At 47.0% G+C, this 71,916-nt stretch overlaps 2 protein-coding genes across 2 annotated transcripts; one reads left to right on the top strand and one right to left on the bottom strand.

Annotated features, from left to right (window-relative positions):
* Positions 1-8,023: 8,023 nt before the first annotated feature.
* TPBGL (trophoblast glycoprotein like) lies at positions 8,024-9,111 on the top strand (the record flags this gene model as incomplete). Its single annotated transcript, XM_082491175.1, has 1 exon — positions 8,024-9,111. One exon carries the CDS (start codon positions 8,024-8,026, stop codon positions 9,095-9,097), a length of 1,074 nt encoding a protein of 357 aa, XP_082347301.1. The 3' UTR covers positions 9,098-9,111.
* Positions 9,112-22,657: 13,546 nt separating this feature from the next.
* On the bottom strand, positions 22,658-65,817 carry PGM2L1 (phosphoglucomutase 2 like 1). The gene is made up of 14 exons (XM_082498707.1): positions 65,574-65,817; positions 49,328-49,495; positions 42,018-42,124; positions 39,742-39,826; positions 38,686-38,769; positions 35,539-35,732; positions 34,408-34,597; positions 34,076-34,170; positions 33,097-33,277; positions 30,516-30,609; positions 27,522-27,651; positions 25,996-26,185; positions 25,268-25,401; positions 22,658-22,948 (listed from the first exon to the last, which is right to left on the bottom strand). Exons 1-14 carry the CDS (start codon positions 65,682-65,684, stop codon positions 22,846-22,848), a joined length of 1,866 nt encoding a protein of 621 aa, XP_082354833.1. The 5' UTR covers positions 65,685-65,817; the 3' UTR covers positions 22,658-22,845.
* Positions 65,818-71,916: the final 6,099 nt, after the last annotated feature.

Genomic DNA, 71,916 nt, shown 5'->3' with positions numbered 1-71,916 from the left:
TACAGGTTAGGGGCTGACCTGCTGGAGAGCAGCTCTGCAGAGAGGGACCTGGGAGTCCTGGTGGACAACAGGATGCCCATGAGGCAGCAATGTGTCCTGGTGGCCAAGAAGACCAGTGGCATCCTGGGGGGCATCAAGCAGAGTGTGGCCAGCAGGTGGAGGGAGGTCATCCTCTCCCTCTGCTCTGCCCCGGTGAGGCCACATCTGGAGCACTGTGTCCAGTTCTGGGGTCCCCGGGTCAAGAAGGACAGGGAACTGCTGGAGAGGGTCCAGCAAAAGGCTACAAAGATGATGACGGCACTGGAGCATCTCTCTTCTGAGGAAAGGCTGAGGGACTTGGGGCTTTTCAGTCTGGAGAAATGAAGACTGAGGGGGGATCTTATCAATGCTTATAAATCCTTCAAGGGAGGGTGCCGGGGGATGTGAACAGTCTTTTTCCAGTGGTGCCCAGTGACAGGACAAGAGGGAATGGGCACAAACTTGACCATAGGAAGTTCCATCTAAACCTGAGGAGGAACTTCTTTGCTTTGAGGGTGGCAGAGCACTGGCACAGGCTGCCCAGAGATGGGGGGAAGTCTCCCCCTCTGGAGCCATTCCAAACCCGCCTGGACATGTCCTGTGCCACTGCTGTAGGTGCCCCTGCTCTGGCAGGGGGTGGGACTGGGGAAGCTCCAGAGATCCCTTCCAACCCTGACCATTCTGTGATACTGTGATTCAGATGATCTTCAAGGTGCCTTCCAACCCAAACCACAACTTCAATAGCACAGGAGTCCCCTTCCCAAATGATCCCATGTCACACCCATAAATTCATTTAAATCTCCTTTTCTCTCTGCACCTTGGGGGAGGTGTCTGTGATGCCCCTTGGGACCACCTACAGGAATGATCCCATTTGACCCCATGGTGATGGGGACAAATACCCCCCATGCCCAAGATAGGGCCACCCTGAGCCACAGGGCCATGACTTTTGGGGACCACATCCCGCTGGCACACCTCCCCACTCCCCCTGCACCTGAGGGGGATAAAACCTCCCAAATCAGGAGGTTCCCAAGGTTTCTGGGGACAGAAAGTACCACAGAGAGGATTCTGACTCCTTAGGAGGGTCAGCCCACGCAGGCAGAGGAGCACCGCAGGCAAAAACGCTGATACAAGCAAATCCAGCACGCCGTCGGGAGGAAGACTGTGCCCTCTGGACTATTTTCGGCTTGTTTTTCTTAACTATGAAGCCACTGATCTATGATATTGTCTCTGCTGTGACTCTGCAGTTGGAATTGCATCAAGGCAGAACTGGAGAGAGGGTTGCGCGTGGGACTCGGGGGACCGGTAATGGGAGAGAGCCCTTCACCTCCTGTTTACACTTTAATGCCCATCCAGGTTATTCATTATTTATTGCTAATGTATTTATAGAGCATTACTAGCACGCACGGTGCTTTGCAGACATTTGGGGAAAAGGTCCTCTCTCCTTTGGATATCGCGGTATAAATAGAGCAGTTAAACACAACACGGACTCTGCCGACCCATTGCCTTTGTACCCGAGCCCTGACGAGCAGGAGGGGTCGTCTCCTCCCTCCTGGGTCTTGTGGCTTTTCCATGGGTGACTTTTTTTTCTTTCCTGCTGGGCTGGTGTAGCATTTGCTCCGTGCATCCGTCGGGTGCTGGATACACAGCAAAGCCAAGCCTGGCTGTTGGGCACCCAAAGCATCCTCTCCCTGACACCCATTAATCTGCACCTTTGTTCTCAACCCAGTGAAGAGAGCTGGTCATCACAATCCAGCGCTGTGGGTTTTCATGTATTTGGGGTGAAAAACCACCCTGATGACTCCAGGTCCCATGCCCAGAGGGTCTTGACTCACTGCCTTCACTTGCCCCCTGCTTCTCCCTCCACAGCTCACCAGGAACCATCTCCACAACCCACCTCATACCATGGTGACCATGACCAGCCCCAGCAGAACCGCCCACCCCCAGCTGCATTTGCCAAGTCCATAATGTTTAAATGCAAAATCTTTGATAACATCTTAAAATATACACCAATTAGCTCAGCGGATCCAATTCCACCCAGCTCTCTGGATGCTGATGAATCAATTAGCAGAAGCATGGCCGGCTTGACACCCTGTGGGATGGATGGTGACCATGCTACCAAAATTACCCTCACCATCCTCTACCCAAGTGGCATTTGGGATTTGGGTGCTACCAGCCGGGACACACGGACATGGGAGCTATGGAGCAGCAAAAGGAGGTGGCATGAAGCATCCAGCCATGGTGGGTCTCTGCCGGTGACCACCACTCCTGGGGATGAGCTTGTTCCTGCAGCGATACCCCAATCAGCCGCAGACTGCAAGGACGTGCCATCCCCACCTTGGTTTGTCTGCCCAGCCTGGACTCACTTTTATTTCCCACTTCTCTGCTCACATCAAACAAAGGGGACAGAGGAAGGTGGTTTCTGCTGGATCACAGGGAAACACCTTGGCCGTAGGACTGGGGAATCCCAGCCTAACCTCCAGCCCCATCACGTCTTTGCACCATCCCTGGAGCAAGACACAAAATCTTCCTCCCACTGAATTGTTTTCGTGTTCTCCCACATCCTGGGGACTGTCCCACATTGGGCTCAAAGCAGATTTTTTACAAAACCTTTTTGTAATCCCAAGAGGGTGCAAAGGAAGGGAGGGAGAGAAATCACCTGGGATGAAGCAAAACCTGAAACGGGACCTCTCACTTCAGTGCTAAACCTCTTGCAAATACGGGTGGGAGGATTTTTTCTAAGCGAAAGACATGTTGTTTCCAATGGCTTCACGCGGAAAATGTCAAAAGAAAATATTCCTCATTTTCCAGCATGTTTCCGAGGATCCTCCCGCAGAGAAACGAGCAATTCACAAGCGTGAATTTTAAAGGGATGCTGTGCTCGGCAGCTGCCGGTGTTTGCTGAGCAAAGGTTAATAGCCGGGTTCAAACGCTGCAATTTACGGATTATAGGATTTCTTAGCAGCGAAAGGGCTGCTCTCACACTGCCCCAAAGCATGTGGCCGGGGCAGAAAATCACCACTTGAAAGGGACCATCAGGAACAACAACAAAAAAAAAAAACCCAAACAACAAACCCAAAAGGGACCCAGCAGAAGTGGAAATGCCCCATCCAAGAGGGCAGAGGAGGCTGCATGTGGCGAGCTCCGCTCTGCTCCTTCCTCCCCCGGCACAACACAGCTCATGATAATATTGCAAACAGCACATCAGCTCTTCCCCATCGCCGATGCCTGGGGTGGCGCAAGGCTGTGCAAGAGCATCCTCCTGCCAGGGTAATTCAGCCTTTGTGCTGGTGGACCAAGAGTTGAAAACATGCCCAGAAGAGGCGCAGAGGCCAGAAAATGAATTTAAAAAAAAAAAATAAATCTATTATGTCTTCAGATTTTCCCCTCTCCCCACGACTGTGTGACGAGGGAAACAAAGGGTCATGGTTTTAATGCTGTTAATTGCCAATTTAAGGCTGGTGAGCACCAGAGGAGTTTCTGTTCCACCCACGGTCTCCTGCTCCACTGCCCTCAGCACTCCTCCATTGTGGAAGCACAGGCAGGGAAATGCTGGGACCATAGGACACCTGACATCCAAAGCTGCGGCTTTCATGCTGTCCACATACCTCAAGTAAAAAGCAAGCGAAAATACATGGATGATTACAGAGCCCAAAACCCCTGGGTGGTGTAGGGAGGAGGAGGAGGAGAGCCTTCAGCCTTGCTTGGTATCAGCAGGAGACGAGAAGGGATGGATGGGGAAGGAACGATGCCCTACACACAAGAAGGACCTAACCGCTGCATTCAATACCTTTTCCTTCCAACCTTGGCTAAAAAAACATCTAAAATCAGCCAACAAGAACAGCACCAGTGGCAAAGAAACCAGGGTGGGACGCGGTGGGAGAGGACCTAGGAAGCCCAAAGGGCTTCAGCTTTGAACCAGAGCCGTGCTTGCACATCCCCAGGCTGCAAAACCAAAAATAACACGGGCCATCATCGAAGAGGGGGAAGGAGAAGCGATATCGCAGGGCAGGTGGCTTTACACAGATTCCTGAAGACACGGTGCAAGTAATCAATTCTCTTTGGAAGCCTCCAGAAGATAACGAGGTGATGAGTAATGGTCTGTATTGATTTGTAGGAACAAATCGCATCAGCCCAACCTAATCTCATCCTGTGACATGGCGATGGACTCCCAGCATCGGGGCGATGTAGATCTCCTTGCCTTTAACAGCAGGAAGTCTTTGATGCTGCTTCAAATGAAGAATTATGGTCTGGGGGAGATGGTGTAGGAGGACCCAAAACTAATCCAAGTGCAACAGGGGCTCGAAGGGGACCACGTGTTCAAGGGGTCCCAGGATCCAGTGTGACCATTAACAACTGGGAATGAAAGTCTTTCTTATGAAGAAAGACTGAGGGAATTGGGTCTCTTTAGTCTGGAAAAAAGATGGTTGAGGGGGGACCTGATCCATGCTTACAAATACTTAAAGGGTGGGTGCCAGGAGGATGGGGCCAGGCTCTTTTCGGTGGTGCCCAGTGACAGGACAAGAGGGAACGGGCACAAACTTGAGTATAGGAAGTTCCACCTAAACATGAGGAGGAACTTCTTTACCTTGAGGGTGGTAGAGCACTGGAACAGGCTCCCCAGGGAGGTGGTGGAGTCTCCATCTCTGGAGACATTCAAAACCCACCTGGATGCGTTCCTGTGCAACCTGCTCTAAGGTGGCCCTGCTCTGGCAGGGGGGTTGGACTAGATGATCTCCAGAGGTCCCTTCCAACCCTATGATTCTATGATTCTATGATTCTATGAACCTGGTGGTCGATGCCGAGATGTCAGGACTGAGACTGCAGACTGGTGAAAGGGGTGGTAAACTCAACAAGGGTCACCCAGCAAGGACACGGGGATGTTGCTAGAAAAGAGAGGGACACACAGGACCAACAGGATGGATGGCAAGAGGAGACCATAAATCTGAACATGACCCATCTGTTTGGGGATGGAGGAAGACAGGGGTGTCCTGCTCCTTGAGGTGCCCCGTGGCTCAGTTTTGGGGCTCTGCACTTCAGGAAAGCAATGACCTGACTAGAGAGAGGTCAGAAAACAGTGGCTGTGAAGAGAGAGGGAAAAATCTGTCCTCTGCACCTGCACCTGCACCCAAAAAGACAGAGGTCCCAAGCCAGTTTTGGGCTAGACCAGGCTGAAACAAGAAGCAAGAGATGCTACAAGGTGAAAAGGAGGAGCAGAAGGACAGGTAGGTGCCGGGGAGGAGCAGTCACAGCCCCCAGCACAGCCCCAACCCCAGCTCCCTGACGGTTCGCGGCTCTTCTGGGATGACGATGGCATCCAGCTCCCACGCTGGGACTTCATCACCGCCCCCCCAGGCCCCACACCAGCCATCCCTGGGGAAGTCCCAGATGTTTGCAGCAGGCAAAAGAGGCACCATGGTCCCACCAGGGAAAAGTCCCCACCTCCCCAAAGCCACCCCGCCGCAGTACGGCACCAGAGCACACGTCCCCTCCCAACCTTGGAGCATCTCCACCTTTCAAAGTCAAAGGGTTCAGCTCCCTTTCAGCTGCAGAGAGCCTTGTGCTCTACCATAACCTCTACCATCACTCACCGGCTGTGTTTTATGGCTTATGGAGAGGGAGCGAAGCCGCCCTGTCTCAGCCTCGGTTTTTACGGCAAATGCTCCTTCTCCGAGGACGCACAGAGAAGGACTAAAAGGTGCCGGGATTTTTGCAGCCCGGCAGATGAGAGCTTGCCAGAACCTCCATGCAAAGCGGTAGACCTGGCCCACCAGCTGCCTTGTTTCCCAAAGTGCTATTGATTCGTTAAGTACAGTGATTAAATGTGATAAATGGGCCCCAAAGTGCTATTTTGGGGGTGAGGAGGCTCCATCCGTGAGTGCTGCAGCGCTGGCTCAGCACGACTCACTGTGGGCATCTGGGTCTCCCCACTCCCCCTCTTTCGGTGGGAGAGTGGGTGCTGCCCCACGCTTAAATATTTGACATATTCCCAAAACTATTCTTGTCTTCCTGCCCCTCCCACAAGCTCCTTTGCTTTCTCTGGCTGCTGTTAGACACCGTCACTTTAAATATAGGGTTTGCCCAATTTCTTGGGAGCACAGTAAAGGGTGGCCGGGAGCAGCTCGAGCCACCAGGAACACACCAGCATCCAAAAAGTATTCGGTCTTTGCAAAATTCAGGAGAGTTTCAGGGAGGGAGAACCCCAAAGTGGGGCAAAAGTCCTTTTGGGAAAAAGGGCAGGATGAGAGACGAGGGCAGAGAGGAGGAGAAAAATCAAGATGAGAGAGAAAACCTGCCCAGGATGGAGTTTATTTAATGCAGAAGTATTTGGGCACCCAAAGGGGTTCCAGCACCCAAATCCTGCTGCCGATCGCGCTGCTGTGTCGAGCAGGGACAGCATCGCTCCAGCATCCAAAAATCTCATGCCCACCCCAACACCATCCCCCATGGCCAGGGACTTGTGATCCCCAGGGTGACCGCAGCTTGTGCCCCCCCAGCCCTCAGCAGCCCCCTGGGATGGCAGCGAGACCAAAGCAGGCTTTGGAGCAGAGGTAATATCTTTTATTAGCACAGCGGATACAATAAAGAGAAAATAAATCCAGGCGGGTACAATGGGCCAGCGCTGCATGCCGGACGCCGGTCGGTTTTGTTTCCAAGCTGGTCTAATAAAAGCGATGACCTCTGTGTCCCTCAGCATCGCCTCTTTGGGGACCACAGGTCCTCACAGCAGCTAGACCCCCCGGTCCTCCGTGAAGCTGGGGATGGGATGGGGACCCACCAGGGACGATGTGACCGAGTCCCAAAAAAAGCAAAAGCAGCGATAACTTGGAGGCAGCGGTGACGGGGGTGCTGCAGGGTGTCCTGCTCCTCCGGATGGAGACCAGGGCTGGAAGAGGACTGGGAGAGACCCCAAATCCTCCCTGGGGTGGAAAGGGAGCAGGACAGCCTCCATCACCATCCCCCCAGGGCTGGCGGGGGGGACTGGGACCGCGGCAGCCCCCAACTGCCCCCATGCTGGGAAAGGACCAGGTCAGCCTCCAAATCCTCCCGGGCTTGAAGGGGACCGGGACAGCCACAAAATGCTCTCCAGGGCTGGAAAGGAACAGGGGACACCCCCCAAATCCTCCCCAGGGCTGGAGACTGACCGGGGCAGCCCCCAACACCTTCACAGGCTGGAAGGGGACCAGAACACCCCCTAAATCCTCCCTGGAGCTGGAGGGTGACCGGGACATCCCCCAACACCTTTCCGGGCTGGAAGAGAATCGGGACACACCCCCCCCCCCAAATCCACCCTAGGCTGAAAAGAGCCCGGGACAGCCCCCCAACATCTCTCCGGTGCTGGAAAGGGACCGGGAACATCCCCCCACCAAATCCTCTCAGGGTTTGATGGGGACAGCTACATCCCTTAACCCATCCCCGGGCTCAGCCCACCCACATCCCCATCACCCACCCCCCCACCCCCCACCCCACCCCCCGCCACGGTGGGGGCCGTCGCTTGCGAGCGGTGCCGAGTCGAGCCGTGCCGAACCGTTCCAAACCGTGCCGAGCCGTTCCAAACCTTGCCGAGCCGTTCCAAGCCATGCCAAACCGTGCCGAGCCATACCGTGCCGTGCCAACCCCAACCGAACCCCCCCCCCCCCCGACGGCAGCTGCCCGCCGCCCTCCTCCGCCCAACCCGCAGCTCCAGGCAGCCCCAACCCGTCCCCTCCCTCCTCCTCCTCCTCCTCCTCCTTCTCCACCTCCTCCTCCCCCCTCCACCATCCCCCCCTCACCCCCCCCCCCCCCGAGCCCGATTTGGGCAGCGGCGCTGCCGGCGCTCCCCGCAGAGCTGCCGTGTGCGGGCACCGCGCCGGAGGCAGCTTAACCCCGGGGGGGGGCTGAAGGGAGGCAGGTCCGTCCCCCCCACACCACACACACCCCCCTTCATTACACACCCCCCCTTCATCACCCCCCCTAATCCCCCCCCTCATCCGCGCTCCCCCCACCCCCGCATGCCCGGGCAGCGAGCATGGCCCGCAGGCAGGAGCGGGCAACCTGCGGCGGGTGCTGGTTGCCCTGGCTAGGGCTTGCCTTGCTGCCGCTGGCCGTGCCCCCCGCCGCCGCCCCCGGGGGCTGCCCCTCCGCCTGTTACTGCGTGGCCACCCCGGAGCTGGTGCAGTGCCGGTACGAGAAGTTGAAGGAACCACCGAAGGAACTGCCGGTCACCGTCCACAACCTCAGCATCGCCGGCAGCAACCTCAGCGTCCTGCACCCCGCCGCCTTCGCCGCCCGCCCGCTGCCGGACCTCCGCCTGCTCCGCTTGCGCCACGACAACATCCAGATCATCGAGGACATGGCGCTGCAAGGCTTGCCCGCCCTCCGTACCCTCGACCTCAGCCACAACCCGCTGCTCTGGGTGGCCGCCGGCGCTTTCGCCGGCGTGCCACTGCTGCGCACGCTGCAGCTCAACCAGGCGCTGCTGGCCGCCCCGCTGGAGGAGCAGCTCGCCTTGGCCCTGCGCAACCTCAGCCTGCGGCGCTTGGAGCTGGCGGGCAACGCGCTGCGGGCGCTACCGGCCACTCTGCTGCCCGCCGGCCTGGAGGAGCTGGACCTGCGGAACAACTCGCTGCAGCGGCTGACAGCCGCCGAGCTGCGGAGCCTGGATGCGCCGGGGTTGCGGGGCCTGCGGCTCAGCTTGGGGGCCAACCCGCTGAGTTGCGACTGCGCCCTGCGCCCGTTCCTCGCCTGGCTGCGCGCCGCCGCCGCCCGCGTGCCCGATGCCCGCAGCCTGCGCTGCGCTGGACCACCACCGCTACGCGGGGCCGCCCTGCTGCGCCTGCGGCCTGAGGGGTTGGCGTGTGCGGCCGCGGAGGGCGGCGAGCCCGGTCGGCTGGAGACGGCCTCTTACGTCTTCTTCGGCATCGTGTTGGCCCTCATCGGCATCGTCTTCCTCATGGTGCTCTACCTGAACCGCCGCGGCATCAAGCGTTGGCTCCACAACCTCCGCGAGGCTTGTCGCGACCAGATGGAGGGCTACCACTACCGCTACGAGCAGGACGCCGATCCCCGCCGTACCAATGCCATGGGAACCCCGGGGCTCTGACGGCAACGCCGGGCATCCCACCTTCGCCCCCTCTGGCATCCGCCCATCACGCCGCCCCTTGACGCCTCCGCTCCCGGCATCCGCCTCGCCCCATCCCCATCCCCATCCCATCCTCTTTCCACAACACCGCCGAAAATTAGTTTCTGAGGATGAGCCGGCCTCGGGGATGGGGGATGGGGTGCATCAGAGTGGAAACCACCCTCTCCGGAGGGCTCCGGACCGGCTCTCCCTGCCCGTGCCCTACTCAACCCCATGGCGCTGATTCCCGCAGGGGACCGGGCTGGATCCGTTCCCCTCATCCCAGTGCCCGTGGGCAGGGGGAAGCGCATCCCGATCGGCCCTGCGGGATGCCGGCACGCGCAGCCCCGGTAATGCCGGGAGGATTACGAGCTGATTCCCACATCTCCTCTCCAGCGGCGGGTTTCTTCGGCGGACTGCAGGATGCCACACTGCCGGCGGGGCTCAGCACCCCACGCACGTGAGTTGTTTGCTTGGCACATCCCGGGAAGCAGCGGCCAATTCCTGAAACTGTCCTCCTGGATGTTCCTGGAGCCTGGACTTGACTTTGATCATGTACAGCTCTCTTTCCTATTAGATTTCTATTTGACAGATGCAAAACTTAACTTGATTTCTTTTTTTTTTTTTTTTTTTTTGCTCCAAACACAGAGGAAAACACAGCATCCGGCCGCTCCCCTCCGAGAAGCGATATGCTTTTCCGAGCCCGTTTATCCATTCAGTTTCGTTCTATGACATTTCCAGCTCTTTCCAGGCACAAAACGATGCAGCTGTGTAGGAAATGCCTCCACCGGCTGCGTGCATGTTCCCCAGGGCATGCGGGGGCAGCCCTCTTCTGACTTTAAAATGCACCCTAGACTAGGCTGTCTCAGCACTTTGTAATTTAAAACGAGCGAAGAAAAAGCTCTCGACCTAGTTCACCCACCTGTGTTTGCTTTAAAACCGTGCCTGTTACTATATCCTAGAGCAAATATATTGAAAGCTGCATCCACTCTATCGTCTATTTTCTATAAAGCTTCTCGCAATGAGTTCCGAATATCCTCCCCTCCCCCGGCTGAAGTGATGCTATTGCGGTTGCTCGGCCGGAGGAAGGCAGCTGTGGGCTCTTCTGTAGTTTTGCTGGTGCTTTGAAACTTCTTTTCCCGAGCTGGTTCGGCGGCCAGGGATGCAGAGAGGTTTCGCACAGAACCCAGGCTCTGACAGTCCTGATCTTTCCCCCCGTAGCGAGGCAGGGACTCGGGAAAATCATTCGGGTAATGGGTTTCTGAAGCAGTTTTTTGTCTCCTGGGTGGTTTGGTACCTAATTCATGAGACACCGGAGTGCGGAGCATCTACAGATGCAGCGCGGGGCTGCGACTCGCGGCATTTCCTGAAGCGAAGCTGTAGTTTTTGCAACGTGGCATCTTAAAATGCTGAATTTCGGTGCCGGGCTGAAAATGTATGCGTTGAGTTTTGATACATCTCTCTCTGCCTTTCCCCATCCCGGGATGCTGATCCGGGCAAGGGTGAGGATGGGGGCTGTATCCTTGCTGCCCCTGTGGCTGTGCCGGGGCCAGCGCCAGTGTTTGCCGGGTGCTTTGGGATCCTGGACGTGGGGAGCTGCAGGTACCCGGTGTGTTGGGTTTGTAAGAAAGAGTTTTGTGGGTTTTATGGTCCCTGAGGCTGTGTGAGTGTGTATTCAGCTGCTGGGCAGAGAGCTCTGCTGGGGGAAAGCACAGTTATCTCCATCCCAGGTGTGCCCGGAGGAGGCCCCAGGAAGGATGTGACCTGGTGCAGGGTCCCTTGCATTTTCCCCCATCGCATTTTCCCTCATTTCACTCTCCCCCATTGCAATTTCCCCCCCCTCCCCCCCGACCCCCTTGCAAGCCTGGTATCGAAGTGGGCAAGCCGGGAAAGGGGAGGTGGCGCAGAGCCACGCGGCTGGGCTGCATTCGGGTAGGGATACGGCACTGGGAGTCAAAATGATTTTTCTGGGTGCTCTGGGCTGGTCCTGCTGAGCAGGGAGCTGTTTCCCCGCCAGAGCCGGGTCCTGGCTCTGTCCCGGTTCCCAAGGAAGCCCCAGAGACCCCCAGGGCTCAGCTCGTTGGAGATGAGTTTCTCCAGCAGAAACTTGTTGCATTTTGGGGACCTTTTCCTGAGGTTTTCTCCCCATTCTAGGAGCTTGTGGGCTCCAGCCCCACCTCGCCACCCCACGCAATGAGTTACGGGGCAGATTTAGGGGGGAGAAATCTCAGCCTGCCCCTCACCCTCATCCTCCCTCAGTTTCCCACCCCAGTGCCGCCAAAACCCAGCCCCAGAGCCAGAAAAAGGACAATGGGGTGGATTTGCACATTGCCCCCGGGGCCGTGATTCCACCAGAGCAGCATGAATTCATGGGGACAGTGCTGGGGAAGTCCTGGAGAGATTTAACATCTTGCAGTGAGGAGGAGGAGGAGGAGTGCCTGGAAGGCTTTGTGGGCAGATGGGAGATTGTTGGACCACAGCATCTTCCTGGCAGCGGCCGCCGGTGCCCGATAATAGATAATGGTAAGAAAATCACCTCCGGGCAGATGGAAAATTGGCCAAACACATCCTGGTCCCGAAGCACTTTGGCAAAGGGGGTGGCCAGCGTGGGCAGCTGGTTGCTACGGCTTTCCCTGAGGGATGCAGTGGGTTTTGGTCCCCAGGGATGAGGATGCTCCTCTTTTCGGCACCAAGCAGCGGGAGATTCAGAGCATCGCACTCCCCATACTCGCCGGGTGCACCGAGACCCCGGGGTGCATGGGCCAACCCTCCCCCGGGGAAGCAAAGCCCCATCAGCCCAGCAAAGGCGGTGTGTGAGCAGTCGGTGTGGGTGGTTGGGTGGACAACCAGCTGTAGGAGCGTAATTCTTGTGGCTCGTGAATGTTAGTGTTACTCTGTGCAGCGCATACCCCACGCATGACAAATGAGCAGGATTAGGGAACCTCTGGATTAGCGAAACCCAGACTTGTCACCGAGCCGAGAGTCAAAATGTGCTTTTCGGGTTCCCAAAGACGACCGCGTGTTTGGAGAATGCCGGCTGCCATCACGTTCCCGTGCGGTCTCTTTGCGCGAAGGGCTCCATGGGGGGAACGCGAACCTCCCCGAGCCCTCAGCAGCGAGCTGCTGCCCGAGCAGGAGGTTACCCCGACAGCTCCTTGAGCCAAAATGAAATTCAACATCTGTGATACACATCAAGCGAAGGATGCTCAGAGCCCTCTGCGGTGGCTCGTTACCTAAAAAACAGGGGAAAAACCCCCAAAAGGGCTGCTTATACACCCTGTGTATGAGATGCTTATCAGTTACCGGTGCTTCGCAACCCAACGTGGTCTTTCAGATACGCTTTTCCTTCCTCATTTCCCAAAGTGCTCAGCTGTTTCTTGAGCCGATGCGGCCAAGAGGCAAGCAGTGAGATTTAGCCACGGGTGCAGCAGGAGTTGGACCAGGCAACCCTGCCTGCATCCATCCTTCCCCTGCACACATCCGTGGGGGTTTTAGGCGCTCGTGTCACTGGACCAGGGCATCCCGAGGGGGTTTTGAGAAGCATTTTTGCTCAAGTTTGGTGGAAGATGCTCCGTGGCACCCAGAGCTGTAGGAGAGATGCCGAGCATGTTCTCATTTGGCCCAGAAGAGGCTAAAAAATATTAGCGTGGCAATCGTTGCTTTATTTTTTTTATTTTATTTTTTTTATTAAGGAAATAACTGGGCTGGAGCATCGTCCTTGTCCCCGCTGAGTGCAGGGACAGGCTGCAATGCTCTGGCACTCGGGCAGGGAAGAAAATGAGACACTGGCTGCCTCCCCCTTCCAAAAAACCATGGAATTAATGACAATTAATTCTTCCCAAGAAGCTTCACCCCTGAGAAGCTTCAACCTCCTCCTCCGTTACCCTCCCAAACCTACAGAGGGGAAAAAAAATCTCTGCTTTTCATTTATTCCTTTAGGAAGAGCACGTGGGAGCTGTTACCCTCATGCACTGGGGAAACTGAGGCACAGACAAAGCAGGGCCAAGTTCCTGATAGCATGGAAAGGTTTGGGGGGAAAAAAAAAATAAAAAAAAATACCCAGAAATGGATTTCAAACCTCAACAGGGTTCACTTAAAACTCTGGGCAGCTTTGGGACCGCCAAGCCCAGAACAGTCCATGTTAGTCTTTCCTCCTGCCAAAGAAATTGGGATTAAATAGGATCTCGCCTATTTATCTGCGAATGCTTCTAATTAGCCAAGTTGGGAATAATGCTGGGGGACGGGGGCTGCCGGTGTGGCTGAGCACTGACCCGCTCAGCACAGCGATGAGCCCCCGTCAGCAAGGAGGAGGCTGGAGGTGGCAGCACCGTGGGGCGGGGGACACATCCTGGAGGAGAGGGGCTGGGGGGACCCAGCCTAGCCACAGGGTGGCAGGTCCCCAGTCCCCAGAATGAACAGCGGTGTGACCCTCCCTGTGTCCACCCTGTCCTGGGGTGGTGGGGACAGGCAGGGACGGACAGAGCAAGGACGGGGAGGCAGGGACACATAGGGCAGGGATGGACAGGCACAGGATGGGCAGGAGACAGGCAGACTGGGGACCTGGACAGGCAGGGGTGGATGCATGGGAGTCACCTCGTCCTCCTCGGGTGGGGGGGGGAAGGGTGTCCCCCTGGTGTTTTCACCCCAGCCTGGCTCCGGGCAGCCCCGCAGGGAGCTGGCAGCACACAGCCCAGGCAGATGGGGAAGGACGTGTTTCCACTAATCTGCCCCGATCTGGATTATTTTTTCACAATAAACCTGCTTTCCCAGCTGTTTTAAGCAATTTTTTGGCACATTGGGGACAGGTGGGGCTCTTGGGATGGGGGAGAAGCTGGCAGGGATGGAGGGGATAACATGTCTGCTGGGTGTCCCCATGCCACCAGGCTCCCGTTGTTTGCTTGGACAGTGGGGACCAGAGCATCTTTGAGGTGGGTTTTGGCAGTGTGTCACCCAACTGGCAGGGCATCTATGTGGGCAAGGGGGGGGGGGGGGTGTCTTCACTGAAGTTTTCCCCTATCAAAAGCCCCTGAGAAATAATTTACTTTGAGGACTGGTATCAGCCCCCAAGCTCATCTCTTCCCACCCCACCTCCCATCCGAAGCAGAGCTGGGATCTTTTGTAGCTCCTGTCGGGATAACACAGCACAGGAACTGTCTCAGGCCATGGATGTCCAGGATGATCCATGACAGCCACTTTCTGTGGGCGCCGGGGTCTCTCAGAGCACCAGGGTGAGCAGGACCCACCCAGGGTAGATCAGTATCGATCCCTCATCCTGCATACGGATGCACCGGCACAGTTGACCCCGCAGAACCGCTCCATCCTCCCAGCATGTTTCCCAAGCACTCGCCCGCCTGACATTTACAAATACCTATTTTTAGATGATCTTCATCACTTCTAATTGTTCCAGCTCCTCAGCCTCATAGGACATATCCTCAGCTCGGATGGAGGGCAAAACCAGTCTCCCCCCTGCAGGTCCTTCCCCTTCCTGTGGTTTTACACCGCTGTGACTGGCCCCAGCCCTTGGCCCAGGCCTTGGTAATGGTGCCACATTACAGCTGCTCACAGCTCCATTCCCTCCCCACCAGGCTACAATTTGCACAAACCTTCCTGCTTCAAGGTCCTGAGAAGGACCTTTCTGTGATGCCCTTTTGGGGAGGTTTCCACGTTCTTCATGAAGAGCAGCCAAGATCATCTCTGTAATGCACAAGTGGAGAACCTGCACCCCAAGCCCATGGAGATGCTCCTCTGCATGGGCACGATGGTCTCCTGCACCCCAAACCCATGGAGATGCTGCTCTGCATGAGCAGGATCAAGATCCCCTTTCCATCCCCATAGGACAGGTTTCCAGAGCCGAAGGGCAGCCCTTCGCTTTGGGATGGCCCAAACTCGCAATATCAGAGGTGGGTTCCCATACACCACTTGCAGCTCAGGCTTGGCAGAGAAGAGGATCTGGGGGCCACAAGCACCCGTGGAGCTCGGTTTGGCCCTGCCCAGCTCCCTGTCCCTTGCAGAACAAGGGGACATCCCTGTAGTGCAGCAGTCACTGGGTGATGTTGTGCCATTGGAGTAAAGTAGCCTGATGGCTTTCGCGGACCCAAGGTGCAGCCACGGTCCCGGTGGATTCAGCTCCTGCCCTGTCCCTGCACCATGCATGTGGCTTCTCTGCCCAGGGCTCAGCAGGAGCAAGAGCTGCCCATGCCCAGCCCAGCAGCGGCACCGAGGGAGAAGTATCCCTGCCACCCCCTTACCAAGGACTCTGTGGCCCACTGGTTGGTGCCCAGCAAAGCAAGAGACATCACCCATGGACCAGAGCCGGTGCTCGGGGGACGTGGGCTGAATTTGGTTGTAGCGTTGGGCTTTTGGGTGATGTTTCTCTCTTGCTCAGTGCCTCAGTTTCCCTTTCAGGGAGCAGCACAGTTGAGGTCCTCCCCTAGACCCCAGAGACCACGTCTGGGGGGCTGCTGGCCCCATTCTGAACCCAAGCCTTTGAAGGGACTTTGGGTGCTCTAATGAGAGCCATGGAGTCACAGAATGGTTTAGGTTGGAAGGGACCTTGAAGATCATCTCATTCCAACCCCCCTGCCCTAGGCAGGGACACCTCCCCCCAGCCCAGGTTGCTCCAAGCCCCGTCCAAACTGGCCTTGAACACCTCCAGGGATGGGGCAGCCACAGCTTCTCGGGGCAACCTGCCCCAGGGGCTCACCACCCGTACAGTAAGAAATTTCTTCCTAATATCTCATCTCAGTCTCCTCTCTTTCAGTGTCAAACCATTCCCCTTTGTCCCATCGCTCCCCTCCCTGATCCGCAGTCCCTCCCCAGCTCTCCTGGAGCCCCTTTAGGCACTGGAAGGGGCTCTAAGGTCTCCCCGGAGCCTTCTCTTCTCCAGGCTGACCCCCCCCAACTGTCCCAGCCTGTCCTCCCAGCAGAGGGGCTCCAGCCCTCACAGCATCTCCGGGGGCCCCTCTGGACCTGTGCCAACAGGTCCATGTCTTTCCTATGTTGGGGGCTCCAGAGCTGGACACAGTACTCCAGGTGGGGTCTCCAATAACATTATGAGCTCCATACGTTGCTGCATGCACATAGAAATCACTCCTTAGCTCCCCCCCCCCCCCCCCCCCCCCAGTAATGTGATGGGAGGAAGCGACCCTCACTGCTTTTTGCTGCCTTGACAGACACCAGCCCACAGCCCCCACCAGCACAGGGACACCAGCTGTGTCCTCCCGTGGCGAGACGGATCCAACCAGCAGGACAAAAGCACGAGACACTGGCTCCAGAGATGTCTTACGAGTCCCCTGAGAGCTGAGCCCAAGGGAGAGGCCTCACGGGCTTGGCACAGAGCGTTGGTAATTAATTTAGTTACTAAATTAACATTTAAATTGACAAGACCTGAATGCAAAGGCAGGCACTGCTGTCTGCTGGGACTCACCAGCCTCCAGCGACCGCGGTCACTCCCAGCCCAATGTCCCCGCATCCTACTGCTCGGCCAGCACTACCGATGGACCTCAGGACCTTCACGCGATGCTCTGGTCCCACAAACCACTCAACGCCGTGGAGGAGGCTGTGTCCTGGAAGATATTTTCCCATTCAGCAGGACCCCAGGGTCCCCATCTCCCTGCTCTGCACCAAACCCCAGGGGTGCCCAGCCTGTCCCCTCGGTTGTCCCCGCACCTCGGGAAGGGTGCGGCGGGGCCACCGCGGGGCTCCATCCCTCTGCACGGGCTCTTGGTGACATCCAGCGCCAGTTCCTGCAATTACAGAGCGGCAGAGCCCGCGGAGGCTCAGCCATCGCTCGCCCGACCGGGTACTGTCCCTCCCGGTCCCTGTCCTGCCGTGTCCGTGGGCGACACCGCTACTTCCCCGCGCCCCCAGCCCAAATAAACCCCTCCATCTCCAGGTCCTTCTGCTGTTTTCTCATTTCCCCACCCCTCTGAAGGCTTCAGAGATACGGTTAAGTCTCTCCCTGGAAAGCACCATCCCAGTCAGAGCGGCACGGGGGATAACTGGGAGCTAATTGGGGTGGGCTGGGGGGAGGAGAGCAGCCCTGATGGGGAACATCAGCCTCGGCAAGGAGAAAAAAAGCGACAATTCACATGCAGACCCCCCTGGGATGAAGCCTGCAGCCATCACCAAGGGGATGCAGGAACCCTCCTGGACATGCTGCTGTGGCCCCCGAAAACATTGTCTATCAACCTTGACGATGCTTTAAAGTAGCTGTAAAATATGAAAGCTAAGCCAGGGTGACATCAACTCCTGTCTCAGAGTTTAACTGTGAACGTAAGAACCTCATAAAATCCCCAGCGCAGGGAGATCTCCCGAGGACAGAGGGACCAGCAAGAGGGCGGTCACTGTGCCCCACCAGCTTTCTTGGTGGGACCATGGAGCTGAAACCTTTCTTTGGGGTGAATGGCACCCCTGGTGTGGACACTCTCACTCACCTGCAGTGGTGGCCACTCCTCTCCTCCACTCCCCTCATCCATTCCCTTCTGGGCTGTTGCTTTTACCAAAGCAGCTTCACCCCCAGAAGACCAACCTCTCTTCCTTCATTTCAGCCTGGAGAAGGCTCCGCAGAGACCTCAGAACATCTTCCAGTGCCTAAAGGGGCTCCAGGAGAGCTGGGGAGTGACTCTGGATCAGGGAGGGGAGCCGTGGGACGAGGGGGAATGGTTTGACACTGACAGAGGGGAGATTGAGATCTGCAGAAGAAATTGTTGACTGTGAGGGTGGTGAGCCCCTGGCGCATGTTGCCCTGAGAAGCTGTGGCTGTCCCATCCCTGGAGGTGTTCAAGGCCAGTTTGGACGGGGCTTGGAGCAACCTGGGCTGGTGGGAGGTACCCCTGCCCACAGCAGGGGGGTTGGAACCGGATGATCTTCAAGGTCCCTTCCAACCCAAACCATTCTATGATTCCTCATGCCCACCTCTCCTACAGCCCCAAACATCCAACTCTCTTCCCACCTGCTCCATGGTGGCATTGGTGGTGACTTTAGGTCACAACCAGCCTGTTGGTCCTCAGTGGTGTGCCCTGGGACAGCCTCAGTGCTGAGCCCCTCAGAAATGGCACCACAGGAGAGGTCTTTAGCATCATCAGGAGGATGAGGCTATGAGGCTCTGAACAGGTTCTTCAGGACACGCTGTTGCTCCCCAGGGGCTTTAGGTACCCAGTGGCACACGGTCACTATTCCTCCTGCACCAAGTCAGGAACAATTACCCACCAACTCAGTTTTGGGGGCAATAGTGTTTGACTAAAGAAGACCAAAGAAACACAAAGGATTTCTACTACGAAGAGAATATTTTATTACTTGTAACACTTCATTCGGCTAAATCCACATAGCAATACACACAGAAATACTTCAGAAAAGTGCAAATTCTCACTCTGTTTTTGTAATATGCCCTAGTTTTACAGAAGAACAGACACCAGGTAAACAAGAGTATAGATCCAGAACTCCCCAGGATTCTAAACAAGGAGAACAATGTCACTTCAGATACTTCAATCACCTCGGACAAAGCTACTCTTGAGCACGCAAAGGGCGGGGGCGGATGGAAAATGGCCTGGGTATCAAAGACGCACTCTAACCTTCCAGGCGTCACCATGCAAAGACACCCCCTCTCTTATTCAGGGAGAAAAGAGGACAAAAATGAGGGGAAGGACAAAATGAAGCAACAACAATATTAGTTTTAAAATTAAAGAGAATATCCAAGTGCTTTTTAAAGCAGACCACATGTTCCACCCTGCCCCAGATGACAGAAACCACCGTTGCACCCCGTGGCTTCTCTCTCAATACTCAGAGAGCTTCAAACAAACACGCTCCCTTTAATAAAACAGAAACAAAACCCCCTAATGCTTCAGGAGTCAAAGAGCAGACAAAGTGCTACCTGAGTACCGCTAAATCAGGGAATAACGCCAGAAATCCCAACACACTGATATCCTCCAACTAGAGATACGGCAAGAGCTTGAGATCAGTGAGAAACTGCCCAAGGCAGGTACAGGAGCCCCAGGGAGTGCGTGCTGCGGGTCGTAACGCACCTCAGTGTCTCAAACAGAAACAGAGAATTTTTAATTCTTAATTCATTCTGTGGCTGACACAAATAAGCATTTCCCCTCCTTCCAAGGAAGAGCTGGGTGTTTAGAATTAAGGAAATGAGAGATCTACTCCATCACGATCCCAGTTCTCCTGCAGCCCGAGGGAAACCTGGCTCCTGCAAGCTGCATCCCACTGGGACGCGAAGGGGGGGGGGGGGGGGGGGGGGCAGGTGATGCAGAACTGCCTCACCACCCGGGCAGGACACCGCGCCAACGGCAAACACGACACAGGCTACGCCACCCTGGGTTATAGGCAGAGCTGTGCTTGGGGCTCCCAGTCAAACCGCCCTCTGCTAAACATGCTCCCTCCTTCTCCTCCACGCAAGAGTTTACAGTTCACTCGCACCGTGGCAAGAAGAGGTGCAGGAGGAGAGATGTGAACAGCACTTGAAGCTATTTAAACCACAGACTGGACACTATCTCACAACTATATAATAAAAAATTCAGCTACAAGCTCTGTATGGTAGACCTTGAACCTTGGCTGGCGAGTCTCCTGTACGTACAAAGGTACTATCCCAGGCCCACAGAAACAGCTTTACCACCCATCTGAGTGAGACAGAGATTAAGCCTGTCACATCAAAAAGGGAAAGGACAAAAACAAGCCCTCCTAATTTTATTATCAAGTGCTAGAAACAAATAACTGGTTGTATGATTAGTTTAAGCCAATGACTTACTGTAGACCAACCTTTGAAAAGGAGTATTTTCACTGGAAGCGCCTTGTAAACAACATCCACAGTGCACTTTGATCTATTACCTGCTTCCTACTCAAGCCTGAAAAGCCTTTGTTCTTATCTGAAAGGTAGTAAAGAACAGCTGACAACTGAAAGAAGGTTATGCACAAGCCCAACAAACTCTAACACAATGTATAACAAAGTTACAGGGCAACAAAGTAAGAAAATTACAGTCCTTCACAGTAACAGAAGTAAGGGAAGCAAGATCAGGGGGAGAAGATAAAGGAGGAGGAGTTCCACAAATGGAACAGTATAAATATATCAAACAGTTCAAATACAGTAGGAAAACAACAGTAGCAGCAGTTTAAAAACAGCAATAGCTATTATACCCTTAAAATACATTCAACACGTTGTGGCTGTTGCTGTCATTCCAAAAGCATCACTACATCTATAACTTACTGCTTGAATCTATCAACGAGAAGAATCCCCGATACTTAACCCCCCGTATCTGCTTTTTTATTAAAGATATTTATACTATGAACAGTTACCAACTTCTAAGAATGCTATTGGAAAACATTATCACGATTTTCTTTCCGTACTGCATTTATAACACTTGCCTACTGGTATAAAGCAGATGTCTCTGGGACACTGCTCTTCGCAGGAGCACAAACATAACTCGCACCACGGAACTCCTAACGCTAACTGCTACAATACACACAACAGCTGGCCTCTTCACATAAACTATGCTTTTTACAGTGTTTACCTTTGTTCAAAATTATGTTCCAAGTCACTTGTTCTCTTCTGAACTACTAGTAGGCTATTTAAAAAAACCGAATCCAAAAAGCCCAAGGCTTTAATCTGCTGCCAACGGAACAAACGGCAGGACCCCCTCCAAATTCGGTACAGTCAGGATCCAGATCTGCTCCTTTTTGTGAAAACTAAAGACAACGCAGCAGTCAGAAACGCCTTCACACCTCCTGCGACCCCCCCTCAGCGCTGTACAATAACATGAGCATACCCTAAGCATAAGTGCTTTCACCCATGTTCCCCACCGCATCAGTCAAAAGTACAGTCAAGGAAGAAAAAAAAAAAAAACACAACACATTTTTGGCATTAGATACATTTCACTCATTTGCAGAACAATTTGGAAATATCTTCTCTTAAAATAAAAAATAAATAAATATCAGCTGCAAGTAAGAATTTGTGCAACACAGACCTTCTGCAGTACATGTACATTCATATACAGCAAAATACTTCTCCACGGTTATAGTGCAAAGCTTCTGTCAGCATGAAATCCCAATAACCCACACAGCCACGGAAACCTCGGCGCTCTTTAAAGCCATCCAGATGCAACACATACAAACCACTCAGCACAACCCCACGGCATTGAGCCGTATGGTTAGAATAAGCCAGAGGACAAATTTACAGACTTCACAATAATGGCAAAACAGTGCCCTTAACTTAAGTGCAACTCATGTAACCTTCAACACCATGGTTAAGTGTTCAGTTTTATCTATTCCTTTTATCTGATTACTGTAAAGCAATAGCAGGGAGATGCCCAGAACATCACTGACTTTATACTGAACGCTTATATTAGCAATTTAGTAGCCCACGTTAAGGAGTATTATTCTCGGCTAATCAAGATGCAGTTTTCCTTGAAGTGTTGTTTCAGTTAAAGTATCTTCTGCAGCTTTTCTGCGCCAAAACATGGCTTTTATTTTCTGAAATCCTACATATCTACATGATAATTTCTGTATCAGTCTATTTTTTTTTTTTTTTTTTGGAAAAAGAGACATTAGCAGTATCACTTTCTGCTCAAGCAAAGGTAGGAAACAAATAATGGGAAGCTGTTAACAATTTGCCCTGAAAATAAAGAATAATAATATCTGCAAACCGCTATTCTAACAGAAATTAGCTTACAAGACAGGACCAAAAAGAAAAAAAAAAATCATGATTTAGTAACTAAAAATAATAATCAGTGGTGTCAGTGTCTCACCTCCACTTTCTTCCCCCCCCCCTTTTTTTTTTTTTTAAATACACAGTCAGTATGAATTTAAGCCATCAAAACCAAAAAAAAAAAAAGTTACTAACTGGACTTTTCTTTCAAAGTTACTGAATTTCTGAAACCTTTATTAAAAAAAAAAGCTGAAGACCCTTCAAGAGATGTGGGGCAAAAAATGGTTACAAAGCCTGTGGTAGTTAAAACGGGCAATTTAACCACGGAATGAAGAAATTTCTATTCCTTCGGAAGCCTTTGAAAGGCACCAGGTAATTCAAAACGCAGACTGCAAGTGGACCTGCATGTGTTGCCGCTCTGGTTTCACTGTCGAGTAAATATTTGAAGGTACACACAGGAAAGATACAACGCACCAAGAGCACCTTTAACAACAGAAGGATACTTAAGTAGCTGAAAAATGTCATATTGACCAAGTTGCCTAAACAAGAAATGCTAAGCACTGAACTCTACTTCAACATTTTTGGAAAAATTAAGACCTGTAACAACGATACCTACATTCACGCACAACAGCGAGGAAGAAGCAGGCCTTTTTTGTTTTTTGTCAGTTTGGAGCGATCGCTTCCTTCAAATAGCGGGACCACCTGATTTTAAAACCTTTTCACATAAAAGGTATCGAGTACCCGAAATTGTTTTAAGACAAGATCTCCTGGCTAAGATCAGCCGTCTTAACCCCATTAGGGCAGTTCATTTGCATTGGTGGAGGTTAATTAATCTTTTGGTTGAAAGGAGAGAAAATTATAATACTAAATTCCATTCTTTTCTCTCCCGTCCTCTCCTATGCCAATTTTCTGGCCCAGACTTTGGTGAAAAGCCCAACAAAAGAATGCTTCTTCTTTATAGAATAAAAATGTAGCTGTTGAACACACACACACACAAATCTTAAACAGAGTTCTGTTCTTGGTTCCTTTGTTTTGCGTGACGCAGTGCAGGCGGTCACTTCTTTGAACACCAGTTAGTGGAGATCTAAGCGGAGCGCCAGATCAGTCCATTTTTATCAGGTTCAAGAAAATTCTCAATCAAAGCTTCAATAAGCTTCTGAAGTTCTTCTTCCAGCACGCTTCTGTCACTAGAAAGAGAACAATACCATGTCAGAGGTTTGATAAACACCAGGCATCTATTAAAAAAAAAAAAGAAAAAAGGAAAAAAAAAAAAAAAAAAGCAAGATCTGATGGTGACAGAGTGGCTCTGTTATGTTTCCTACCAGCATCAATGCGTAGAGATTCCAACCTGCTCACTTTGGCAAGCTACTTTTCCGTAGGGACTACTGAAATATTAATTTAAATTAAAGAAAAAAATAATCGCCACTAGAGGGCTCTAAGCTAGCAGAGCAGACACAAGAATTAATAAATGCAAACCCAACGCAAGACTGGCCAGACACAGACTGTAAATGGATTAAAAAATAAGAATGACCTACTAATAAAGAGGTAGATACCCTATATTCTTCTCTACACAGCATCCAGATGCCCATCTAGGGTATCTCACTGAATTTTGACTAAAGTGCAGTTTAGGGGGATTGAGTAAATCAGGCAAAGTGTCATGGCTCACAAGAGGACACTGTAACGTACTGATCCTTTCCCTATTTAAACACCCAGACATTCATTTGAGTAAAAAGACAACATCCACATGCACAAACACTAACGCATTGCAACACACCTTCAAGAACCCATAATCCCTCTCCTACGCCCCAAGTCTCACTGGAGGGAGAGGAACTCAGTCGTTTTTTAATAGAGAATAGGCAAAACGGGCTTATTTACATTTGCTTTGTTCATTTGTGGAACTAACAGTATCTCATTGCCCTTCGGGTCACCACTTCCTTTAAAAGAAAACACCCCAAAACCGCTGCAATAAAACTGACTTTCCTGATGTTCAGCTTTTAAGAATAATCAATAAGCAGCACCACAGAGAAATATTTGCAAAGCTATTACGGAGAAGAATGCTTTTTGAGGTTCCTACAGACCCTTCTATGCCTTGAACCAGGGAAGCTTGAAAGCTTTTCAATTTCATGTTCCAGATAATAATTGCTGTTAACCATCGGTATTACTAAAATTAAAGGTCGATGTATTTTTCTGACTTACAAGAATGAACAGCGGCAGAAGCCCAAATGAGGCATCAAAGCATCCTTGTGTACTTTGTTTCTCACCCCACTATTCCTACTCATCTGGCCCCCACTTGTGTTAAGATCAGGTTAAGGACAATATTTCTAGCATCTACTTCTTCCTTGTCGGTGCAGCTCTTTGCCTCAACTATATCTTACCTTTTATTCAGCATTTACACCAAATGGTACCTTGCCCACTCCCAGGTCTATGGAAGCACGTTGTAACCGACGGGAGAATTTCCCTACCCACATAACAAGGGAGCGCATTCATACAATCGGAAAGCTGATCAAATAAATACAGGTTTCTGGCAAGAGCTGCCATTCAGAAAACTGGGATGTAGAACTCCTACCACTTCTCTGGCCTGCTGTTATTCCACGCTCAGTTCAGAACCATTTAAAAAACAGGATTCAAAAGATGGTCTGTGGTCACGTTAATACACTTCACATAGTAATAAACCACATTTTAAGTAGTTCAGCAACCTGTGCAAAGCTGTCTAGGCATGGATCTGCGTACCCCCTCATGTGCACATTTTACAAGCAAAGGCAATCTACCACTCGTTATCCACCCACTGCCTAAATCAAATCAAAACATTCAGTAATAAGAATACACTTACCCTGAATTCCTACCAATAAGTAGAAATAAATACTGAACCAGAGACCCCTTTATGTTATTTTCAATTCTCTGCTCCACAGGAACGGTGGGACACAAGTCTAAAAGATGAGGTACTCACATGATTTAGGTTAGGAATCCAGTTCAAGAGCCTGCTTCTCTGTTAGCTACACTGAGAACCCACGCTCCTCATTCGCACTCCTCATTTCAATGGTGTTGACATACTCTGTATTTTCCCCACCCCCCTTTTAAACTGGAAGAAGCTTAATCCAGCTGGCTGTCAAAATGGGACAGACCTCTAGTTCCTATCCAGTAGCTCAGAGCAATGCAGCAGATTCCCAAACACAACAGGAATCCACCTGGGTTTTAGCGTACTTGTCAGTAGCAGCACAACTTCATCACTTTTTCATTCTATGTGAATGAGGATTTGGGTTAATAAAAGAAGTCTCCTACTGTAGCAGATGTTGAAAATTCAATTCTTTGTCTTACCCACCACAGAGCTCACTTATGAGCAGGAATGTGCATCACTGGCCGGTTTAAGAGGCTGGAACGGTCAGCTGAGGCTCAAGTCTCCAAGGAGGCAGCAGAGGAACCCCCTCCACGCAGGGAAGAGAAGCCCGAGCACTGACCTTTCAGCCTGACGGCACCCTGCAATGTGTGTGTGCAGACCCACTACTGACCTCTGTTCAGGCAGCGCGCACATCTCCGCGTAGTATTTGATCTTTGGTTCTGTTCCACTTGTCCGAAGGGTGGCAACACAACCATTTTGAAACATAAAAGTGATCATCTGACTGCTTTTACTCACTGGCAGCACCTACACAAACAACAACATTTTATTACAGAACACCCCAGCTAACACAAATGGGGAGGTTGTTGGTTTTAGGTTTTTTTTTTGTTGTTGTGGGCTTTTTTGTTGTGGTTTATTTTTTTGTTGGTTTTTTTTTTTTCTTTCTTTTTTTTTTTTGTTTAAAAACAACATTCGGTACATACAAAGCTAAATAAACACACTGAAATCCCCTGCAGGTTACATCCACCAGCCAATGCAATAGACTGGAACAAGCCATTTCAGCCTAATCAGGCTTAGTACTTCTTACTCCCGTTTGAATTCCAACATCTGGAAGCCTGTGAGACAGCTTAAGACTTGCAGGAGCATCAAGCTCACTTCAACGAATAAAGTTGAAGTTGTTATTTCAAAATAACATTGTTATATCAAAATAGTCAACACAACAGCCAAGCCATGCCACATTTAAGCAATGATCTCCCAGTAAATGTTGTTAAGCAGTCTCAGATGATAATTATACTGCCATCTTAGTTGACATAGTACGTCTTTCTGCGTAGTTCTTGGTGTATTGAACTTTCAGGCTCTTCAAAAACAGAATCTCTCCTGCAAAAATACTTTGTAACTCACCGATTTCTTATTCGGCTGGCTGCTATCGTAGCCAGTGGTAATATCTCGTACATGTAATATGTTGTAAATACCACAAAATTTGGGATAAGACTGAGGGGCATCAAAGTTCCGAAGTTTCTCAAATATCCTTTTGATAGTAGGAGGATCATAACACAAGAAATAGGAAGTCTTTGATATGTGATATCCATACCTGCAAGCAGATTAACATTTTCAGTTACAAGATTCAGAAGTTTTCTGCACATTTGGTATCTAAAGAAAAGCTCCTCTGTGGAAAAGCAAGAACAGAAAAAGAATGCAGTTCTCACAGCTGTGGAAACAGATATTTATAGGCAAATGTTTGGACTCTGAAGCAGATTTCACTGCATTAGTCAGAACATCTTGAGCTATTTTTAAATTCAAGCAAAGGTTTCGGTTCCAAAGAAATAAAAGCCAACCATTTGGCCAAGTGCAGCCTCAGTAGCCCTCAGCAAGTTAATATGCAGTATCATTCCCACAACATCAAAAATTGTCTGCTGTAGCCACACGAGCAGCCACAACAACAGATTATTTCAACAGCCTCCGAGGAAGGTGACCGATTATTTCATCTGAGTTAAAACTACTATCCCCAAACAGACCTAACGCAAGCACTCACTAGGTGCAGCAAACATGTTTGCACGTCGAAATTTAAGTTGATCTGCACTATATTCCCCCAACTCCTCATTCTACCGAGACCCTTCTCTGCAGCTTAAAAAACTAAGTGTGACTGGAAGAAGAATCCTTCTGTTATCATTATCATTGACAGCTTTTGAATCCAGCTGTGCGGAATTGTTTCTGCTACAGTTTGCAAATGACAGAGCGAACTCCTGAGTGCCACAAACAGACAAACACTGATCATCATTTGTGCTTCCATGTTCCAAGTTTAAGGGCCACAATCTGTCTGAAAAGGAATGGCCTATGTGATTTGTTGTAACTGTGCCGCTAATCCTGTTAAAGCATAGGAACTTCTGCTGATGAGCTGGGCTTATCACAGCACAACTTTTAATTCTGCCATAAACACGTTCCTCATTTTATTGCTGTGAATTGAGCCCACAGCTATGGAACACAGGCCATTCCTTTAACCTCTGTTCTATTACAAATCTCTGCAAGAACAGCACATGATCTTCTCACAATCCCCAGACTGTGTTTCTGTGAAAATATTAAGTGTTTAAAGAGAGGCATACAGAGCCCAACTAAGATAGAGGTACCCATCATAAGATAAGTTACATAGCATGAACCAAATAAGAGAGAAAAGTTTGCCCTGGTGGATCCACATGCAAAATTCTCCCCTCTCACAATTTATTGCAGAAACGCGATAGAAAGGGCCTTTTTAGTCCTTTGGGAGATAGGGTATTCAAGTGATATCTCTTAATACTGAAGACTGTAGTCCATCACAGCACCAGAAAAAACACCTCACAATGAGAAAACATGAGGGACAAATTAAAAATATTTACTAGATTATTCCCAGCTCCAAATAGCAAACTAGAGCATACTAACGAGAAACAACTTACGTTTCGTATATCTCAATGAGTTTCTGTGCTAGCGTTAGGTTCTTGCCCTCCAGGTAAGTTGCCATTTCAGCTATGACCACAGCAGCGCTTACACCATCTTTATCCAACACTGAAGTGCCACACATAAAGCCTAGAAAGAAAAAAATTGATTGTGGAAAAATAACCTGACATATTATTACACCGATTTACTTGATTGAAGTTTTAACCTTTTTCCTGTAAAATAAAATTGGCTAATACATGTAAGATAGTTTTATTACTGCACATGCATTCCACTTTTCTAAGAAATCTAATTAACTTAGGTGTTATAGGGCTGGAAAGATACATGCTATAATCAATTAATTCCAGATTGATAACATCTGCTCTGAGGAGATCTCTCATACTACAGTGCTGAAAATAAAAATTTGCTTGTTTTGTGCAAGGACACCAACACTGCAGACAGTCTTACCAGTAACTGGAATGAAAGGAACCCAGAGATGCCCTGGTGGCCAAGGTGGCCAATGGCATCCTGGGGGGCATCAAGCAGAGCGTGGCCAGCAGGTGGAGGGAGGTCATCCTCCCCCTCTGCTCTGCCCCAGTGAGGCCACATCTGGAGCACTGTGTCCAGTTCTGGGCTCCCCGGGTCAAGAAGGACAGGGAACTGCTGGAGAGGGTCCAGCAAAGGGCTACGGAGATGATGAGGGGACTGGAGCATCTCTCTTCTGAGGAAAGGCTGAGGGACTTGGGGCTTTTTAGTCTGGAGAAGAGAAGACTGAGGGGGGATCTTATCAATGCTTATCAATACTTCAAGGGAGGGTGCCAGGGGGATGTGAACAGTCTTTTTTCAGTGGTGCCCAGTGACAGGACAAGAGGGAACGGGCACAAACCTGAACATAGGAAGTTCCATCTAAACACGAGGAGGGACTTCTCTCCTGTGAGGGCAGCAGAGCACTGGCACAGGCTGCCCAGAGAGGTGGGGGAGTCTCCCGCTCTGGAGGCATTCCAAACCCACCTGGACGCCGTCCTGTGCAACTGCTGGAGGTGCCCCTGCTCTGGCAGGGGGTGGAATGATTACTAAAAATGATCAATAATACAGCATTGGTCACACATTAAGGAAAGGTATAAAATCAAAAGGCTTCTAGGGTAAAATACAGCCGCAGCTGGTATGTGACGAATCTGCTACATCTGCAATTCCCTGTACAATATTGCTTGCAAAGCAACACGGGGAGTGGAGTGGGGTGGAGACTCCAAGGCCAAACCCTGTGATAATCCAGCAAACATGGGAACGAGATGGCACCACAGAAAAAAAAAAAAAAAAAAAAAACAGTGCGAAGGATGGAGCGGGGTGGAGATACCGCAGCTAAAACTCTGTGATGAACTGGGAACTTGGGGACCAAATGGAGCCCTCAAAGGTCTTATAGAACTGATAAACTGCCTACTTGTTACCCTGAGCCAACGATCTGTCATTTTTTTGATGAAATGCTGTCCTTTAGTGCATTTTGCTCATTATAATGTCATTATAATACCAAAACACACCTCCATTCCAAATGCTACCTGCCTCCAAGGTGCGACCACTCCTCCTTGAGTCTACACCCTGAATTTTTCATAAACTACACCTTTAAATGTGAGGCGAGAAAATTTTACACCATAATGAAAGTATTTACATCATAATGAAAGTATTTATGACTAGAGTCACTCAAACTCCACCTTGAAGATAAAAAATAATATAAAAATAGCCCAAGAAAAAGGGGATATGAGGGAGGACACCATCATGGACTTCTGGGACCAGTCGATGGGCTGAGCCTCTCTTCCCCCCCAATAAGGATGCTTGTGGGTAAGATTCGAACACTTGGCTATACCAAGTGCTTCCCCAGGAAAACTTAGAAATGTCTATATAGAGTGGTTTTATAACTTAGCGCTTTTGTAACCGAGCTATATCGCTAGCATCTTTAGTACGTGCACGTGCTTTGCAGACAGTCACCATCACTGGCAATCCAAAAGAACTTGTGTACCTGTTGTTTAAATAAACTGTACTGTGTGGGCAGCTAGTCGTTTGGGTTTTCTCACTGAAGGCGACCGAAGCGTGGCTGTGCTAGTTCATGAGCACAATTGGGCTGAAGGTGTTGTGTATCCACACTATTAGTATATCCAGAACCATAACAGTTTAATATATATTAAAAACACCTGGACTGATAGTGGTGAATTGGGCATCACTCAGAATTTAAATCTAGCCATGCCTAGCTTCCCACCTCGGTGAGGAGTGTTAGAACGCAAAGGGGTTTGTTTTCTGCCAAAACTACTTCACCCCTTAACGCAACAGGGGGGTTGGACTGGATGAGCTTCAGAGGTCCCTTGCAACCCTGACCAGTCTGGGATTCTGTGATTCCTGTAGCTAAAACATTCGCTACACAGTTCCATACAGGTAAGTGCTGTCAGGAAGATTACCAAGATAAATAAAGTGCTGAAGGCAAGGTCAGCAGGAATATTCACACACTTCCACAAGGTATTAAATACTATTCCTGCACACATCTGGATTGCTCACACATTGTTCTGAAGTATGAGGGGACGGTGTACAGCTCCTGGAGGAACTGCGGTACCGATGCAATGGATAGTGTGACCGAAGCAAGCCACGCCTCCGTTCCCCATACCCATTAATAGCAAGTCCTCACAGAGAGGACCTGTAAGATATTAAACTTCTTAAAAACAGATCCTATGCTTAATCTCAGCTAAAAGACCACAAAGCAACAGTCATTTGACTCTGGCATCTCAGGACTTTCAACCTGTATCAGCACAGGTTTGTATAGGGAAACTGCACAAGCACAGTATCAGAATCAGAGATTCATCCATCATTTATTATGATAGTTGGCAAGCTGATTTAATGAGAGCAAAATACTAATACTGGTAACTACAAGAACAAAAAGTACCTTTGTGTTTTGTTCCTTAACTAAGACCACTCCTTTTTAGTCACATTTACTCCACGCAGTTCTCAACATTTTAAAGGGATATTAATACACATACCAATAGACTCTTCAAATGCAAAGAGAACTTCTTTTCCATTATCTAGGAGATCTTTTACTCTACTTCCAATCCATTTAAAACCAGGGAGTGTTTCCTGAAACAGGAAAAAAAAAAAAGTGCATTAAACACACATTTTTAATTTGGTTTCAAGTCAAAGAAGATAGTGTAGCCACTATTCTCTTCACTTCCAGGATGCGTCCTCGAAGGAGGATCTTGTGTTCTAGACTTGGCAATTCAGAAAAAAAAAAAAAATAATGGAGGCCTCAAACTAGAAAAGAAAGGAAAAAACAAAAGGATGATGCATTCTGAATTTTAGGGTAAATGGTGCAGAGTCAAAACACTGAAGCTTAAGGACATTTTTCTTATTTTCTTGAAATAATTTCCCTGAATTTAAATCTAATGAATTGACCAACAGAATAGGGACAATAAAGACAGACATTAGACAAGCTGTATCTTCAGTATATATTATGAAACTAAGGCAAAGAGTCACCAAACAGCATTTTACTAGTGAATACTCAACTAGAACATGAATATCAAATCAAGGAGTAAGCGTGCTTGAGAGACTGTGCCTCATATCAGATAAGATCTTCTGTGGCGCTTATCAGATGCGACAACAGCACAGAGTTATTCAAAAGGAAAAGTTACAGAAATATAAACAGCAATTTTGGGTGACGGGAGGGAAGGGCACTGCCTGTGTTCTTCAAATCACCCAAAAGCAGTCAAAAGATTAGAAACAGTCCTTCATGGAGAGAAGGAAGGTACAAAGAGGGGATGCTTTTAGAGGAGACCAAGGGGTTCTGTAAATTCCCAGCTGTTTTCCAGTCAAATGTGTCCCTTTCCAGAAAAAAAATCAACACTGTTTAGTAAGATAATGAAATAATTCACTTCAAGGCAGTGATACTCAATCTGATCAAGCATACTTTTTTGCAGGGTTGCTTTCAGTTTTTAGTTTTCATCTTGTCATTGTTTGGCAAAATATTTTTTCCTATTGCACGTGGGTTTTATTAAGACACATATTAAAGAAGACCTGGAACTCTGTATGTTTGTGCTAAGCTTTAGAGTAGTTGCATCTTACAGCTAACATTGGACAGTCTCAGAAATCAGCACAAGTACTTGATTTGAAAGCAGGAACTAAAATAACTGTCAGTCTGCAGGGGTAGCCCCCCATTTTCTTTTTTAGCAAGTCCTTAATGAAACTACATTAAAGATCTGAACACCAACATGCTGGAGGGGAGGGATGCCATCCAGAGGACCTGGACAGGCTGCAGAGGTGGGCCCAAGCCAACCTCATGCAGTTCAACAAGGCCAAGTGCAAGGTCCTACATCTGCGTCAGGGCAATCCCAAGCACAGATCCAGGCTGGGCAGAGAATGGATCGAGAGCAGCCCTGAGGAGAAGGACTTGGGGGTGCCGACTGATGAGAAGCTCAACATGAGCCAGCAATGTGCGATCGCAGACCAGAAGGCCAACCGTACCCTGGGTTGCATCAGAAGAAGTGTGGCCAGCAGGTCAAAGGAGGTGATTCTGCCCCTCTACTCCACTCTGGTGAGACCTCACCTGGAGTACTGCATCCAGCTCTGGAGTCCCCAACACAGGAAAGTCATGGACCTGTTGGAGCAGGGCCAGAGGAGGCCACAAAGATACTCCAACAGTTGGAGCCCCTCTGCTGTGAGGACATGCTGAGAGAGTTGTGGCTTTTCAGCCCGGAGAAGAACAGGCTCTGGGGAGACCTTACTGTGGCCTCCAGTCTACAGGGGAGCTGGAGGGGGACTTTTTAGAGGGGCATGTAGTGATAGGACAAGGGGGAATGGCTTCAAACTGGAAGAGGGCAGGTTTAGATGAGACATTAGGAAGAAATTTTTCACTGTGAGGGTGGTGAGCCCCTGGCACAGGTTGCCCTGAGAAGCTGTGGCTGCCCCATCCCTGGAGTTGTTCAAGGCCAGGTTGGACGGGGCTTGGAGCAACCTGAGCTGGTAGGAGGTGTCCCTGCCCAGGGCAGGGGGGTTGGAACTGGATGGTCTTCAGGGTTCCTTCAAACCTAAACCATTCTATGATTCTATGATAAGAGAGTTCCTCTGTCTGTCACAATTTGAAGTAAACCCAAATTTAAAACCTACTAGTGATCTGGGTGCCTGAAGGAACATTGTGTAACCTGTAAGCGTTTGTTACAAATTCATCAAAAAACACTCCATTTTTGTAGTAAACACACTAAGTTTCATTCTCTCACACAGAAGAATTTCCCTCTAGGAATATAACCAAGACAAAGGCATTTCTAGTATATGTAATTTAGGTTTTTATTTGTGCCACCTGTTACAGCCTCCTTGCAGCTTCACATAAATTGATCTCACAGTCTGTATTCACTGTAACATGCACTGAGAAGCGCTGCAGATGCTGAAATCAGGCTTGTCTAGGTAAAACAGCATTCTCTGCAAGTTGGAATGCATTAAAACTCCCGGCTGAAAGACTGGAAGTTATCTATTTTTCATTCTGTAAAGTCATAAGGTGTGGGGGAAAGGGATAGATGGAGAACATGGCAATCCGATATTACTCTGCCAAGACGACATCATAAAACCCACACTTACTTCAAAGTGAAATCCCTCTTTAAGTGCAATTGCCCTCAAAATTTTCGAGGAGACTGTGGTCGCTAACATGTAAACATTCTTCACATCAGCATCTTCGGAGCAGTTTTCCTTCCAGCAAGAAAACATCCACCACCCAAACAAAGCTGCGAGCTCGTTGCCCGTGAATACCTTCCAGCAGCCACTGCAGACAGGACAGAAAATTTAAGAGCTCTTTCAGGTTTCCCAGGAGCATCAGCTCAGGGGGAGATGTTTTCCGCAGTCACTGGAACAACAGGAATCTGAGCACACTACTGACAAGCCGCTCTATACGAAGCCACCGCACTAACAGGACTCCACATTTATCACGTCTCAATGATTTACAAGCCCAGTGCGTTCTGTTAGCAAGCAAAGATACAAATTAAGTATCCTTACCGTCAGCTTTAAAACAGCTTCGGTCTTTTTAATTTATCGAACACAAGTATAGCAGTCTATACACTGCAGTCAGGCATTGCCTGCACAACTGCGCGTTATAGACAGTTACTTACACAATGATCAGAATTTTGGCCTGTTAGTGGAAGAAAAATAATTTCTATTCAATATGAAGCAGCCAGGGAAAAGCAAACAAACAAACAAAAACCCATAACAGCTAACTGTCCCGAGGCAGAATTTGTTTGCCTAACAGAAGTGAAAAAACATTAACAAGATTTTACTGGTCTTTAGGAACCACTCAACTTTTCAGTTCAGTTTTATTTGTCCATTTACTGTTAACACCAGTTAGTATTTAATCTAATCTTGTCTGACTTATTAACTGATTTTATTTAAAATACATTATTTAGGTGGAGCTAAAAAGATGAAGCCAGCAAGAAAAATATCCAAACAGTTAAGTCACAACAGGAAAGAGTGGGCTGAAGGTGTGTGACTGTCTACCATTTAGGGACATCCCACAATTTTCACTACCTCTTCTGCAGAAAGAGATAAAATAAAAGGTCCCATCACTTACTTCTGCTGTTCTGCCACTGCTAGTCTATCTGCATCTGGGTCAGTGGCCACTACGACTTTAGCATTTTCTTTCTCTGCCAGCCTCAATGACAACTCCTGGTAGGAGAAGAGGGAAGGGAAAAAAATAAAATCACAAGAGCAAATAAACTCACAGTCTTCCTACTTGCACGTAACATGCAGTGAAAGAAAAACATCATATGGACTGTCCACTGAATTAACACAGCTGAAAGCCAGGTACTCCCTGTTCTCTTCCCCAATTTGTTTTTCAACACAGTTATCATAGCCAAACAAAGGAAAGCTCATAGAAATCTGATGATGCAGAAACAAAAATACCAGCACAGATTCTCCTTCTTCAGGATTTGGGCATTTGACAGTAGAGAAGTCTGGATCGGGATCTTTTTGTTCAGGTACTGGAATGGGGGGCTGAAAGCCAAATGCTTTGAAAGCCAACTGCACGTAGTCATGTCCAACTCCATGAAAAGAGGTATGAACAAACTTCAGATTTGTTTGCAGGTTTAGCTCCCTGCGAAGGAAAAAAAGAATTGCGGTAAGATTTTAGTTATTTAATACTACTTTCACATGGGAAAGCAAAAGAAGATGCAATTACACTTTGTACTATTCTGCTGATTTCTGCATTAATTTCAAAGAAGGAATGAGTAAAAAGTGCTCATTTGGGCTTTTACTAGAAATTACTTGTTTAAAGCTTCTTCTCCTAGAAAATGAGATATTTACCTTCCGCTGAATCGGCTGAAAGTCTCACAAGAACGAACTGTTAATTTCTGCATCAAACTTGAGCTCTTCCACCTCCCTGAAGATCTTACTCCAGCTCTTCAGGAACTACATGATTCATCCTCCTTCTTTTATGCTTGTCTTCTGCCCCACCTGACCTTTAAACTTAATCTTCTCACCTCTATTCCATGCATGTACACCTCACCTTTACTCTGAATGTCTGCATTTTATTCAGAACTCTTTGAGCATATTCATATGCATAAATTGGTTCACACCAGGGTGCTTTAGGGTAGCCTACTGCCCAAAGGGAGGCTGCTTTATTGTCAAGAAGTATGGTTTAGTCCTAATGATCGTGACCATCTAATTTAATGACACATCAAAGAAGGGATGCGGTGAGACAGAATGGGGAGATGACCAGAAATTGTTCCCACCACGAAGAGCACAGAGCAATGGCCTCAAGCAGACAGTGATGTCTGTGGCAGAGTGCAGCACCCAGCTTCTGTGAGCCGTAAAGACAGAAATCAAGTCACTGATTTGTGACGATAAAAATCACTACAGGCATGTCCAAAACTATTAAAATTTTGGAAGGCAGCCCATGCCCTATACCCAAATCCAAAGTGTTTATGTATGGCTGCATCCCATGCTTTATTATTGAAGTCTATCCATCAGCAGTCAGTTTTTCCCATGTAACCCAGAGCTTACTTAAAAACATAATTTTTTTTTTTTATACAATACCTATGATAACAGATCTTTTTCAGATCCTCCATGTAACAGTCACAAATTTTCTTCAGAGGATCCTGTCTAAGGGGACTGGTGTCTACCAAATTCTCATTCCACGAGCCATTCCATGGTTCGACACATTCTTCTATACATTTTATAATTTCCTTATCGTGAGGAGAGGTGATCTGTGCTCCATTTTCCCAATAAACCTGGTATAAGTTTAAAGAAAACAAGACACAGGTTATTTACAAAGATTATTAACTTGATAAATTCTTTCAGACATCGGATTCCACATACTTCCCGCTTCTTGGAGTTACACAGAAAAGGCTATCATCAGAGTAGCTTGATTCTCGAAAGCCATTTGGAACCATATATGTTACCATTTTAGTTATATAATGATAGCTACTCAGCAACATGACTTATTGGTTGTCCCTATGGAAAAAGGGAAACATTGCACCCATTTTTAAAAAGGGTAGAAAGGAGGAACACTGGGAACTACTGACCTGTCAGCCTCACCTCTGTGCCTGGGATGATCGTAGAATAGATCCTCCTGGAAGCTATGCCAAGACACATGGAGGACAGGGAAGTGATTTGAGACAGCCAGCATGGCTTCACCAAGGGCAAGTCCTGCCTGACCAAGCTAGTGGCCTTCTATGATGGAGTGATTATATCAGTGGACAAGGGAAGAGCTACGGATGTTGCCCATCTGGACTTCTGTAAGGCCTTTGCATGGTCCCCCACAACATCCTTCTCTCTAAATTGGACAGATATGGATTTGATGGGTGGACTGTTCAGTGGGTGAAGAATTGGTTAGATGGTCACATCCAGAGAGTAGTGGTCAACAACAGCTCAATGTCCAGATGGAGACCGATGACCAGTGGTGTCCCTCAGGGGTCCATATTGGGACCAGCACTGTTCAACATCTTCATCAGTGACACAGACAGTGGGATCGAGAGCAGCCTCAGCAAGTTTGCCAATGACACCAAGCTGAGTGGTGCGGTTGACACGCACCACTGATGGGATGGCATCCAGAGAGACCTGGACAGGCTGGAGAGGTGGACCTGTGTGAACCTTAAGAGGTCCAACAAGGCCAAGGGCAGGGTCCTGTACATGGGTGCAGGCAACCCCCGATATCCATACAGGCTGGGGATGAAGGGATGGAGAGCAGCCCTGCTGAGGAGGACTTGGAGGTACCGGGGCTGAAAAGCTGGCCATAAGCGGGCAATGTGTGCTGGCAGCCCAGCAAGCCCCCGGCACCCTGGGCTGCATCCCCAGCAGCGTGGCCAGCAGGTCAAGGGAAGGGATTCTGCCCCTCTGCTGCGCTCTGCTCTGGGGAGACCCCCCCTGCAGTGCTGCCTCCAGCTTGGGAGCCTCAGCACAGGAGCTGGTGGAACGGGGCCAGAGGAGGCCCCGGAGCTGCTGGGAGGACTGGAGCCCCTCTGCTGGGAGGACAGGCTGGGAGAGGTGGGGGAGTTCAGCCTGGAGAAGAGAAGGCTCCGGGGAGACCTCATTGCAGCCTTCCAGTCCCTAAAGGGACTACAGGGGAGGTGGGGAGGGACTTTTTTGGGGGGCATGTAGTGATAGGACCAGGGGGAATGGCTTCAAACTGGAAGAAGGGAGAATTAGATTAGATATTAGGAAGAAAATTTTCACTCTGAGGGTGGTGAGGCACTAGCCCGGGTTGCCCAGAGAAACTGTGGCTGCCCCATCCCTGGAGGTGTTCAAGGCCAGGTTGGACGGGGCTCTGAGCAACCTGGGCTGGTGGGAGGTTTGGACTAGATGGCTTTTAAAGGTCCCTTCCAACCTAAACTATTCTATGAGTCTCAAAAAAAATCTGGTATTTAGCTATTATGACTGAAATCATCAGGACGTGAGAAACAGAAACTGGGCACTTTGAGAGTGTTGTGCAAACTGTAACAGAAGAAAAACATTACCTTCTACATAGTTTGGCATTCCTTTTGAAAAAGAAGCACAACTTGTTTTTGAAATCAAAGTAAAACAGATAAGCAGTGTGCCAAGGTACGTGTTTTTCCATAACTGAACAATCGTAATCTTTCAGCTGGAAACACTATCAAACTCTGAACCATAAAAAGTCTTTGTTAAAGAATTATTTAGATGCCAGTTTTCCCACAGTTTGCTTCCAATAGCATGATTGAGCTCACAGTGCAGCCTTTCTACTCGGACCAATCTGTCTCTTGTCCTCTGGCTTTCATGAAACCCAGAGATACTCAGTATCTTCAAAATTATGGGTTTGTCAAGTTTGGTTAAAATTGTCCAAAACCTTTAGAAGCTGCTGAATTCACTGGGGAAGTTGTGAAAAATAAAAGAATATCCTGGGGAAAAAAAGTGCTTTGTGTGAGAAGACACAAAAATAATAGCTTCTTGATAAATGCAGCACCTGGAAAAACTGATGTGGCTTATTTTCTTATTCATTGCTACAGCTAAGCAAAAGTAAAGGCTGGTGAAGTACTTTACAACTTGTTCCACAAAGCACAAGTGCAGTACAATCACCTCCAAGAGTCCTCTCCGTGTAAGTTAAGACTGGTTTTCCTATCATTGCCATTCTCACTGACCTGTTACTAAGCTTCTAGAATGCTCAACTTTTAGTTCAGATTCTTATAAAGTTTAGAAAGGAAATCCTGTGTTATAGTACTGCATAAGCAGTATTTGCTATTATGGATGGCTATACCCTTCCAACCTTTCAAAATTAAGCCACACACCTCTCTTTCAACGCCCAGAAAAACAACCTTGCAAGGAGCAACACGCTACTACATAGTTTTATTAACCAACTCTTAAACCGTCACCATCTTCAGCACAGTCACCTACTGTATGGATTAACTCACCTATGTTCTGGCTTTGTTTTAAACTAATTTTTAAGTTTAAGAAGCAAACACATAAATTGCTTAAGTGTTTCTTCAGTTGCTGATTAGACTCTATGGAATGGCACAACAGACTTGTGCTCAAGATACACCAGGAGCGTGTTCTAATTGCAGAGGAAGGTGTGTGTAACGCAGGTTACAGAACAATGAATTACTTGAACTCATTTCTCCTTCTAATGTACAGGCACATGTGCTCCAGAAGAAGCCAAACACTAAAGGCACGTAGGTAATACTGGAAAGCAGCTGGCTGTGACAGGCTACGAACTTCAAGTTCAAGCCTTACCTTGTATCCGTTGTCCTCCTTCCGGTTGTGGGATGCTGTGATCATCACACCAGCCACAGCTCTGAGCTGCTGAACAGCGTAGGGCTACAAAGGAAACCCAGAAATGTCAGTTTACCCAAGAGTTCCGCATGCCGCCACAAATAACATTATATTATTAGGACAGTTATGCAATAGGATGCTGCAGGAGAAGTGGCTCGATGTTTCACCAGTTTATTAGAAAACTATATATTAAATGCTCATCATTCTGGTTCCTGTAATGGAGAGAAAACTTGTTATATTCTGTTGCATAGGAACATCATTCTGTTTACCAATTACATTCTATTTACCAATTACACAAACACAATCGTTAACTGGCCAACTAAAGAACCTCTACACTCAGATTACAGTAGTATTTGAGAAAGAGAAAACAGGTTGAAACAGAATGAAGGAATTCACCAAAAGGCTTGTTGAAAAACAAGTTACAGGTATTTCCAGCCAAAGAGCAACCAGTCCCTTCAGTCCTCCCCTCGAAACAAGATCCGCGGCATTACACAGCACCCTAGAAAAGCTTGCAGAATAGAAAACAAGGATTTAAAGCCCTGCAAGAAAAAGCTTCTGTGACTAGAACAGAAAGCTCTATTTTTTTGAGATATTAAAATTAGAGGCAATGCTTCATTTCTTCCACTCTGAGCAGTAGAAGTCTTATGTCCAAAACGATACAGTCCCTATATATAAATACCATTTTTGACCCTCAGGACACCCAGACGTTCCAGCCCAGAATAAGAGAATAGCAGAATGCTTCACCAGTAATTAACAGAGCAAAGCCAGGACTGTAATAGCTATTGCCCTCGCACAGCATCCCAGGGTGAAATGGGATTTATCGACTATCTGCATACAGAAAAATTCAGCGACGTTCTTCTTACAGCCTCCTTGAAGAGCCAGATGTACCGAACAGCCCTTATATTTCTGTTTAAATAACAGAATTGGAGAAGAAAATTGCCAGTTCACATTTCTGGTAAACTTCCAAATACTCCATTACCTGCATGGTTCAACAATATAAAGAAGATGACGACTCACCACAAACGGTGTAGGGACATATGTGGAAAAGAAGTATACAGGTACGTCTTTAGCCAGTAGGACTGCCGCAGTGAGCTTTGCAAGTCTACCAACATGAAAAAGAAAATATTCAGTCAATTCAACTCCCCATGACAACCCAACAACCATATGGCATTACTGTAACCTTCATTTCACTTGTTCCTTAAATCCATTTTTTTTTCTTACACTAAAAGTAGTATTTTACAGTTTACACAGTCAATGTCATACAGCTTCCAGGTTACAGAATCCAAGACAGTGCTTTTATTTGTGACTTGAAAAGCACAAGGCACTTCAGTCAGCCACATAAATAAACCACTGATATCAAAACCAAAAGATACAGAACCTACTGGTGTGACACTTGTCCTTCATTCAAGGACAGAACCAATCTCCCAGACAGTTTAAAGTGCCAGATGTCTGCAACTGCAGGTTTGGAAAAGGTTTCAGTATCCCACACAACAAAGCTTGTTTACCAGCCTTGTTCAGCAACTTCAGACAATATCAGGGAGCAGATCTATTCCTGAAATATACTTCTGCAGACCAGAACACTCTTATTCCAAAAAGTTTAGAAACAGTAACAGCAGCTGATTTTTTAAACCTTGCCTTGATTATAAACTTCTCCTTTCAAGCAGTAGGGAAACTCATTTTCTTTCAGGTAACTGTTTGATAAGAAACTTCCTTTCAAGTCAGGTACACGCAGCTCAGCGGTTAATGGGAAGTCTCAGAGCCAAAACAGATGAGAGATTAAACAGTGTAAGTTTGCTTTGCTCAGTCATTTTTACCAACAAGCATTAATACTTGCTTCCTTATCTCCTATGATGAGCGTGCTGTAGTCCGAGTTTCAGTTACTCAGAATTTCACTATAGCACCTATCAAACGTAACCTAAAACCACTTAGAAGAGTTTGAGAGCTCAGCTTGTAGGTGAAGCTACTGAAATTTTGCTTATGTATCACAATGGTTTACATCAACTTAATTACGGGATACAGCTGGACGGTCTACCATCTCCCTCAGCACTGGAACTGATGCAAAGGAAAAGGTGCCCCTGCCCACACAGTGCTGTATAAGCATGCTGATCCAACTGAAAACGCTCTTTTGGACAGGCTCAATTTGATTTTAGGACTACTGTAACTGTATGTCATCCCAAGGGGACAACAGAAACAGAGTTGAAAACTGATTTGCTCCTTCGACATGTGAAACACGATGACTGTGCTGCCATCAAGTCTGAATTACAAGCTTTGTGTGGCTGAAAAGGAATGTTTTTCTTACACTTCCACGTTTTTAAGCTGTGCATAACCCAGAGAATTTGGGTAAGAGCCTTGCAAACAGTGTAACAGCCAAGTTTAAAACCCTTATGCCAAAGCCTGGTGGATACCGTGCCACACACATGTAAAGAGCAGACCGGACCACGTGGAGAGGCAGACTTCAGGGGAACACAGAAACTCTTAGAAGACAGTCACTAGATTCTGTGCTCTATTATACAAAGAACTTTCACATCCCTAGAATTTTAAATATTGACAAAAATAAATTTTAAAAAGCCTACATTAGTTAGAACAATTAACTACAATAACTAAAATAATTAGCTACTAATTAACTAAATAATAATTAGCTACGGGGCTGGCTTTTTTGTAAAGCATGTCATTACAACATGTGTTTTGCTCCCTGAATGATAAGGAATTAGGATTCCTTAGGAAATTCAGAAAGCCGTTCTTTTAGAGATTCCCTCTCCCAGCAGAGTTTGGCATCACTGGAAATTTACATTTTAAGCATTCCAGGTAAAATATTCCCAATGTGGAAATACACTGGGATTGCAGACTAGCATAAGGGTACCATAATACTCGGTTACAGTAAGGTTGCAGGTAGAATTCTTTTCCTCCAAGCAAGGTTAAATCAGATGCATAATACAAAAGGAGTGTTAACAATAGTGCATTAACATGTAATGACTTCAAGCTAGATGTCAGTATTCTCAATTTACCTTCACATTCAAATTTCTCTCCAGGCATATCAACTTCTTAATGTCTGCCTAATGGTCTTGTGAATTTAGACTAAATTCTTTGGTGAAGGGACTAGCCTTACATTTCATATTTACGGACAACTGATATTATAAAGGCTTTAGTCTACACTGCTCTTCATTACTATTTAAAATGGACTAAGGGAGGGGAAAAGGTGTGTGCAGTTCATGACAAAAATATTCTGATAGAACAGAACACATTTAAAGCCACAATTTAATTTCTAGTCTCACAAATGTAAGCAATACTCATACTTCTTACTGCTGCAGTTGCTGGTGACCTGACCTCGTGTGTCATATCCAACAACAAAGCCTCTTTGCTTAAAGTCTGAAAATGACCTCTCAAGGTACTTGTAGATCCCCTGGAAAGGAAAAAAAAAAAAAAAAAGAAGAAAAAAGAAGTAGGGAAGAATTAGGTCTAGTGGTCTAGTGCAGCACACAAACATTAACAATGACTTTTCACATAGGATGTGTAATGTCAGTAGGCAAAATACAGCTCAGCAAAATTGTCAATAATGATATTCACAAAAGCAGCATGTTTATGTTCCCCCAAAGTGTTCACAGATAGAAAGCAAGCAAACAGAGAAACAGTTGTGGGAAATAAAAGTGGTACAACATAAGTGACCAAACAGCATAAAGAGAAAGCTTGAGCCAGCAAAATCCCCAAACAGACACCTGTTTTCAATATGTACTGGGCTTTTGTGTATTCAAACCATCTTCTTAAAGACCCAATTGAGCAAAATCCATTTTTTGAAAGTCCATCCACTCAGGCAATTAAGGCTTGTGTTAGTCAGCACTAGTCTTTAGCTTCGTGTGCCCAGTACAGGTCAGACTCCTTCTCAGCACTGCTTCCAAAGTCTTAGTTCTAAATTTGCATTAAAAGGATGCTTCACCCTTGCCCACTTTTTCAAAAGGAAGTTTATTGCTGGCGACCTGCTCCAGGTGGACAGATTAAAGTCCTCCATTGATACATTAGCACAAATACAAGCCGTCTTCTATACATCAATGCAGAAACAGAGAAGACCCCCGCACAGGAAGAAGAAAGGGGAGCGGATGAAGGGAGTAAACTTTTAAAACACATTGGGGGTGAGGAGAAATATGTGCTGGAACAGCCACAGGAAAAAAAGCAAACAGCCTCTGAGCCAGCCACCCCTTTCTTTTCGAAAAGAGATGGGTGCTCTTTGAAACAGCCCAAGACACGACGTGCCAGCTTCACCTTCCCTGTGCCCTTCGCGTCCATTCACTTCCCAAAGAACCTCTCTAGAGATCCATCAGAGAACCAACGTCGGGTGGATTGGCAGTTTGATAAGGTGGAAGCACTCATGTTAGCAGAAGTTTCCAGAGGCTACAGCTCACTACCATCGGGAAGCAGCCTTCCTTAACACAGACACTGCGCTGTGAACTTACCGTAGCTGAGCTCATCTTAAAAAGGCTACATCTTATGAGGGTATGAGCCTCCTCTGGATAGAAAGGGGTGGCAGTGGTTTGTACTAGAATTCACCATATTTTTCCTCCAGAATTAGGTGCAATTCTTTGCAATGTCCTTATCTGGATCTGACTCTGTATCACCAGTAACCAGTCTCTTAACTAGAAAGCTAGCCTGACTCCCACCCATGAAATTCAGCTGAGCTCAAATTTTTTTAATGGTTATTTCCTTTTCCACCAAATAATGCACTTCAAACGTGAACAAGTGGATACCAGCATCTCTTTGGAGAACAGTTTCAGCCAGCAATGTAGTGTTTCCATAGTGGGATCCACAGAGGAAGAAAAACTTTTAAATAAATAAAAATTTTTGAATACTGACAGAACTGGAAGCTGTGCCATGGCACGATCAGCCGAAGTCACCTTCACACCAAACTGAAATGTGTTGAGACACAAATACATTCACACCACCCTGACAACTTCTCAAGAACTTTCAGTCAGAGATGTAAAGCGGTATGAGACAGGAATGGGAAAAACTTGTTCAAGTTGGCTTGAGCAGATTAACTTACATTTACAGAGATGAACAACAGATTTCTTATCAACAAAACCTTATTTAAGTAGTGGTTGAGATCAGAGCACATTGCAGAGATTTATCTGTATTAGTTCCTCAAAAATCAAGACACTGCACACACAAGAAAATATATACAGAAGCAGCAGGACTCTATTTGACAAACAGGTACTAATTAGAAGAAGAAAACAGAGGCATATAAACTTTTTCAGAAGCAGCACAGATCAAGGTGAGTTCAGTAACACTCCTGTCCACAAAAATTCAACACATTACAAACCACAAAACACTCGACAGCTGTAAAAGTGCTCCCCGTGACTTCCATTTCACACCCGCCCCCCCGGAGCTCTCCCTCCACTGCAGAGGCACCCCTTGAATGTTCTGGCAACCCTGGCATTTCTAGGATTCTGCACATCAAATTTCTTCCTCACCCTTTACTTCCCAATGACAACCATCACAGCTGGAGCCCACACCCTTACACATCTCCCAGCTTTCTGTTCCCTCACCACTCAAACACAGAAGAACTGACTTATTTTTGTCACAAAGGGCCTATACTGATCTTTTTAGTAGATTTGATCTTCTGGACTTTCTCCCCTGCACCTCATCCCAGCTGTTTCTGCCTGAGCATTTTTGGCAGGTATGGGGTGCCACTATAATTTAAATAAAACTCTCCTCAAGGGTGAGGCAAGATTTTTCCTCTTTAGCCAGCTCCACTGTTTGACAGGGATTGAAGATTTCATACAAATAAAAATAGGAATGTCTTCACTTTCTGCCATGGAGAAGTTTTCCTTAAAATTAAGACAATGTGATATGCAGTATGAGAACAAAATACCTAAGCTTAGCCAAAGATCCCACAGCTGACGTTAGTTCAGCCCTACTGGATTTGTTTACCATCCTAACACCTTTATTAAAGCTGCAGGAAACAAAAATAAATTAAAAACAACAGTAAGAGGAAGTGAACGCAGCGTCTCTCCACTATCTGAACCCTCTACTCAAGTTCACACCTATTTTCTTCCAGGTGCCATTCTCCCTTTTTCAGAGGGCCGTCAGTAACTCCAACACCTCTTGGGGTAAGTCCCTTCTTAAAGTTTCTCAACTTAAAGAATTTCTATTTCCTTTTTACAAGACTCAGGGTTTTGATAGTGTCCCCATCTAAATTCTCCTGGGATAGCTACTCCTTCTAAATTGAAGATATTCAAGTCAACATCTCACCATTACATACTTGGTGATAATTAATAATTTATTAGCAAGTGTCAGCATACAGATGTATAACCACCTCAGTGGATCTAAAACAAAATTCTCTTTAGGTGCACTGCAGTATTACAAATATTCACACCACTGCACAGTTCAGGCGATATCCCTGTGAATTTTATATAAATTCACAGACAAATCTAGTCTGCTTCTACAGCCACATTTTAAATAACCCTCTTGCATGTCCAGGCCCTTATAATTAATTTCAAAAGAGAACTGAGGGAAGAATGATGGCGTCAAGAATGGGATGGAAAGATTTTTGGTTGATGAAATCAAGACAGACAGTAACAGCTTTACGAAGCCCAGTATTTAAATCTTTCAAATATTATATTAAGCTTTGCTTATACAGCAAGAGGAAACTCATAGCAATGATGTAAAGATGACGGGTTTTGTCATTGTGGAGGTCAGTGACGGATTATTTACCTATTAATAAAAGCAATTGCTTCAGCAGGACAGAAGTGACACTTGAGCAGCAAAATCTAGGCTCTATGCGTAGGTTATGTATCTACAATCTTCAGAAGGGTCAAAAACAACTTCTGGATATTCTGTACCTTTCTGGATCTGACTTTTCACAACACCAATATAATCATGAAAATGAAGAACACAGCATGCCAATTAACTAAGGTTTATTTTAACTGAAGGAAATATTTTAGTTACACTGAAATCTACTTTTCTGAATAGCCATTTATTCCTGTAGCTTGAAAGAATAAATAGAGAGACAGGGTTGCCCATTTTCAGGTTCGGTTCAGCAAAACTGTTAATGTCATTAGCTTCTGAAACAAGAGTACTTGAACAAAGAGATTAAATCTGATGCAGTTTACTTCAGAAACAAGTTCTAATCCACTTCTCAGAGACTGTCTCCACAACAGATTGCTTTTTCTAACATGATATGTGGCTTTAATAAACAACTAAAAATAGAAGCTCCACAGAGGGAGCAATTGAATGCAACCCAGTTTGCTACTTTCAGAAACCAGTAATGCCCCTGACACTGAACTTGCAAACACATTCCCTACTGACCCAAACAAAACTTTTCACTTTCTGCCAAGAATGTGTATCAGTCAGCCCATCCAAGCTCAGTCATGCTTTCGCCAGACTGGAAACACAAAGGCAGCACGCAATGTTCAGGCACTGGGTGCGTGAGCGACTCCAAATTCAACCCATTGCAAAGGCCAAAAAGCAAAGTGAGTATTATTAACTTCCTCTGCATTACCAAGATGTTTACTCGGCTTCAAAGAAAACCAGACTTGTTTAAAGTAACTTCACTACTCTTAACAATTCCATCCCTGGCAAACTGCTAGTTTTTAAAACTATTTTTTTCTTAATCTCTCCAGTTTTTTCCCCACTGGATCAGTGGAGACCACCTGTACCGCATCAGTAGTTTTGATCATACCAATCCAGTATTTGTGGCAGATGAGTTTGGCACGCTCAGCTCAGAAAGGCCAGAATTGAAGGAAGCATCATTCTAAGATGTGTCCAGTTTAGAGATTAGAAACCTAAAGCAAACTTTCTGTTACACAGACCCAAGATGATACTAAAGAGAAAAAATGTTCAGATATAATGGGTTTCAAACGCTACCAATGAGCTCCAACATGTTACTTCTATTCTTTTCAAAGCCTGTATAAACAGCTATTGGAATTTGGTGTCACCGCAAAAGTCTGGGCTCCAGTTGTACAAGTCAGACATTAGCGGTATGTCAAACAGCTTAATCAAGTCCCAGCTCTTCCAAGTTTTAAGCACATCGCTTCACCCCGAGCCAATAGAAAACAAATTATTTCAGTCATTTCTACTGAGGGACTTGTATCAGAGCATTAACCTGCAAATAGACGATGATTTTAAAATGCTGAAATACACAGTATTAAATGAGAGATTTTATCAACCCTTTGTAAATCATGTAATAAACCACCTTTTGTCATATGGCTGAAGTTCCATTTATAAAAAAAGTACCTGACAAAGTAAATAAGATTCAATAGGTTTGTCATAATGAAAACTTCATTGATGTTCCAAGTACAATGGTTACAAATATATCAGTTCATTATCTTTTCAACAGTCAAGACTTAAGGTGGGAACAGATAGGATCATAGAATGGTTTAGGTTGGAAGGACCTTGAAGATCATTGAGTGCCCCTGCCCTGGGCAGGGACACCTCCCACCAGACCAGGTTGCTCAAAGCCCCATCCAACCTGGTCTTGATGTTTAAACATATTTAACATACACAGTCCAAACCTATTTCTATTTTATGTGTGCATAAGGAAAGGAAATACAGAACATTCATTTTCTGACTCATGCTATTCATTTTCACAAGGATGATACTTCTCTTTCCTTGCCTCCCACTACCTTTGCTGAGGTGACAGAAAGCTATATTTTGCAGATGATGAATCCAACTGCTTTTTGCTTAATATTTACCATAATAAAGTATGTGTAAGAATGCCTACTGAAGTTGGGAACAACAGTTTAACAGAACTACAACTCTAAGTAAATCAATGTTCAAATTCAGACTCTTCTTTCACATGCTCGAAGTCTTGATAATATCAATTTCAAACACACTCTGAATTAATTTGTTATGAAGTTCAGTTGTAAAGAGTAGTTATTTAATCAATGTGGTTTGGGGAAAAATTGATAGGGGAACACATCAGCTGAAAAGCACCCTGATACTGTACAACAAACAAATTTAAGAACAAATCCACTATGAGATAGCAATAAAGAAAAGTAGCATGGATCACTTTTGATCAAAAATTGAAGCAACGTCACCTGTTCCTTCCAAAGGCATTTATCAAAAGGTAGGGAAAGAAGCGAGACAACTGGGTATCAAGTTCTTTGAGAAAGAATATATCATCTGCCCTTGAACAAAACAGCGCTTCAAAGAAAAGCAGAGATGATTAAGCCTGATACTAACCACCAGGCTGATTTATTCGGACAATCAACACACATACAACTCATTAATATTGCTTGAAAGAGAAGTGGGGAGGGAAATGGAGAAGAGTCTGATCATTTTCCAGCCCTCTTTTGGCATGCAAGACCAAAATCAACAGAGGAAAAAAGGAGGGTAAACGATACTGAAGAAATAAGTCCAGAAAATTGTATTTCTGGTTGTTGATCAACTTAAACAGCTAGTCAGAAGACTCTAAAAAGTGGTTCAAGGAAAAGATGTGTCAGAAATGAGGAATCTCTGCCACAAGTCATCCCCACCACAGCGCTGATACCATTCCTGTCCTCACTGCAGCCTCTACCCAGCTCCTCAACTCCACATACCAGCTTTTGTGCCCTTCTAAATGTACATCCAGCGTCACCACCAAGTGGAGCCTAATCTCTCTGGCAGAGGAGCAGGAAGTTAGGACTGAAGCTTCCCTGGCCCAAACTTTACCCCACAGGCACACCCATCCCATCAGACCCCTTCCAACAACTCTAATACACAACTATGAAAACGGCAGTCAAGAGCTACATCTAACTTCCAAGACCTCCCTGTCTATATTCAAATCAAGAAATCTATCCCAAATATTCACCTCCAAACTTCAAAGAACTAGTCCTCAAAAAGATCAACATTTGTTTACAATGTTTTCTTAGCAAATAATTCTATAATGATATCTCTAACCCAAATACACAAATATTAAATCAAAAACTATAAATCATTGACCTCTCTGATACAATAGGTAATGTAAGATTTGTAGCTTGAGAGTTTAAGTTTGTTTTTCAAATTACTTTCTTGCATCTCTACCTAAAAAATTGCCAAGAACTACAGGGAGATCCACAGTAATGCCTGTGCATTTAACCACAGGATTTTCTACAATTATCCAATCCAGATGAAGGTAACACAATCAGCATTACTGGAAGGATTCCCCAGAAGTTAAACAATTTACAATATAGATGTTCTTCACAGTCTACATTTGCTTTTTCATCTTTCTGTTCATTTTCTTAGTAAAACCTGCTATTTTTTTATAGTTATTTACAACCTCAGCTAAAAATGAAAGAAAAGTCTTCTTTGACTGGGGTAGGTTTGCATTTGGGGATTTCTTGTTGTTTTTTTGTTTAGTTTTTGACAAATACTAAAAGTTCTTATGACAGCAGAGGATTTCCAACTTCAGAGCAGTATAATAGGCTTTAACTACAGGCCAAATTCCAATGGAAGTGATTATATTTTGTCTCCTAGGATGTCCAATTAAACTTGCTCAAGATACTTTAATTTCTTCCAGCACTAAACATTTCATGCTATTGCTCTACTGTTGAACATCTGCTGTGTTTCCCCCTCAGCTTGTACTTCAGTGGTACGCTGTATGACCCAAACATTCACTGTGAAACCATTCAGTCCTCTCCTATACAGCTCTTCAGCTTACCTGTGTCGACTGGATCACCGTAAGATCATTAATGTAGCAAAAACCAGCTCCCATAGCAGAGCGAAGCCCGGCAGTCCCAAAGGTCAGCCTGCAGCAAAGACGATCCCGTAACTCTTTGTGCTTTCCATTCTGTAGCAAGCTTTCAATCTGTTCTTTTGTTTTTTGGTTCTGCAAAAGAAGATGAAGGCCTTCATTTAGCTCTCCAAATCAGAATCTGAATTATACACTCACTGTTTTTAAGTAATTCCTAGTTCTGCAGTGCAACAAGTTCTTCCTATCCAATAAAATGCCTGTCTGCACAAACCAGTCTTCATTGTAACTCTCATTTCTATCATATTCTCTTTTCTGTATTACCCTTATTTATAGGAGATTGAAGAGTTCTTGCTGCCATTGATATGCTGATGTGTTTGCCCAGTCATTAATATATCTTCCACCTACACAAAGCCTGTAAGTGAGGAGCACAGACGTTAAAACAGGTTTTTCCGAGGCAGGTAGCACAAGTTAATTCTCTATCTGTGCTGCTGGAAGACAGACAAAAATCCCAACTTCAAAGCAGCGCTTCCTTCCTCCCCACCCGCAGGAAAGGTCTGTAAACAGCCACAGTAAAATAAAGCTGACATGGTAAAACAAAAATAAAGCTTAAATTTTCAAGTTACACTGATTGTTAGCGAGGTGGATACAAGGGAGTCAAAGCCCCTATTTATCACAAACTGGCAAATAAAGGTGCGTGTTTCCCTCTGTCTGGAGCCCCCAGCCATTTCTGACACTTTCCCCCCCTCAATATATACACTGGATATAAATGGGCTGAGAAAAACAAGAAGTGCTACTCCTGAAGGTAAGTAGCACAGGCATCATCATAAAAGCCACTTTCACCACACTTAAAATTTTACTTTAATTAAACTGTACTTAGGAGGTTCTCAATCTTGTCGGTAAAACCCAGAGAATTAAAAACAAATTTCTTCAATTACTTAAAAGCTCAGAAAAAAAATGCATCTTACACACAGTACATGCTACAGCCACAAAACAAAGAATTCTTGGAAGAAGTCACTGGATGTATGTTTAAGAGCATCTCGCTGAAGAAACAAATTTTGCTCTCAAAAGCAGTACTCACGTCAGTGAAACGTAACTTTATTGTTGGTCAGAGAACACAAAGATAGCAGACGTGTTATGATCTGCCCTCAAAACCAGCAAAATATACACCCACTAACCTACTCAGAAGAAACATTTAAAATAAAAAGACTATCATCTAGACGAGCATCGCTGTTGAAGCTACAAACTTCCAAATGTACAAAACAGATGTAAACACACTCAGAGTCATAGAATGGTTTAGGTTGGAAAGGACCTTGAAGATCATCGAGTTCCAACCCCCCTGCCATAGGCAGGGACACCTCCCACCAGACCAGGTTGCCCAAGGCCATGTCCAGCCTGGCCTTGAACACCTCCAGGGACGGGGCCTCAACAACTTCTCTGGGTAACCTGGGCCAGGGGCTCACCACCTTCAAAGTGAACAACTTCTTCCTAATGTTCAATCTGAACCTGCCCTCTTCCAGTTTAAAGCCATTCCCCCTCATCCTATCACTACAAGCCCCAGTAAAAAGTCCTTCGCCAGCTCTCCTGCAGGCCCCCTTTAGGGACTGGAAGGCCACAAGAAGATCTCCCCAGAGCCTTCTCTTCTCCAGGCTGAACAGCCCCAACTCTTCCTGCCTGTCCTCCCAGCAGAGGGGCTCCAGCCCTCAGATCATCCTCATGGGTCTCCTCTGGACACCCTCCAGCAGGTCCATGTCCTTCTTCTGTTGGGGACTCCAGAGCTGGAAGCAGTACTCCAGGTGGGGTCTCACCAGAGTGGAGTAGAAGGGCAGAATTCTCCCCCCTCGCCCTGCTGGCCACACTTCTGATGCAGCCCAGGATATGGTTGGCCTTCTGGGCTGCAGTCGCACACTGCTGGCTCATGTTGAGCTTCTCGTGAATCAGCACTCCCAGGTCCTTCTCCTCAGGGCTGCTCTCCAGCCATTCCCCACCCAGCCTGGATCTGTGCTTGGGATTGCCCCGACGCAGATGCAGGACCTTGCACTTGGCCTTGTTGAACTTCATGAGGTTGGCTTGGGCCCACCTCTGCAGCCTGTCCAGGTCCCTCTGGATGGCATCCCTCCCCTCCAGCATGTCTACCTCACCAAAGAGCTTGGTATCATCAGCAAACTTGCTGAGGGTGCACTCGACCCCACTGTCCATGTCACTGACAAAGATGTTGAACAGAATGTACTGGTCTTATCGTAAGTAGAATCATAGAATTGTCTAGGTTGGAAGAGACTCTTGGGATCATTGAGTCCAACCATCTACCCTACTCAACAAAGTTCTCCCCTACACCATATCCCCCAACACCACATCTAAACGTCTCTTAAACACATCCAGGGATGGTGACTCAACCACCTCCCTGGGCGGTCTATTCCAATGCCCGACCACCCTTTCTGTGGAAAATTCTTTCCTAATGTTTCCTAAGTACATTATAAGTAATTTAAACTAATGCCTAAACCTTTTCTGATTCTCTGGCTGACCTCAGCCTTGTTTTCTTTTTCTATGTTTCAGACTTTTCTAAGAGAATACAACAAGCTGAGCCACCTCTCTGTTTCCATTCATCAATATATTGATGATTCATCTGTGGAATCAATGTTGTGATGTCATTGCTCCTTTTTAAATACGGTGTATTTCAGATCCTTGAATCAAACACCAGGTTTGAAAGTATGTATTTCATAGAATAGTTATTCTGCACCCTCAACTAATATTGAGGCGAGGAAACAATGGGACAAAATAGGGAAACTTTTAATATTAGTTACCTATGATTATTAGAATAAGATAGTCACAGTAATACCAACAGACTATCTCGGACATGCCTGGGGAGACCTGGAGGGAAGTGAGAGAAGGTGAGTCCAGTTTGACAAAGAAAAACAACAACAGAAGAATATTGACACGTGTCCTTTTACAACACGTACTAACAGGGAGTGATTCACCCACAGGATGCTGTTTTGAGAGAAGCAGATGCGCGAGTACCCGTATTTTATAACATTTGAAGGCTTTATAAATTCAGTTGGTCATCAAGAAACTCAGCCTGTCTGCTGACATCCAGTTTGGACAAGACATTTCACTGCTCCTATAAACACAGCGCAACCCAGCCAGGCTTGCCACCACCACAGACTACATAGAAGGCAATCGATGCACAGCTGCAAAAAATAATTTCTCCAGCTGTACAACAGTACAGCTCAGGCCACTCAAGTGCTTCTCTAAAACAGTGTTGCTTCAAGCAGGGTCCTAAGGAAGGGGTAAAAAAAGCAAACGGAATCTGAAAGGCAAGGGTGAAGCAACCCCTGACATTTAAAATAGAGGTCAGCCAGGCTCAGCTCCTGCGCTGACACACACTCTGCACAGAGGGAGGTCCTTCAGGAGGATCTGAAAAATGCTGGGAAAAACACAATGATACGAGCCACACATTTTCATTAGGAAAAAAACACTCCATTAAACCTGCTGAAAAATCTGAAACTATTTCCACGGCTTGGTAACAGATCTTGAACACCAGCAGGATGGGACATATGAATTTAAAATAAAATTTCTCTGTGCCTTCAAATAAAAAGGCAAGCCATTATTCTTCAGGCTTTCAGATGGCTCTGCAACCAAAGCAAGCCATTACTCACACTAAAAAAAAAAAGTCCTAAAAATAAAACAAAAACAATGGGGCACAACAAATACTAAATCCCAAAAGTGAAAACTTCTCTTTTAGTTGTTCATAGGCAGTCAACCAGAAAACAAATGCCTAATTTGAAGAGAGTCTGAGGCAAGAGCACACGAAAACCTCATTTCACACTATCACAATTCAATACATTATTTTGCTTTAAAATAAGGTTACTAAATTACACAGCATCTTTAATAGCTTTTTAGGATATGCTGTATCACTTGCCTGCAAAAATAGAGTAACATGTAGTACATTGCACAGTTTATGGTCTAGAGTTTTGCAAAACTGAGGCAAGACTTTCCTGAAGCAATAGCACAAACATCTATTTTACAACTAGACTAACATACATTTTTGATTGAAACTACCTTATTTATTTCCTAGGGAACAAAAATCAGTCAGCCAAAATAGCATCCAAATAACGTATTAATTTGCTCAGGTCGCAGTCAGTAACCTAAAATTTCTTGCAATCAGAAAAGAATAAAGGAGGGGTATAAAAAAAAAATTACAAGCTAAAGGAGAACATCTCAAAGCTTTCCAGAAACTCCTGGGGCAACATAAAGAAGGCATTTTACAAGACTTGCTATAAATTCAGATGTGGTAATGATCTGTCGCACGCTCTGGGTTACGTATTCGATAGCATTAGGAGACTAATCTCAAGGCTGGTGTTATCACAACCGTCCGTGGCATGTGCCTTTCATTGTCTCCTGCTTTCCAGTTTTTCTCCGAGTTGGAGCTTCAAAGCATCTATGGGCCAGTTCAGCTTCTTGCAACACGTTGCTTGAGTATCAACACCATCTGCCATCCTAAACCAAGAATTTCAAAAAGCACTGCAGTCAGGTGGGGCTAAAAGATAATAATGGTTTCTGCCACTGAAGTTTAACCTTACTGCAAATTCTCAAAAATAAAACATTTGGGGTTTTTTTTTTGCTGTTTTGCTTTACAGTTATGAAGTAAAATAATACATCTGAAAGTTTCACGGTAGTTCTTATGAAGGTTCATTTTTCAAAGCGGAATAGTTGCAATGTTAAAACACACAACAGACTTTAATATTAAGAGACTGAAGTTATGAAGAAGAAAGTCTAGTGCGCCTTTCCGCAAAGCTTATTTTCTGAAGTTACTAGTGACACCACACAGTCACTCTCTCCAACACTAACTTTCCTGTTGTGTGAAGCAAAAGGCACTAGGACGGTAAATCAGATTAGTCAAGCTACGCAGCATCCCATTGTATTTCTATATTCCAAGGAAATACCATCAATCCCACCTACAGATGCAGTTACACGATGCTGAGGTGAGAGGCATACTAGCGGCTTTAAGTAGTTCATTCATGTATTCAAAAATCACTATACCAGATCACTGCTTCAAAAAGAATTTCTCAAGCTTCTGAAGCCAAGCATGGCAGCAGCACACTGTTAGCACCAAACTCAATTAGCTTAGACACACAAACTCAGAACGACTGAAGTGCCCGCTCTTAACCGTTGCCTGGATTAGTATGTCACTAAGCTTCGTCAACCACAACACCGAAGCCTAGCGTAAGCAAAAGAGAAGTTCCTTAGAGATTATCAAGTACAGTGTTTGGACATTATTTTTAATATCCTTAAAAAAAAAAAAAAGAGACTGCCTAAAGCTTCCTGTCTTAAGCAGAAAAAAACTAGGCTGTTTCATACAAAAATAGTCATTCTTTAATAAAAGCAATGCTCGAAGATATCATTGTGTCCCCAATGGCTCTAACAAAGCAATTCAAATTCTTCTCATGGGTTTAGTGATTTGAAGAGCCCACAGAATTCGGTGCTGCTTCTAAAGCCAAGCAGCACAGGGACATCATAGAATCACAGAATGGTTTATGTTGGAAGGGACCTTGAAGGTCATCCAGTTCCAACCCCCTGCCATAGGCAGGGGACACCTCCCACCAGCCCGGGTTGCTCCAAGCCCCATCCAACCTGGCCTTGAACACCTCCAGGGATGGGGCAGCCACAGCTTCTCGGGGCAACCTGCGCCAGGGGCTCACCACCCTCACAGGCAACAATTTCTTCCGAAGATCTCATCTAAATCTGCTCTCTTCCAGTTTGAAGCCATTCCCCCTCATCCTATCACTATGTGCCCCTGTAAAAAGTCCCTCCCCAGCTCTCCTGGAGCCCCTTTAGGGACTGGAAGGTTGCAATAAGGTCTCCCCAGAGCCTTCTCTTCTCCAGGCTGAACCCCCCCAACTCTCCCAGACTGTCCTCCCAACAGAGGGGCTCCAGCCCTCACAGTATCTCCAGGGCCTCCTCTGGCCCCACTCCAACAGGTCCATGTCTTTCCTATGTTGGGGGCTCCAGAGCTGGATGCAGTATTCCAGGTGGGGCCTCACCAGGGTAGAGTAGAGGGGAAGAATCACCTCCCTGATGTCAATGACATGAAAACAGCATTTCTTTCAGTATCCACCAGGCATGCCAAATCACTGCGCTGATGGCATAGAAGACTTTCTGGAGGAGCAGCTGAAGCACTTGAGGCCAGCAGAGAGGCTCAAGGAAGGCATGTCAGAGTAGGGATCCCAGCACCATGCCAGCAAGTGCAGCACCATTGCAGGAGGCACAGAGAGAGGGTGGGACATGGGGACAAAGGTGCTGCGGTGAGCTCAGTGCTTGCAGCCTTACCCCACCAACACGACTTGTGGTCCTTCCTTGGGTCCCCCAGCCACTCCAGAAGTGCTGGTGACTCATTTAGTAGGGATACCCCACGGGGTTCAGGGACTGACTGCCAGGTTCTAGTTTCTCCTTCATTGCCCTGGGAAGGTGAGCTGGGAATATCCCAGTAACTAGACCAAGATTGCCATCCCACACTGAGTCCATTTCAGTGCTGTGGCTTTGGCAAGAGTCTGGATGCTGTGATAGAAACATGTGTGTACAGGCCTGAGCTCAGCACTGGGCAGGATGTCTGGCAGCAACAGCACTGACTCTCCCCAAAAAAGGGAGACAGACCCTTCAAAGCCTGTGAGCCCCGTGCTGCTACTGGCTTTCAGAGGATGACTTACTGGTGGAAAAAGCATCTGGCATAGTGGGGTCCTTCAAGCCAACCAGGACCAAACTCCCAAAAGCAAAGAGGGCAGGGAAGAGGGCAGCATTGGGGAGGGAGGTGAGACCCACATGCTACAGGGACAGGGGGACTTCTGCAGCCAGCAAAGCAGCTTTCCATGCATCTGAGAAGCAGCCACCATGCCTTAGGGCTCCAGCCCTCGCAGCCATACACACACACATATATATAGGTCAGAAGGCAGGAGAAGGCAGCAATCAAGAAGCAACAGATGTTGTTCCTCCTGCTCCGGGTGGGGAAGGGGTCCTGGCTACTGCTAGCAGTGCGTAAGGAGGCAGCAGATAAGGTGACAGCGACCAGGGCCCTAGGAGAGGCTCATGCTACCTGAACATACACTGTTGGCACCAGAAAAGGGACAGGGGAGGAAAGAGGTGCCTCTGGCTGATGAATGGGCTGGAGTTGGGTTTGTAACTGTGGCTTTCACCTTTCCTCCCCCTTTGGTCCAGCAGGGAGAGGATAAGTAGGAGAAACCGCACCAGCTCCCTCAGTTTCACCTCACAGGGCGAGTGCCCCAGCCTCCAACCATCCTGGAGCCCTTCTGCTGAACTTAAACCAGTTTGTCCATATCTATCTTGTACCGGAGGGCCCAAAACCAGATGTGGTATCTGGATGCAGAGTAACAACCGCTGGGTAAAGGGAGATAATTTCTTCCCCACAATGGCCCAGGATGCTGTTGACCTCCTCCACTGTCAGGAGGAGATGCTGGCTCCTGCCTGCAGAGACTCCCAGCACTGCCACAAGGTGTTCCTCCTTCCCAAGTGCAGCCTGTCCTGGTTGAATTTAACTTAATGGCCCTGCTGGTCCATTCCCCTGATCTACCTCCCCCTAAACAGCAGCTCTGCCCTCAACTGTCTGCTTCCCAATCCGGCAGCACCTACAAACCCAACGTGAGGGCCCTCAGAGATGTTTATCTACCATTTAAAGATGTAAATTTGTGAAGCATTCTTAATTTTTAAATAGCTTTGAGGCTCGTCATTTGATACGTGGGAAGCAAAGAGCAACCAGAGGTCAGGCAATGTTTTCCTATCCCATTTCAAGGAGACTCTACCACGTACATTCAGGTAATCTTCTCATTCTCACTGAGAATGGGGTTTTGTGTTCCTAAGAAGCTAGGAGGAGAAAGAATAAGACTATTAGAACCTCCCCTTCAGGACTTCAGATTCACTGGCACAAAGAAATAGAAACAAGAATCATTTGGGACAGAGACAGACCACTACAGGAATAAGAGCTGAACATAGTTCTGCACTTACATGAGCACCAGAAAAAAGTTCTGCATTATTTTTTCCTGTAAAATTATTACACTAATATCTATACATGCCATCTCTAGAAAGCTAATAGTACTTCCTCATAAAGTGTTTTTTTGCAAGTTACCTGTGTTATTCCCTCAGTCAGGAACTTTACATGACCTCTATCAGTGGTCCTGAGGAGTTAAATTTTAAAGTGGTTATAATGGCTTTTAAGAAGAGGGAAGGGGATGAGCCTGCTGGGGATGTGAGATATACTTTCAACAACTACTTATAAAAATTTACTGTCACAATCGGATGTAGGGCAGAACTGTGGGGTCATGTCCCGCTGCAGTCCAATGTAGCAGCTGAGACTCTGCAACATCACCACATTTAAGAAAGGCTTGAGGTTTTATTAAACAAACAAACAAAAATGTATTCTCTGCTGAATTCAGTGTTATGCTTCTTCGTCTTCAGTTTTCCACAGACTACACAGTTGCCTACTGAGACAGAATTACACTTTTTTTTGTAGCTCATTAGGATACATAATCCAAAACAACTGGAGAATTAAAGTACAAGGGCATTAGCTGAGTATTTCTTACTGGCTCTTTCCCTCCCAATCATGTTAGTAATGTGTACTTACTGCCAGAGTTAGGTTTCAAAGCTAACATCCTGTCAAAATAAGTGGCAGTTTACAACTCTTATAGCAATCTTTTTTTTTTTTTTTTTTATTTGCAGACACACTTTGCCTATGTAGCCTGGAGGAAGTTGGGTGGGGGAAGGTCTCAAATTTGCTTAGAACTCAGCAAATTTGACACCCACAAATTTAGTGCATCAAGCTTTGCCAGCTAGCCTTTGCTTTTTCATCAGCAATTGTTTTTCCAAATAAAATCAGGGTCAGTCCTTAAGTTGCAAACACACCAGAGTATCCCTCTGTAGGGATTCTTAACAAAGAGAAAGAGAGCATTGGCCACGGCACAGCTAATCACCTTATGTACAGAACCTACGACCAGCAGTGGCACTTGCATCAAGTTCTCATTTACAATTTCTCTTAGAAATGGTAGGTTCTCATTTCCTCTTGCTAAGCAAGAAATGTTTGTTTTCTAGTCAGCAACCACACCAACATTTTTATGTGAAAATCAGTTGGTAATGGCAGGCAAGCAAGCAGTTACTCAGGCTAGTTACTGCAGCGGGAGAAGGAAAGGTGACAGTAGAGCAAATCACAGCCTCTACCTATGGCTCTAGGTACCGTACTTGAGAGGCAGAAGGTTCCCTACAGAACATCCCTTGTCTCTGCCAACCCACTGGCAGTACACTTACACTGTCAGTTCGTCTCATTCTGCTGTGTTCCCAAATTCTGGTCCCTCAAGGAGCCACAACACCTCCGTAACAGTCAACTTCTTCTGGTGGGGAGCCCATAAGAGCGGAGGAAGCCAGGTTGAACGAAGATTCAGGCAGAGTCTACATCTATTCTGCCTCTCTAGAGTAAACTATGGAATAGTTTTGCTCCATGCATTAAAAACGGTCCTCCAATACTGTCCCCAAAGGCCCTATACCTCCTCCATACATCATACAACACATGTACCGAGGACTCAAGTCTTCACACTATCAAAACTACCACCCCACCACCACTTTGAAATAACAAAAATCAAGGAGTTCCTGAGGAAGGAAGGCTGCATGTACCGTACAAGATGGGCTCAGGCAAGCACTATGTAGCATTAACAGTACCCACCCACCCACCCTGGAGGGTACAAGGCCACAAACAGTGTGACTACAGCCACACTGTACTGCACCACTGACATGCTGCTTCCCTCTGAGAGAGGGTTACAGGCACATCATGCTGTTTTCTCAGGGATGCTAAAACCTGGAAACCTGTATCTGTGAGGATTTATTGTAAAATGCTCCAAATTAGCAATTCTCTGATGAGAGACCCACAGTTGCATTTCAGAAAAAAAGGACAACACAAGACCAAACACTAATGGCAAGAGAAGCAAACAGAAGTACAGCTTGATGTCCTTTAATTTAATTCTGTGGCTCAGCATACAAAATAGGAAGGAGTCACAGGCAAAGCAGGCCACATCACTGCGTTGTTCAACAATCTGAGATAGTTCACAGCACACAGATTTCACTTGGTTCTCAGCTCTGAGCGTCACAGTAAGATCGCATCCAGTAAACAAGGGAACATCCTTCTGTTGGCATTCATTTCACTACTTCTGTTTTTGTAGAGAATTTCGTACAGTTCATATACACAAGTTAAAGCACATTTTTGTTTTACAGAACAATACCTCCAGAGGTCATCTTTTCCAACACTTCTGCTCAGGTAGAGACACTGAGAGCCAGTTGCCCAAGACCTTGTCCAGACAGCTACTGAGTATCTCCAAGGATGGAGTCTCTACCATCTCCCTGGGCAACCTGTGCCAGTGCTCGGTCACCCTCACAGTAAAAAAGTGTTTCCTGGTGTTGAGAGGACACTTCCTGTGTTTCATTTTGTGCCCATGGCCTCTGGTCCTGTAAGTTAAAGAGGATGTAATACTGCTGCAGTGAACCAAGGAGACAGACATCAATTTATGTGTTTTGTTCCAGTGTTTAACGGAAGTGTGTAGCACAGGGCAGTCCCTGGCAAAATCTCTGGTTCATGTCAGGGAGAGAAAGATGCGAGTCCTACAGCCCACACTGAGATGTTCTCAGTGCAGTCAGCAACTCATGGATGCAGGGTTTGGCACTGGACACACCTTTAATCTCAAAGGTGTGAAATATTACCTCCAGTCAACTGGACAAGCACTTTTCTTCCAGAATTTAGCCTTCAAACCCACAAATCTCAGGAGCGCAAGTCTTTAAAACAGAGCAGTACATAGGACCTGCTGCTTTTAATTCTATTTTAACCTGGCCCATGATGGGTTATGGAGAAGGTGATAGGGTACGTAGACATTTGATGGTGCACTGCTGCCTTTGTCCTCAGCTGTGGGGAGCTTTGGACTGCATGTAGGACCACAACAGGGTTCAGAGACTGTGCATGAATGGTATTGGAGATGGTGGGTGGTGCAGAGATCCCTTTGTCCTCAGCTGTGGGGAGCTTCCAGTTGCCTGTAGGACCATAATGGGTGTGGAGATGGAGGGTTGTAAAGAGATACCTTTGGCTACAGCTGTGGGGTGCTTTCAGCCACCTGTAGGACCATGACAGGGAAGGAAGCACACACAGCCCCAGTCTGTACTGCATCACAGACCTACAGGCAGCTGGAAGCTCCCCATAGCTGAGGACAAAAGGATTTCTACACCACCCTCTATTTCTACACCCCATTACAGCCTCACAGGCAGCTGGAAACTCACCACAGTCATGGACAAAGGGAGCACTGCATCACCAACCATCTCTGTACCCTACCACCCACCACCTCCTCACCCTGTCGTGGCCCTACAGGCAGCTGTAAGCTCCCCACAGCTGAGGACAAAGATATCTGCACATCACCTACCACCTCTGTATTCCACCACCTCTGTACCCCATCATTGTCCTACAGGTAGCTAGAAGCTCACCACAGCCACAGACAAAGTAACCTCTCCACCACCCTCCAGCTCTGTACCCCTCCATCACCCTACAGGCGGCTAGAGAATCCCCACAGCCATGAACAGAGTAACTGCCCCAGCACCCACCTTAAGTACATAAAGTTTCTCAAAATAAAGTTTCTGATTCATGGACCCATTGGCTGGTTCTTCCAGTTTATGCTGTCTTTTTTGGTAAGCTTTTGGGGTTGTTACTTGCTGTCCTTGTTTCCTTATATTTAAGCATCTTTAAATATGTGCGTGTATATATGTATATGATGTGCACACATATATAAATACACATATAGAAAGTGTACCTGTGAATAAATCTGAGAGCTGCACAGTGGAAACCAGGTGGGTGGAAGGCACCAGGGCTGGGTGCTGCAGGGCTCCCCAGGAGCCAACTGCACAGGCCAGCAGACAAGCCACCTCTTTTATATTGGCCCAATATAAAACAAGAAATACAAACCTTACATAACAGCTTTTTCACAGTAATTTCCGCATGTCTTTTTTAAATAAACTGGATTGAAACTTATTGTAGTAGTGCTTTATAGCTTGCTGCTGCTGAAGGAGGCATTTCTCACATTCCCAGAGTGCTCCCACTGATGTGCTGGCCCCTTTCTTGTGTCAGGAAAAACATTGATCAGCCTCACTGCAGCTGCATCAATAACAAATCCACTCCCTTCCCCCCCCGCCCCCCGAACCTGCATCCAGTCCCTGAACAACAGCACGAATATTGTGCCAGGTAGCAAGGGTGAAGTATAGCAATGAGGAAGGGTGAGACTACCTTCCTTCTGCAATTCTCTCATTATGATCTCATGCAGAATAAAAATTTTAAAGTTGTTAGACCACCCAAATATGCATAGACCAGCAGTTAAAAAAAAAACAAACAAACACAAAACATCCTACAGCATACAGAATACTCACATTTATGAACTCAGATGTACCTAACACAGGGCAATTCCAAATTATATAAAGAAAGTCTTAATGCTCAACTCTTATTTCTGATATCTGAAAGTTAGTATGTACACACAGAATGGCGATATCCTTCCCCACCTCTGTGACAACACAGACAGCAATATAGCTTATTTATCAATAGACAGTAATGCCATGAAGTACAAGTTTCAAGATTATCCTGATGGACTTCATATAGTTTGATGTCTTAGAACAGGCTCTAAAGCACAGTACTTGTGCTATTTCAGAGCTTCCCCCCATTTCACAGTTGTTTACGCGCTCTCAGTAGCATTGGTTGTACCAAGATGGGTTTTGGGCCCCAGCCTACCCAGAATCAACTATTTCAATAATTCACAATTTTATCTTCCATGTTTTAAGTCAGAGCTTGCAACACATACATGTAATTTTGAAGAATTTCTCTTCTCACTTGTGGCCAATTCCTAACTTTATTTTCCCATTTTTAATTCTTAAAAATTCACTTAAAAGTCTTAATAAGAAAAAATATTGCCAGTTGAACAACAGGAGTAGGTTATTAGTCTTTAACTACCAAGCCCATTTCCTCTTGAAATGCACCTTAAAAGTCACAAAAGTTAAAAGAACACTGAGGGTCACTCCAAAAAAGCCCTAAAACCAACCAAGTCACCTTGTTAGCAAGTAGGAAACTACTCATGATACATTTGTGCACTGACAAGTCCATGAATTATTAAAATAAGAGTACAGTGAAAGGGGCCTGCACATGCAGCTCCTGGAGAACTAATTCATGTTTTCCTCCCCCATGTGATGTTTTAACAGTGCCTCTGCAATAAGCACAGCACATCCCCTTCTCCCAGGTACACTCCACCACAACCACCACAGCCCAGGAACAGTGTGTGTACGAACACTCCTCTGTATCTTCATTGAAGATGGGCAAAGCTACACTATACTGAGCACACCTAGGAACAGCAGCATTGCCAGCTATCCTACAGGGCTAATTAATAAACCAACAGCTTGAGCTTAGGCTTCATTTTTACAGAGTGAGGACTAACTAAGGGAAAGCAAGAGGGCACCCGTTATTTACTCTGACTTTCAGGCAAAGCTGTGACTCCTTCTTTAGGACCATGTTTTTCATTAAGTAGGTCAGGATCTTAATCATACTGTTCTCTCCCACCAGCTGCTGAGCCAGTATCTGACCCTCAGACTTACACTGAAACCTCCTCTGCTGCTACGTACAGCAAATGCTCAGCTGCGCACTGAGCACATCTCATTTTCGTGCCACTCCATGTGTAGCACATTCTTGCCACTCTATAAAGCCACTAAAAGCACATAAAATCATTACTGCAACCAAGGTCCAAAATTCTAACATTTGCTCTGAAGAGAAGCGGTTTTCTTGGAGACAACTGCTCTGACACAGCTTTCTACACAAGCCAGACTGCTTTAGGAGACTCAAGGCAGATGTGGAAGTACAATAGGAAAATTAGAGAGTGGATGAAGAGGAATTAAAGGGAGAAAAATATAGAACAATAACTAATTGTTCACAGAGTTTACCAATGAGGACCAAACAAAAGGCCTCATGCCTCCAAGACAAAAGTAAACACACAGCAATTAAGGAGAGAGAATGGGAAAGGAGGGAGATTTAGTTAGTGAGCTTCCTTTAAGCCAGTTGCTAGAAGCATTAATGAAGACGCTGGATACTGCTGTGAGAGAGCAGGAAAGCAGAAAGATCATCGTATGGTCAGGTTTCCTCCATCCACCCATGCCCCAGCCCGTAATCAGTTATGGTTTTAGAAGAGGTTAGCACATATACCCAAATCAAAAAGGATGAAGAGCACAGCTCTAAAAGTTAATTACAGAGAGTAATTTTCAATTAAGTTAGAGGACAAAAGCTCCCCACAGCTAAATACAGCTGAGAACGTAGTGCATAGATTTTTCCTTGATCAGAGGCAGTAAAAGTCACTTTGGCCAAGGAAATTGCAGGTAGGGAAGGGGTGAGACAGAGACAGCTCCTTGTCAAGCTGTTTGATAAGCAGCAGACCTGCAGAGACCTCATTTCCTAGATTTTTGGTGAAATACAAGGACATGGACAAATAACCTCTCCTCATGCTGTACTTGCTGGTTTCTCCTCGTCTTCCTGCCCCACAACACCATGGCCTCTTTCATTTACATCCTCTACAGAGCAACTGCAAGTGCTTCCAGACCACCCATGCCCCCAGCCGTGCAGCCCCTCTCCTGCAGGAGCACCAAGTCCTCCTTCTCCAGGCGATTTTGAGTTTCCAAAATTCACAGGAACTCTCTCTGAAATTTCTCCAAGCAATAAGCTCAAGCAGCCTTGTAGGAAAGGTCATGATTATCACCTAGGGAAGCAAGGGTAAACAGGTGCAACCAGAAGAATGACTCTTCAGTTCGTATTTTATTGGTTCATTTCAGCCCTGCAAGAAGCTATAGAAACAGTAATACTTCAGTATTGCCAGCTTTAATCAAAATATTTTCCCCAGTAACTTCAACATTGTAAGTTCTCCTACTTCATGCATTTTTAGGATAAACATATATTAATCTGTTTAAAAAGCCCCACACATTTCAATACGCTAATCAGAAGTTATATGTAAAAAAAAAAAAATATTTATTGGAGTTTAATCTGGGTTACCAAGTATATTCTCAGGAATGCTATCTCCCTTTTCCACTCCTTCCCTCCCCCATGCCACTGTTCCCAGATATTTTCCCAACAGCAGCTCTGAGCGCAGAACGTGCAGATGGCTAGTGTTAATTCCTGCAAAAATGAAAGAAGAGAGCATATTTCCAAGTGGCAGAAAGCTCATCTAAGGGCTGTCATGTAGAGTTCACTTGTAGCCCTTCGGCTTTGATCCTGACAGGACAAAACTAAAGAGGAAACAATATAAACACAGGGACAATCATTCTAAAGTAAAAAGAAAGAAAAAAAAAAAAAAAGCCACAGACAAACCTAAACCACCAGTGCACTGGTAGTTTACCCTCCCCCATCTCCAAGATTTTTTTTTAAAGCACAGGCCATGACGTTTTTACAAACCAGCTATAAAGAAAAGTAACCCTTTCAACAATGATTTAAACAAAATAACCTCCAATATTGTATCATTATGGCCCCAAATTTGCTTTGGATGGTTTAATCAGAGCTAACCAAGCCTGCAGTCCTCCTGACACCCTGTTGGAGGTGAAAAGGAAAGAGGCATGCCAGAACTTAAATCACTGGAGTCTGCTTCTTCCCTGGGGAGGGTGTTAAATTCGGGAAGCTAAGGAAAACAAAACGATGCCATTCGACTCTAGCTGCATTTTAAGCCATTAAACAATCCTTCCTTCAATATGATTTCACAGGACGCACATTTCTGTCTTAATGAAGAAGCGGCAGCAACACGAAGCAGGTGCCGTACTCCATGTGCCAGTAAGATGACATCATACCATCCCTTCCTCAGGTAGGGCCCTTGGACGGCCGCACGCCTCACCTTAACCTCTCACAGGTTATGAATTTCTCAGTCACATCAGCCTTTGCAGATTTGGCCGGATCCCAATAGCTATTTTTCGAAGGGCACCTGCCACCCCCTGTATCTCGAGGGTGAGGGCCCTGCTGAGGGAACACGGAGGGTCCTGAGAATGGAGAAGGGACCAAAGGCCACCGTCATCACCGGGAAGGAGACGGTACACTGGATGGGACGGATGATAAAACAGCCCGGGAGGGCGGCGAAGCCCCCACCGGCGGGGCTGGGGGGTATCCAGCCGCCCCGCGTCGCCACACACCCACCTTGTCCCAGCTCAGCCACTGCCACACCGCCTTGTCGAGCTGCGCGTCGCCGGTGCTGCGGGCGATGAGCACGTTGGAGTTGACGTCCCCGGGGGCTCCGCAGTCGCCCATGATCGCCGTTCACCGGAGGTGGCGGGTGGAAAGGCGGGGGTGGGGTGGGGGGCGGAACGGGACGACGACGACAACGGCAGCGGCGGCGGCGGCTTCACTTCGCGGTGGCACCGCGCATCGCCTGAGGGAGGGGGAGAGCGAGAGGGAGGCGGACCGGTGTCCCGGCGCGGGGAGAGACCGGGACTCTCTGCGGCGGCCGCTATTTACCTGAGCTCAACGCGCCCAACGGCGAGTAACGGCGATCACCGCCTCAGCCGGCAACGGTCGGAGCGCGCGCACGCCCGCCCCCGCCAGCCGCCCCGCCCCGCGCGCGCCCAGGCACCGACCACAACAACCCAGGGCCCCGCCCCCGGCCGCAGCCGGGTGCGCCGCAATGCACGAAGGGAAATGTAGTCCAACCGGTCCCGCGGGCTGCAAAAGGGGACGGGCGGGCGGGCGAGGAGAAACTACAACTCCCGGCAGCCCTCGCGGCGCGCCCCGTTCGCCTCAGGCTGAGGGGAAGCGGAGAGGGTTGAGGGCGTAGCGGCTTTGCCTCCCTTCAACTGGCCCAGCTGCCGGGTGCCCGGCTTCTCCTGCCGCATACCCTCTCCGGTAGCTGTATCTCTCCCCTCAGGGGTCCCGGCTCCGTCTTGCTCCCGGCCCGGGCTCGCCGGGGATGGCGGTACCGGCCCCGCGGGTGGGCAGCCATCGCCAGTCGGTGTCACATAGCACTTGGCCTTCAGGAGGCCTGAGCAGGGTGAGGGTGGAGGCAGAGAGGGCTGGGTGGAGGCTCCCTCCTTTTGCTTGATGCAAAGAAAAATGTACAGTATATCTCTTGCAGCCCCAGTAAACAGGCACTGTCCACTTGCTGGGTGATCTATATGATGAACAACTAAAAACCCCTGGCTGTGCCCCTCCAGCTTCTGAGACGGACTTCAACGCTGCTGAGTGCATCATCTGTTCCCTCTGAAAGGATAATGGAAACAGCGCTACCCCGGGGGACAAGCTCGTTCAGAAGCATTTCCAGATGGGCTTCAGCAGCAATTAAATAGCCATTAGGAGGAAAATCATAACCCCCATCTCCCCTTCCCAGGCCACTTCTGTTCTAATTGAATTGCTGATCTCCGAGCAGAAGGCCACGGTGGTGACCACATCCCACAGAGCATCATCATCCCATCACACATCCTCACAGATGTTGCCATAGTGACAGCAGGCACTGCAGAGGGATGCAACGCTTTGGGAAGACAAACAGAGGGCAGTGGGACTGCTGCCCAGGGGACCCTAGATGTGAAAGGAGGTATGGGATTGTGAGCAGCACAGGCTCCTGGAGGAGGTGGAGCGAAGGACTGAAGGGAAAGGAAGATGCAATGGAGGGATGACAAAGATGTGGGGAGGCAGTTTGGAATACCCAAGCATCATAGCAAAGGGTGGTGTTGGAAACTAAATATAGAAGGGAGTAAACCATCAAAAGAAAGCTTAGAAATCTCAATTGGGTATTTCTCCCTTTTGAAGCTCTCAAGTCCCTGTCCTGAAGGGACCTTTTTCTTGGCTGCAGACACAAACAAATCCTCCAGTCCAGAGGTCTGATGCAGGAGTGTTAAATTGGTCTATTACAGTAAATTACTGATAGAAGTCAACAGAAGATAAGAAGAAGGAAGTAAGTCAACGTAAGTCTTCTGTTGTCACTAAAGGACTCTCCTAAGGTTGTTTCTGGTGTAGAAGGAGAAGAAGAGTCTGGCCGCTGGTGAAATGGAGTGAGGAAATCAGGCATAATGGATGACTCAAACAGTAAGTGAGTGGGATACTCCATCTCCGGATAGATTTGGGGGATCCATCCTTTGATACTGATGCTCGGAGAAGGAGTAGGCCTGCGAGGCAGTAGGGAAGGGCCCTACAATCAGAGCTGTCGTGTCGTGGGCCTTGCAGGACCACAAGCCAGAGGTGACCCTGCCAGCCCAACCCAAGAGCAGGACTACGGAGCTCCACACGTCCCACTAGCTCTGGCTTCACCCCATGGGCTTCTGTACCCAATGCCACCCACCCCCTATGTTCTTTCCTCTCCTGTTCTTATTTTTTCTCTCTCTCATACATCTCCACATAAAGAGGTGGCATCTGTAGCAGTGTTGATTACAACCATGTCCCAAAGAGCCAGATGCTGGCACATTTCTCCAGCTCGCAGAACAGCTACAAGGGTGGCTCCTGCCGTGAATTTGGACCTGAGAGTCAGCATGAGGTGCAGCACCTGCTTTTCATACCTTTGCTCCTCTTTTCTCCTCCTTTGTGTTTTGTCTTCAAGGAAAGAAGGCTGGAGCCCAGTGTAGCAGGAGTTGCAGCCCATAAAACCTTTGTTTCTCCCCCCAAAAAATGACAATCGCAGTGTTAAATATATCTCCAAACAGGAGCATTTCTTACAAAAACTCTGTAGCTGTTTGGAAAGGCAGTAAGAGATGTTAAAATGAAACTTCAAATGCTTCAATTCTTGTCTTCTTTTTTCCCCCTATGTGTTTAACGAAAGCTTTAAATTAATTTAAATTAATTAAATTTAATTAAATACATTAATTTTAATTAAACAAATTTAATTAATTTAAATCTGAATGGTGATTTTTTGCCATCAGAGCAGGCAGGCTCTTTCTGTACATGAAACCTTGAACCTCATTGAGTGGTTTCACACAGGACAGTGGCAGCCGTGCCCACACCCTGTGTTATCAGCTCAGCTACATCGCTGTTATTAAAAGCAGGATTTTCCCTTCAGATATTAGATAGGAGAATTATCATTCTCTCAATTGTCAATGCTCCTCCATGATTATTTCCCTGAAGAACAGATAAAACAGCCTCACAGAGGATAAAAGTCTCCTCCTGTTATTTCTTTACCAGGAATAACCACAGCATGGAGGGTTTGAAACTTCTCAGGATCTCACCAGTGCATCTGAGGTCGGTGACAATCCGGCTTCCAAATATTTCCCTGTGAGAGGACTTTGGTTAGCTAGCTCCAAGGCACCACAGTGTGTATAGCAGATGCCAGGCAGCCCGAGCAGCTCCACAGCAGGGCAATCATATAAAAAGATTAAAGGTGATATGGCTTAGACCACGCTTATGGAGATTTGCTATGTTTGCCTGGAGAAAACACTGACCTCACGGGAGCTGACAACTAAGTCCAATGTATTTGAGGGTTAATCAGCCACCAGAAGAATGTTTAAAGCTGATTATGTTGCTACAGGAAATTTAAACTGACTGCCATCTGCTTTCATGTTGTTGCAGAGAGCAATAGCAAAGAAGCCGCCATGACTCTGGCCTGCGCTGCGCTGGGGCATGGCACATCACAGCTCTCCCGGGCACTTTGGGGTGGTTGCAGAGCCGCCTTGCACTCACTGGCCATGCATGTTGCCAGCAGAAGTCTCTATTTTCATCTATGATTAACAACAAAATTTTCAGTCCTTATGGCCATGGAGGAAAGCCAGAAAATAGGAAATTACTATGCAAGTGAAGGAAAGCCAACATTTCTAAGTTTTTGCCCTCATGTATCATTCCACCTAATTGAGGCACAGCATGCTCAGACCAAACTGAGCAGCAGCAAACAGTCTGGGGGCTAAAAACCACGGGAGAGGCCACATTGCCAGCGATGAATACGAGCCAGGCTGGGAGGAGAAGGGCTGACAAGCTGCTGGCAGCCGCCGGCTCGTGTGCTGGGAGCTGCCAGAGCCAGCGGGGACCGTGGCAGGGCTCAGCTGGGGGGAATGACTTCTTCCTAGCCAAAATGAGCGTGTGCATCCATGTATGCATATGTATGACTGTGTGCATGCATTGCTAGTGCTGTCAGGGAAAGGCCCTGCCCTCTGTGCCACTGTTACAAAACCCAGAGTTCCCACATGTGGCGTAATTGCAGCTATGAAATGGCAGATGACTGTCTGTGCCCCCAAAATGAGACTTTTTCTTCTAATGTAACCAAAATCATAGAGTCAATAGAGACTCGTGAATGACACAAAGCTCCCGTTTGGGATTTGCAGTTGTGCAATACAGGGGTAGAGAGCGTATCCATTCTCCTTTGCATGGTTAAATGCCGCAGTCCTCCTGCAGGGTCAGGTTTGCATTGTCTCAGTATCATACCCCTGAACAGCAATTCACATATTTTGTTCTTCCCAATGTGTTTAATGTTTTTTTTATGCAGATGAAGGTTTAAGCACACAGTGATGTCACCGCACATCAGAATTAAAAAACATCTGTACAGTCATGTTAGCATCCTCAGCGATCTGGTACAGCAGACCAAATCCTCACCCACAACAAACCGGATTAGCTCTGTCAATGGCACAGCTCCTCCCAGCCCTTCGATGAAGAGCCTGGGGGCTGCACCCCGCCGGTACAGTGTTTCCATGGCAATTCTCCCTCACGGTTTATTCCAGATCGCTTGCAAACAGCCCAGGGCTCCTGCAATATTCCAGGTTGGGTTTCTGTCCCTGGTTTATCCAGTGAGCTGGGATCGTGCAGGATGAACCCATTGCATCCCTCCAGCTCACTGCTGAGCCTCTCAGCAGGCGCTGTGCATGCCCTCGATCTGCAGCACATCTTTTGTTTTATTATTTATGTATCCTGAACACCCTGTCCTCCTGTGCCTTTTGGGTTACCTGGTAATAACACAGCAACTCCCGTCTTTTCATTTCCCTCTCTGAGAATAGCATATTGCCAGAAAGGCAGCACAACTCTAAACTTGGGCAATAATGACATCCCTGCCAGTTGACAGCGTGCTGCACGGGGCGGAGTGGGTGCCTTTTTGGGCCTTAATGCTGGTTTTAATCCCATCTGGGGTCAAAGCAGCCAAAGTGCTTTGTCCTGAAGACACGCAGGCGCTTTGCAGGCACAGCAGGAAGAAAGGGAACAGGCTGGCAGGTGGGAAGGATGCAGCAGGGACCGCTAAGATTAGGAAATGGCTTTCAAATTCTGCAGCTGCCCCTAGCTTGGTGCTTCATGATGTCAGTCCTAGGGAGCCCTGATCCTGCACCCTCCAGAACTGACAGTGCATTCCTCAGCTTCCTCACGAGCACAACACCCTAAATACCCACGCTTTAAAAGCAGTATGTGATGTGCAGCTCAGAGCTGCTGGAAAAACTTCCGCTTTCAGCCCAAAGGGAGGGCAGGGAGCAGCTCTCCTCGCTGTTGCTGCAGTCTCCCCAGTTCACGGGCTCCGCTGTAGCCAGCAAACGCAGCTGAAACAATCTAGGGCTTAATCAACTACTGCATGCAGGGGTGACAGTATTTACCGAGGCTGAGTAGCACAGTGGGTTAGTGTGTCAGGCGTAGGTGTGGGAAAGCCGTGGTGAGCATCCCCATCCCCAGCACCCCTCTGGAGTAGGCACAGATCCAGCTCTCCGTGTCCTCCCTTCGCTTGGGGCATGAGCTCTTTCCAGGGCTGCTATTTCGCTGGGGGAAATTTCTGTGCCTCCAGCTTGCTTGGGCCTCAGCACCCCAGGGGAGCTGGCTTCGGCCACCAGTCCCCTCGTATATCAAAGCCTGTCCTTTACAAACCAGAAACCCAGCACAGACCTGGTTATTTTTAATCCTCCCCTCTAGGTATTAATAGCCCACGCACGTGCTCTGCTGAGCAGTTGTCCACCAGCCACATCCATCTGCAGAAAAGAAATGTGATGGGCCGATTGCCTCTGGTTACAGAACAAGAAAGGAGTATGGATGAGGCTTTTCACCCCAATTTATCCCCTCAATTAATCCCAAAGTACAGGGTAAGTTGTGTGGAACTGAGAAAATCTGTACTGAAAACTTTCTGTAAGGAGAGTACATGAGGTCCCGGGTGCCTGGGACTTCCTGATTGTCAGTAAAAAAAAAAAAAAAAAGATGCTTTGATCTTTATTAACAAATGCAGCTTTTTCTTGCCATATGGTGCAGGTTTTGTAGGTAGCCATAGGGCAGTCAAGCAAACTGAACTGCCCCGTGATTGCACAGTCCCAACGGTTACTTTTATGACCAGGCTTTTGATAACATTGCTAGAATTTTATCATAAGCACGTGCATGTCATCCTTCAGCTGGACTGACCCCAGGTCTCCCTTTCCTCACGTGAATGGGAACAGGGGAGGAAAAGGAAAAAAAAGAGCAGAAAAAGGGGAGCCACAGACCTGTATTGCTGGAACAGCCATGGTGCAAAGGGGGACGGGGCAGTGTCTTGCCCGTGACTGCAGGATGTCATGTAGAGAGGGTGTAACCCCCCCAGTGTAGCCCCCAAATCCGGACTCTGCCTGCTGAGGGCTCT

This window comes from Vanellus vanellus (assembly GCF_965231255.1).
Source record: "Vanellus vanellus genome assembly, chromosome: 1".
NCBI lineage: Eukaryota > Metazoa > Chordata > Aves > Charadriiformes > Charadriidae > Vanellus > Vanellus vanellus.
Note: the sequence above shows the minus strand (reverse complement) of the source record. Positions and strands in the feature narration are given on the sequence as shown.

Coding starts and splice junctions, on each gene's coding strand:
- PGM2L1 (XM_082498707.1), bottom strand. CDS start 65,684: ATGGGCGACTGCGGAGCCCCCGGGGACGTCAACTCCAACGTGCTCATC. Junction 39,827..42,017: donor AGCAACTGCAGCAGTAAGAA/GTATGAGTATTG, acceptor TCATGTTGGTAG/ACTTGCAAAGCTCACTGCGG. Junction 35,733..38,685: donor AGGAGGACAACGGATACAAG/GTAAGGCTTGAA, acceptor AACTTATACCAG/GTTTATTGGGAAAATGGAGC.